The 62,338-nt window shown below is 34.5% G+C and overlaps 6 protein-coding genes and 1 long non-coding RNA gene across 19 annotated transcripts; 4 read left to right on the top strand and 3 right to left on the bottom strand.

Moving 5' to 3' along the window:
* The first annotated feature begins 4,457 nt into the window (after window positions 1-4,457).
* On the top strand, window positions 4,458-6,358 carry LOC130821629 (uncharacterized). Its single transcript, XM_057687417.1, has 2 exons — window positions 4,458-5,078; window positions 6,311-6,358. Exons 1-2 carry the CDS (start codon window positions 4,458-4,460, stop codon window positions 6,356-6,358), a joined length of 669 nt encoding a protein of 222 aa, XP_057543400.1.
* Window positions 6,069-8,310, top strand: LOC130820251 (uncharacterized). Of its 4 annotated transcripts, none has more exons than XM_057685558.1 (2): window positions 6,069-6,122; window positions 7,116-8,310. In XM_057685558.1, exon 2 carries the CDS (start codon window positions 7,147-7,149, stop codon window positions 7,969-7,971), a length of 825 nt encoding a protein of 274 aa, XP_057541541.1. In that variant the 5' UTR covers window positions 6,069-6,122; window positions 7,116-7,146; the 3' UTR covers window positions 7,972-8,310. The 4 variants fall into 4 exon arrangements, with proteins under 4 accessions (XP_057541541.1, XP_057541537.1, XP_057541539.1 ...); XM_057685554.1 differs by having other exon boundaries at window positions 6,094-6,502; XM_057685556.1 differs by lacking the exon at window positions 6,069-6,122 and adding an exon at window positions 6,129-6,677.
* A 121-nt stretch (window positions 8,311-8,431) lies between these two features.
* On the bottom strand, window positions 8,432-12,180 carry LOC130820249 (pentatricopeptide repeat-containing protein At3g50420). 3 transcript variants are annotated; one of them, XM_057685552.1, is made up of 2 exons: window positions 11,197-12,180; window positions 8,432-11,058 (listed from the first exon to the last, which is right to left on the bottom strand). In XM_057685552.1, the coding sequence occupies exons 1-2, from the start codon at window positions 11,870-11,872 to the stop codon at window positions 9,773-9,775; spliced, it is 1,962 nt and encodes a 653-aa protein (XP_057541535.1). In that variant the 5' UTR covers window positions 11,873-12,180; the 3' UTR covers window positions 8,432-9,772. The 3 variants fall into 3 exon arrangements, with proteins under 3 accessions (XP_057541535.1, XP_057541536.1, XP_057541534.1); XM_057685553.1 differs by having other exon boundaries at window positions 8,432-11,569; window positions 11,682-11,821; XM_057685551.1 differs by having other exon boundaries at window positions 8,432-12,180.
* A 4,505-nt stretch (window positions 12,181-16,685) lies between these two features.
* On the bottom strand, window positions 16,686-39,148 carry LOC130820248 (uncharacterized). 8 transcript variants are annotated; one of them, XM_057685547.1, is made up of 10 exons: window positions 38,864-39,142; window positions 25,315-25,383; window positions 24,210-24,403; window positions 23,645-23,749; window positions 23,115-23,262; window positions 19,556-19,645; window positions 17,635-17,689; window positions 17,429-17,551; window positions 17,126-17,182; window positions 16,686-17,013 (listed from the first exon to the last, which is right to left on the bottom strand). In XM_057685547.1, exons 3-10 carry the CDS (start codon window positions 24,368-24,370, stop codon window positions 16,883-16,885), a joined length of 870 nt encoding a protein of 289 aa, XP_057541530.1. In that variant the 5' UTR covers window positions 24,371-24,403; window positions 25,315-25,383; window positions 38,864-39,142; the 3' UTR covers window positions 16,686-16,882. The 8 variants fall into 8 exon arrangements, with proteins under 8 accessions (XP_057541530.1, XP_057541529.1, XP_057541526.1 ...); XM_057685546.1 differs by lacking the exon at window positions 38,864-39,142 and adding an exon at window positions 30,630-30,818; XM_057685543.1 differs by lacking the exon at window positions 25,315-25,383 and having other exon boundaries at window positions 38,864-39,148.
* A 668-nt stretch (window positions 39,149-39,816) lies between these two features.
* On the top strand, window positions 39,817-45,428 carry LOC130820247 (uncharacterized). Its single transcript, XR_009045140.1, has 4 exons — window positions 39,817-40,462; window positions 40,688-40,948; window positions 41,048-41,604; window positions 42,263-45,428. It is a non-coding gene; the product is annotated as an uncharacterized LOC130820247 (long non-coding RNA).
* Window positions 45,429-51,192: 5,764 nt separating this feature from the next.
* LOC130820243 (pentatricopeptide repeat-containing protein At2g45350, chloroplastic-like) lies at window positions 51,193-53,424 on the bottom strand. The gene has a single exon (XM_057685539.1). It carries the CDS (start codon window positions 53,341-53,343, stop codon window positions 51,412-51,414), a length of 1,932 nt encoding a protein of 643 aa, XP_057541522.1. The 5' UTR covers window positions 53,344-53,424; the 3' UTR covers window positions 51,193-51,411.
* A 5,963-nt stretch (window positions 53,425-59,387) lies between these two features.
* LOC130820246 (membrane metalloprotease ARASP, chloroplastic-like) lies at window positions 59,388-60,966 on the top strand. The gene has a single exon (XM_057685541.1). The coding sequence runs from the start codon at window positions 59,512-59,514 to the stop codon at window positions 60,850-60,852; it is 1,341 nt and encodes a 446-aa protein (XP_057541524.1). The 5' UTR covers window positions 59,388-59,511; the 3' UTR covers window positions 60,853-60,966.
* The last annotated feature ends 1,372 nt before the right edge of the window (window positions 60,967-62,338 follow it).

The following is a 62,338-nucleotide window of genomic DNA, read 5'->3' as shown; positions in this document are numbered from 1 at the left end:
GTTAATTAATTTAGATTCATAAGTGTAAGTTGCTTATACTTATGACTCCCTTAGGAGCATGGATTTTTTTTAACAGATGCTAGTTACGTTCTCTAGAACATTGAGTATTATTTAGTGTTAGTGAAGCTTTTGGTACAATCTACTAAATTTGTATAATAATGCTTAAATGTGATGTTAATCGAACCTTATTGGTATGAGAAGGTTAATACGTTACGTGATTGGGTACTTGAGAATCTATATATGACAATTTTCATTTCTTATATGCGAGTTCCGTCTTTTAACTATTCATTTACGAAATTCTTTAAGGTAAGCATAGTACTGTTTAAGGTTGATTATCATAGAGGTAGGAGTACACATGTAGGTAAGTTAGGTCGTGAGTTAATTCTTCGACCCCACACTTTCTCGTCTTTTTGGAATAGATGGGAAATAAACTTATATTCGTGTTGGATGATGTTAACAGGAAATGCCTCCTCTATCTAGCAAACATTTGAGACAACGCTCTTCTAATAAGGCACTACGTGAGCTAGTTATGGAATTGGTTGAGGAAAGGAGGTCAAGGTCCAAGCCGACCGTAGAGACAACTTCCTCTATGAGCAAGAGAATCTCTCAGAATAAACCTCCTACATACTCAGGGACTGGGGAACCTGCAGCTTTGGAAATTTGGTTACGAGAATTTGACAAACTGTTCAACGTGGTGCAATGCCCGGAGCACTTGAGGGTAGATCAGGCTGCATTCTACCTTCAAGAAGAGGCAGATTATTGGTGGTCGAATGTAAGAGATAGTGTGATGAGTGATCCAAATAATCCGCTAAGTTGGAAGGATTTTAAGGCGATGATTAGAGAAAATTTTTACCCACCGCATATCAGGAAGCAAAAGTCCAATGAATTTGCCAGGCTTGAGATGGGGGAGATGTCCGTGGATGAATACTATAAGAAATTCATGGAATATGTCAAATACTGCCCTAACGACGTCCCCACCGAAGAAAAGAAGATGCAAAGATTCGAATTGGGATTAGTGAATCAGGTGCAAGTCCACATTGATAGCGACAGATACACCACATTAGATGCGATGTATCAGATAGCTGCTCAAGTCGGAAGCTTGCTTAAGATGGACAAGGGAAAGGGGCCCAAGACTAGTAGTGGGGCAGCCCCTAGTGGGGAAAAGAGGAAGGAGAATTTTCATCAACAACACAGTTTTCACCACAGCAAAAGACATCGAAGCTTCAATGACCAACACCTCGGAAGTGGGAAAAATAGCAAGCCTCAGCTGGGAGGTGCCAATGATCGGAAGGTGATCAGGGATCGTCATGGCAAGGAGAGAGTCTTCTTTTGCTCCAAGTGTCCCAACAATCACCCGGGAAAAGACTGTAGTGGAAATTTGGTAGAGTGCAAATATTGTGGCAAGCTGGGACACCGAGATTATGAGTGCTTCGCAAAGCATGGACATCCAGCTCAACAACATAATGGGCAACAAAGCTGCAGATCGGGGAATTTCAGAAATAACAAGGATGGGAACGACCACAGTGGTAGGAAGCTGAACCACCAGAGGGATTGGAATGGAAACCGCACACCTCAAGGTAGCTTCAAGCCTGGAGGGCTTAATGGGAACAACACCCGGAATGGCAATGAAGGAGCCAGTACGGCGGTAACTCATCCAACTACGGGAAGGTTGATAGCCATCAACAGCAAAGAGGCAGAGTTGGTGAGGGATGTGGTGACAGGTACGTTCCTTGTAAATTCTGTACCTGTTAAAGTATTATTTGATACTGGGGCATTTATGCACATCAAAGATCGAGAAGTTAGGATTAAAGGACCCAGAACCCACCTCTAATGTCGTTGCAATTCCATCGGGGGAGTTATTTTAGTGTACTAGGTTATATAGAGGAGTTCCTTTAACCATAGGAGAAGTTGTTTTCCTTAGTAACTTTTATGAGCTCGACATGGATGACTTAGACATCATTCTTGGGATGGATTGGTTAGGTCTTTTCAAGGCAGAGATTGAATGCGACAAACAAGAAGTGAGGCTTGTGGGACCTAAGGGAAAAAGGGTTAAGTATAACAAGGGAACTTCGGGGTTACGGGCTAAAATGGTATCTTCCTTGAGAATGAAGAGATTGTTGAGGCAAGGATTACCTTTTTACTTGTGTCACGTTCGAAGAATAGAGGATAAGGTTGTGGCTCTTGAGGCTGTTCCCGTCGTACACGAGTTTATGGACGTCTTTCCAGACGAAATATTGGGAATGCCACCTATTCGGGACTTTGAATTTACCATAGACTTAGTGTCGGGGGCGGGACCCATATCCAAAGCGCCTTACAGGATGGCACCAGCAGAGATGGAAGAATTGAGGAAGCAAGTAGAAGAGTTGTTGGAGAAAGGGTACATACGACCGAGTGTTTCACCTTGAGGGGCACCTGTATTGTTTGTTCGCAAGAAGGATGGGAGTATGAGATTATGCATAGATTAACAAGGTTATTGTGAAGAACAAATACCCTCTACCAAGAATTGATGACCTATTTGACCAGCTTAAGGGAGCCGGAATGTTTTCGAAGATTGACTTGAGGTCTGGCTATCATCAGTTGAGAATAGCGGAGAGAGATGTACCTAAGACGGCCTTTAGGACTCGCTATGGGCATTTTGAGTTTACAGTGATGCATTTGGGCTGACAAATGCACCAGCAGCGTTCATGTGTTTGATGAATCGGGTATTTAGTGCATGCCTTGATAAGTTCGTCGTGGTCTTCATTGATGATATCTTGGTGTATTTAAAGGATAAGGGAGAGCACGAGCAACATTTGAGGCAAGTATTACAGATACTTCGAGAGAATCAATTGTATGCCAAATTTTCTAAGTGTGAGTTTTGGCTTGAAAAAGTATCATTTCCGGGGCATTTTATATCCAAGGAGGGAGTTACCGTGGATCCAGCTAAGATTGAGACGGTGAGGGATAGGCCTACACCGAAAAATGTGATCGAGATTTGAAGTTTTCTAGGTTTGGCTGGTTACTATAGAAGATTTGTGAAGGATTTCTCGAAAATTGCCCCACCGATGACCAATTTTATGAAGAAAGACAAGAAATTTGAGTGGACTGAGGAGTGTGAGGGAGCCTTCCGAACATTAAAAGAGAGATTGACTACTGCATCGGTTTTAACCCTTCCAGACAGCACGTCTGAGTATCTTGTGTATAGTGATGCCTCGAAAAATGGGTTAGGGTGTGTGTTGATGCAAGATCGAAAGGTTATTGCTTATGCATCGAGACAACTTAAACTGCATGAAGTCAATTATCCGACTCATGATCTAGAACTAGCAGCCATTGTCTTTGCTCTGAAGATTTGGAGACATTACTTGTATGGAGTGAAGTGCAAAATTTATACCAACCATCAAAGCTTGCGATACTTGTATACACAACAAAATTTGAACTTGAGACAACGAAGGTGGCTAGAGTTGATTAACGACTATGACGTGGAGTTTAATTACCATGAGGGTAAGGCCAATGTGGTCGTTGATGCTTTGAGTAGAAAGACCAGTCATTCCTTAGCTTTCTTGACTGCTCTTAGAGAGTTGCAGAGAGACATGGAAGGATTGAATCTCGAGATTGTACAACATGGGGAGCTAGAGTCCTGGTTAGCAGCCTTATCCATCCGACCTTCAATTTTTGAGGAAATTTTAACAAATCAAGTGGGTGACTCCTTATTAGAGAAAACGAGAGAGCATGTTAAAGAAGGGAAAGCTGAAGGATTCGCTATATTCGAGGATGGTAGCATTCGATATAAGGGTCGATGGTGTGTACCTTCTACTTGCACAGAGCTTAAAGAGAAGATATTGACAGAGGCTCATAGCTCAAAGTACTCTATTCATCCGAGAGGAGATAAAATGTACCAAGACTTGAAGCAGACATTTTGGTGGTCGGGGATGAAAAGAGATATTGCTGAGTTTGTTTCCAAGTGTTTGACTTGCCAGAAGGTAAAGAGCGAGCATAAGAGGCCTGCAGGTTTACTCCAACCTTTGGATATTCCTATATGGAAATGGAATGACATATCCATGGATTTTGTTTTGGGTTTACCGAGGACTAGATCGGGAAATGATACGCTATGGGTGATCGTGGATAGACTCACTAAGAGTGCTAAGTTCATTCTGATGAATAATCAATGGGATATGGATCAGTTGACTCGAGCTTACCTTAAGAATGTCGTACGGTACCATGGTGTCCCTAGATCTATAGTGTCTGATTGTGATACTAGATACGTGTTGAAATTTTGGGAAGCATTTCAGAAAGCTTTGGGTACCGAACTTCTTAGGAGCACATCTTTTCACCCGGCTAGTGATGGGAAAACTGAACGCACGAATAGGACACTTGAAGATATGTTGCGAGCGGTAGCTTTGGATAGGCAAGGATCTTGGGATGAATGCCTAGATATGGTGGAATTTTCATACAATAATAGTTACTAGGCAAGCATCCAGATGGCACATTTTGAAGCTTTATACGGTCGTCGTTGTCGTAATCCAGTATGTTGGGACGATTTCAGTGAATCTGTCACTCTAGGATCGGCTATGTTAGAGGAGATGACTGATCAAGTAAATATGATTCGAGAAAGACTTAAAGCGGCCCAGGATCGACAAAAGTCCTACGCAGATCTTAAGAGGAGACCTGATGAGTTCGCCGTAGGGGATTATGTGTTATTGAGAGTTTCACCGATGAAGGGAGTCATGAGGTTTGGCAAGAGGGGGAAGTTGAGCCCAAAGTTTACAGGACCTTATGAGGTCACGGAGAAGGTAGGAAAGGTTGCTTACAGACTAGAATTACCCAATGAGTTGGGTAAGGTCCATGATGTGTTTCACATTTCGCAGTTGAAGAGATATGTTCCCGATAAATCTCATGTGCTAGATCCTGAGCCCTTAGACCTCGATGAGAATTTATCTTATGAAGAGAAGCCTATCAAGATCTTAGATTCTAAGGTGCGTAGTACGAGGAGAAAAGATATAAAGATGGTGAAAATTCTATGGGCTAACCAACGCACACAGGAGGCAACGTGGGAAATTGAGGATTCCATTCGTGAAAAATACCCACACCTTTTTCCTGAGGTTAGTAAGTTACGGGGTCGTAACTAAGTTTTTAAGGGGGGTAGAATGTAATAGAATTTCGCGCGTTTGCACGTATCTTCTCCTCCGTGATACCGACCTATTACAAAATTGCATGCTTTTGATTGATCGTGTCGAGTCAATTGTATGATTTTTACATGCTTTTGATTGATTGCGTTAAGTTAATTGTGTGACATTTACATGTTTTGATTGGGTGTTGAGTTAATTTAAACGATTATGAATGCTCGAAACGAAATACGTATGAATATTTGGATAGAGCGAGTATAATAGTGTCAACAAGGTCACGATCTTTGAGTTAATTACTTTGGCTTAAAATCGTTAAGACACCTTCCTGAATTATTAGAGATATAAAATTTTTACAATTAGTACCTTGTTTGTGCTATTTTCGGGGACGAAACTCCATTTAGGGGGGGTAGCCTATAACACCTCGAGATTTTAATGACGTAATTATTTAATATTTTAATAGTTTCTAATGCTTGTAGCTTCTATATTATTTGTAAAGTTTTCTTTTGGGATTGTATAATTTCTTTTGTATGGAGTCATGTGACTCCTTGTATGATCCATAGTTCCGCTGCGTAGTTTTGAATGTACGATAGTGAGAATACTCCTCTAGTATTCGTCAGATCGATGCGTTAACACTGGAACCACGATCCTCGTTAGAATTGATGATTTGTGAAGTCAACGATGATTCATCCCGTCGTGACGTATTTCTTTTGAAAGGCATTAAAGGCCTTAGATCAATTTAGTCTGGTTATTCATTTATATATATATATATATATTCTTGTCACACCCTCAGTTCTAACCGAGATGCTGCCGAAATTGCCACTCACTCACCTTTTCAATTAATCTTTAGTGTTTATTTTGATTATGTTCCCTTTTCTTTTTATGTAACTTTTCTCCCCTTTCTTCCTTCACGATTCTAGTTTCGTTGAAGGAGTTGGAAATTCAAGGAGTTACACTTCCATATCAAGATGACCTTTCCCTCTCCCTGAACTGCATTTCCAAAAAAATAATACAAAACATAAGGTGTAGAATAATTTTCTATTCATCTAATACATAACGTGTTTGATTAGCTAAATAAAAATTCATCATCAAAGCTAGTAACATCAATTCCATCGATCAAAGCTTCTTCTGTTGGCAACATTTGAGTATTTATAGTAGTTTTCTTTTGTTGGTTTGTTTTAATTTTAATGAATTTCCTTACTATTCTGTAGTTGGGAGCTTCTTCCAATAGTTATTGGATTTGTACTTATCGAGTGTAGGTCTTAGTATAAGTGTGATGATGATGATTGATTATCCTAGTGAAAAATTTCCAGTGTGAGAAACAAGTTCTAATTGCATAAATACCCATCAAAAGCTTTTGATCTTAGACATTAGAAGGGTAATACCCAACAGTGGGCGAAAAGGTATTCTTATTTTAAAATATTACTTTGCTATGTTTTGATTTTGTATTTCAGTTTGCCCTAATCTTTTTAAAAGGGGCCCAAACTAGATTTTACCACTATTTTGCTTAGGGTCCAAAAACGATCAAGCTCAGTCTGGTCCTTAGTGGTTTATAAATTGATTATTTGAGGAATTTTGGTTAGTGATTATTATCAGCAGAGAATGTTTGATTGTTTTATGTATGATTCATCATCATCATTAGCCTGTGATCAATATGTAAAATAATCTTCTTTCTGTGGAGGGACAATTTTATGACTGTGCATACTTTTTTCATCAATTACCTTTATTTCGTGAATAAATTAATTTTCCAATTACTTGCTCATCTCCTAGCCGGAAGCTACTTTAGCAGTAGTGCAGTAATTATTTGGTAATTTGAGTTGTAAACATATTGCTTGAGTTATTTTGTGTCTAATTAAAAGTTAGAGTGTAAGAATTGTTGAAGTGATGAATTTTTCTTAGTGCCTTGTTTTTTTTTTTTTCTTGAATTCCTGCTTATGCATTCCTGTGATTTGATTTCAATCCAAGGTCTTGATTGATAGTGTTGTCAAATAAGTGCTAAATGAAGCTGTATTTCAGGGTCTGGATTTCTGTCTTCCTGGCGTAACTAATGGGAGGACACAAGCATCCTAGGAAGCAGAAGAACCATCGTTCTCATGGAGGTCCGTCTAGCTCTTGTTATGACCCCTCTATGGAGGGCAGGTCTCTTCCATCAGAATATGACATAAATGAAGAGACTCGACCTAGTCTTGGAATTCAGCTTGCTATGTGGGACTTTGGACAATGCGATGCAAAAAGGTGTACAGGAAGGAAACTAGCCAGATTTAACTTGTTAAAAGAATTGCGAGTCACTGCTGGGTTTGGGGGCATTGTCTTGAGCCCTGTTGGGACCCACTGTGTCTCGAGAGAAGACTATCCTCTAATCAAGCAGCGAGGGCTGGCTGTTGTGGACTGTTCTTGGGCACGGTTGACTGATGTTCCTTTTGTGAAACTCCGTTGCACTGCTCCTCGGTTGTTACCATGGCTGGTGGCAGCAAATCCTGTAAACTATGGTAGACCGTGCGAATTATCATGTGTAGAAGCCCTAGCTGCCGCTTTGTTGATATGTGGTGAAGAGGAAGCAGCGCATATGTTGCTTGGCAAGTTCAAGTGGGGGCATGCATTTTTGTCACTTAATAAGGAGCTCCTTAAAGCTTATTCTGAATGCAAAGATAGTTCTGAGATAATTTCAGTTCAGAATGCATGGATATCTAAGCAACAAAGTATACGGGCTTCTAATGTCTTACAAGATGAAGAAGAAAAGGATGGATCATTAAGCAATGAAGAGGGTGAATCTTGCGAGTCAGATGATGGGCTTCCACCTTTGGAAAGGAATTTAAATCATTTAAACTTAGAGAGTGAAGAGGAAAGTGAATCAGAAGAGAACGGAGATTAATGAAGCTTCAATCACAACGCTATGAAGCTTGTCCTCAAATTAGCACTGGTAGCCTACATGAACAGTTCACCAACTTTTTTTCGTTGTTGGGTATACTCATACTCTTTTTCTGACTTCCGATCTTTGGCTGATTTGGTACACTTGATTTTACACTTAGTAGTTTTATGATTGAGTAGGATAGATTTCAAAGGTAATGAGGATCAAAATATGTTACAAAATTATAAAGCATTGTGCCATTGAACTTGTGTCTTAATGTGTAAGATGCTTGGAATCTACTCTGTATACTTAAGTTAAGCAGTAATTTTTGATAAGAGGAATTGAAAATGAGTTGCTGGTTTTCTTGCTTTGGTTTCCAAGTTTTTGAAGAGTTGTATTTGTATATGCAGCAAAACTGGAATTTGTTTTTATACAAATTGTGAAAATTCACTCTTGCCATTATTTTTTATGTCATGGATAGAAAAACACAAAAAAGTTGAGAAAATGATCAGCTGTCAAATCGAAAAAGTGTAGGTCTTCAGTTGAAAGTTTTGCTGTTTATTTCATCTTAGATTCCAAACTCTATGGTTTAGGCCTGGAATGAATTTAGGATAAAGTATACAGTGCTTAGATAATTGAAAACAAATGATCTGTGTCTTGGATCAACTGCCTTGTTTAAACGTCAAACGAATTGCAAAAGTAACCTTGATACCATCCGTGTTGCTTCGTCTTCGAGCAGGGGACAGCCCCTTGTCCTAAATGTAACTCCACAATGGTAACTCACCAAAACTTACCATGCAAACATAGTGCTACTGGATTAGTAGGTGGGAGTGCTGTAAAATCATTATGTATTACCTTTTTATATAAACTCATTTTTGCTTAAATAAATAATAACAATGCTCGTTTTGAAAACGTAGTAGCACATTTAGCAATAAAATATGGAATCCATCATCTGTGAGTAGTAAAGCTGTATAAGAGAACAGACAATAGTAGAAAGGGTTACTATTGGGTTTCATTTCAGATTCCAGAATTTCTGGGTTAGCATTGAGCCATTGGTACAACAAATTGCCGTTTGCTTTGAATTGTTAAACATGGCCCGAGAATCCGCTAATATTATCAGTCATGATACTCATGAACAGTCGGACAATGAGGACACTTGTTTGAATAACTGAAGGTCATTTTACTCTAGACCCTAGGCGACTTCTAATATAGATCGGTGACTTTGTCTTCGTTGTTAACAACCTGACTGTACGACTTCCACAAAAAAATCAATTGGGAATACTCTACAAAAAGCTATTGAATAACCGATGGGGTCACTGCATAGCAGGTTGCACAGTAAACAACAGAGTAAGTGCACGGTATGAGGAGTACCACCAAACCAATTGATGACAGCTCCAATAAAAAGCCACCTTCCGCTGTGTATTGTAGATTCGGCCACTAATGTAGGACATAGTAGATGGTACTATCAACAGATGCCAGTCTGTCAGAGTCGGTACTCAAATAGCATCAAATTTTTTACTTGTTTTTGGTCACAATTTTCCCTGTGTACGTTTATATGTTTGGTGCAGACATGAAAGCTAGAGATTTCATGAGTTCGAGTAATTTAGCTGTCATGACTCATGAGTATGATACTTCAGCACTGATCTAGTTTCTTCCCTCATCAGTCATCATATTGATGTATCTGCAACTTGCATCTATATTAATGGGTGGCAAAACATACTGGTTTTGAAAACAATCCCATTAATGGAGGACCTTTGATAGTTTAATTCCTGATTAGCGGCAATAATTTCATGCCAAACTTCTAGCAGAACAGAACATTTCAGTATTATATATCAACATCTTGCCATAACATCATGTTTTCTTGTAGTATATGCAGCTGGTCTTTTACCTCTTCAATCTTCGGGTGAGAATGATCACCTGACGAGAAAACTTCCAAGCTTTTTACTGTCTCAACCCAACTCAGTCCTGGGTCCTTTTCCAACATCAGTCCTCTTATTCTTTTCCTTACTTCCAAGACATCATCCCAACTCCCCACAGAAGCATAAAGATTTGAAAGTAAAGTATGAGTTGCACTATCTTGTTCATTAAGCTGTAATATTTCCCTTGCAGCGTCAAGTCCCATCGACAAATTTTTGCAAGAAACAGCTGCACTCAGCACAGTTCTCCATAATGCAACACGATTCTTACTTAAATTTGATTTGTTTATTATCTCCACTGCCTCTTCTAGTAGCCCTGCTCGACAGAGCAAACTTACCATGCAAGCATAGTGCTCAAGTCCAGGGGACAGTCCCTTGTTCTTCATGTAATTCCATAATTGCTTCGCTCTATCGACTAAACCACAGTGGGTACAAGCCGAGAGTAGAGAAATAAATGTAATGTCATCTAGTTGAAGACCAGAAACTAGAAACCTATGAAACAGCCTTAGTGCCTCCTCGGCCATTCCATGATGACTATAGGCACCAATCATTGAGTTTAAACACTTCAAGTCGGGAGCTTTGACCTCAGAAAATATAGACTTAGCAGCTTGCAGGTCACCATTTTTGGCATATAAATTAATCAGACTTCCACATACTGACATCATTGAACCACAAGCAGTTTTTACAGCCAGAGAATGGAGCATCTCACCCTGCCTCAAAGTCACAAGTTCAGCACAAGCACTCAAAGCACTACTTAGGGCAAAATCATCTACTTTATAACCTCCTTTCCACATATTATAGAAGAATTCAATTGCATTTTCACTATATCCCACTTTAGAATAACCAGAGATCATTTCAGTCCACAAAACAATATCTTTTCTCGGGATTGAGTGGAAAACCACTTCAGCAGATTCAATTTTTCCGTTTCCAAAATACATGGAAAGCAGTGGACTCCCAACAAAGACACTGTTATCCAATCCATATAATATAACCTTTGCATGGAGGGGTTCTCCGTAGTGTGAAGCTGGGTATTCTTGAATGGCCGAGATCAAAGAAGCAAAAGTATATTCATCTGCTTGTTGAGTGGAACAATGCTGCAGTTGCACAAACAGATCCATAGCCTTCTCTCCTTCTCCTTTCTCTGCATATCCTGCCATCATCGTGTTCCATGACACAAGATCCGGGTTCTGAATTCCTTCAAAAATACGAAAGGCAGATTGGTTATCATCACAACTACAGTACATGTCAACCAATGTGTTCTTTAAAGGCAAATCTAGGAACACGCCGGTTAATATAACATGTCCATGAACAAGTCGACCACAAGAATAATCACCGAATTTTGCGCAAGCATTCAATACAATTGAGTATGTAAACTCTGTCGGGTTTGCATCACTTCTCAACATCTTTCTAAACAAGCATAGGCCTTCTGCTAGCCTTTCATTTTTAAGATACCCTGATATAACACAATTCCAGGAATAATCATCTTTCACAATGACATCACCAAATACTTCATCAACAGAACTAAGATCCCCAGCATAAGAAAAGAAACGAATCAAAGCAGTCTGAACCTGCACATCAAACAGCTGACCAAACTTAATTATTAAACAATGAAGAGCTAACCCTCGAAGCAAGTCATCAGCAACACAAGCTGATTGCAGTAGGCTTATAAACGTCGCCCCATTGGGTGTAAAACCTTGAAATCTCATCTGAAAAAACAAATCAAAAGCATAATTAGCAGCACCAGCATAAGGTTGACGGGCATATGCAGAAATGATAGAATTATAAGAAATGAAGTTTCTTTGGGGCATTTTATCGTACACTTTGTAGGCATGTCTGGCTGAGCCGCACTTAGCATACATTGAAAGGATGTTGTTATGGAGGAATGGGTTGTTGTAAGTGAAAGGTGTAGAGGATGTTAAGATGAGGGCATGGAGTTTGTGGGCTTTCTTGAGTGAAGTTATGGAGGTACATTTGTGTAGGAGAGACAAAGAAAAGGAAAAGAACTTCATTCATTGAAATGTTTAATGCCTCAAATTTGCACATTTTTGTTTATACCGCCAAACCTTTATAGTAAGATGAATTTTAACGGCTTTATATTCAAGAAAAGTGATTGAAATTTGAACCTTGAAGTTAGTCTTCAAAAATTGTACTCTTAAGGTGGCATAATATCATCACTTTTTTTCTTGGTTTAATAATAAAATATCAACTCACATTGGGATAAAATTGAAAGTAATTTTGAAGTGAATTTAGGGATAAAGTGTAAATCTAAACAACATGAAACTCAATAATATAAAAATTAGTGAAAATTTAATGTGACAAAGTCTAAACATTAAAAGTTCGGAGATATTTGCACTCATGGCATAATTAAAGAAATAAAAATAACTCCACTCAAAATTACGAAATTTTTAACAAAAGAAGCCTTTTTTAGAAAAATGAGTCTTAAAAAACTAAAAGTTTGCCCACAAACTTATTCCTAAAATAAGGGACTTTTGGTTCGATCTTATGGTAAGGCTTTGTTTACAGTTAGTAATAGCGAAAAAGGAATTAGTTGGTTAAAAACAGTTAGTTAAACCGTTATCCTTTGTTACTAACGACGAACAACGAAGAGCTAATCAAACAATTCAGCTCTCCTTTTTTTGCTATTAGTAACAACGAATAAGGGTTGAATAACTTTGTTTAACTACCTTCCCTTTATTCGTTGTTGCTAAATGCTAATAGTCTTTGTGAGTATTTCAACTAGACTTTGTCTTATTATTGTTAGTAACAGTAAAATAAGTGTTTTAAAAAAAAAATCACAATGCGAAGCTTTATTCCATCTAAAGCTGCATTCTTCTCTTAAAATCATTTCTCTCTTGTGTTCTATTATAATATATGGTTCTCTAGTTGAGATAATGTATATAGTTCTGTTTTCCTTATTTATGAATTAATTATTTAATACATTATTATTATTATGATTATTATTATTATTATTATTATTATTATTATTATTATTATTGTTATCTTTTTAAGTTAATTTAAGCAATTAGTGTTAATGATCTTTGGGTTTAGATTTCAAACATTGATATCGATATCAATGAAGATAATTATCACTGTGGTTTTGAAAGTGAGCTAGAATGACTTTGATTCAGGTTGTTGTTTTGTTGCATTCCTATTCTTCCATGATGAAGCATTATGTCGTAGTTACCTTAGGTGGTTGATATGGAGGACATAAAACAGTAGAAGAATATGATTATTAAGTTCAAGAGATATAAAGCTACCAAGAGAGTTAGTTAGCTGGGAAAAACAAAAGATTAGATGAAGTTTTTAACCACTCACAAGAGGAAAGAAATAGAGTAGTTCATGAGGAAATTTTAAAAGTAATGTACGTTAAATAGTTTACTATGTATTATTGAGCAATAAAATGTTATGTAATAAAGTGTTCGAACTTTGAACCCTAGAGAATTAATGCTTTGTGTAATGTACACAACTAGTTGCTCTTAATTGGAGGGAATGACAGAATTCATGCTTTGCGCCCGTAATAAAATGACAAAAGTTACGTTTCCCTTTTTTTATTTAACGATAAAACTCGTCATTTGTGTCGCATGTGAGAGGGATGCCATCTACCCGCCCATATTGGGGCAATATGCGCACTGGAAGATAAACTTAGACTATCAAAGGTACTTTTACACATCAGTTAGATGACCTAAGTGATCAGGTAATGAAGTGTACGCCTCGGCAGGGTCAGGGTCCCAAAGAAATTACAAGAACGATAAATAATCATTGCATAAAATATTAAAAATACAAAATTATATTAATGAGCATCTAGAGTAAAGTGGTACCATGTACGGGGACGAAGCAATTTTAAGTGGTTGTGATAGAATCCTACACCTACAGAAGTATAGGTTCGTGTTCATCTCACGAACGACCATCGCAATCCATATAACGCCTCCGGTGTTGGTTGCAGTGAGGAAGCAACCATGGCACAAGCAACCTGTCCCAAAGTTTAAGTATGTGATCTCAAGCCCATGATTGTTTACCATTAAATAAACAAAGTCATACATTGTAAAGATGTGTAATATAAAGTTCTATAATATGTAACTAATTATTCTAGCCTGCAGAAGTAGTAGAGACCCCGTAACTTCCTTGACTAGGTTAGAGTTTGTCAAACTGTACCTATGTCCTCCTTCATGACACACAGATCATTTCTACTTGATCAATCCAATAAATAGCCTCTCGCTTTAATGACTGATTGCCGTCAAAGCTTCATTAATAAGCTCATCTAAATTGATAACGAATGCAAAACCTATGATGCACTTGAGGTGGTTGCCATTCTAGCTCCTCTATCGTTTCTAGTTTGTTTGCATGCTTATTAGATATAATATATAAAATAAGCAAAGCGTCAATTGTATTCCATAAATCTCCTTTTTCTAAGACAAAGTTATGCCCTATTTATAGTGAAAACAAGATCTAAAAGCATCTAAAAGAAGGCAAAACATTCAATCTATTAATGAGCGGAGATTGAATAGAGAGCTTCCTTATTAAAAACAAAGTAATGGCTAATAAAAAGAGACCTTACTTTAATTCATTCATCCTCTTCATTGAATGACTTTATAATAAAAAATTGTCGAGATCATGTAAGAGCATGAACATAGAAAAACTAAACTCTTTCATATCCTTGATGTTACCCATGGAATTCCACACTAAATATCACATTTTTAAGTAGCCTCAAAGTCATGTAAGTAGCCACATATGTCACTCCTTAAACCGAAAATTAAGGTCCATGCATCATAAAATCATCAACTGATCCTCAAAAGTTTTAGTTTGTAGGACTTAAGATTGACTTTGACCTCAAGCCTATTTTATCCTTTAACTTCAAACCAAAATCCACGAGAGTTAATCATCAATTTATAAAAATTGATCATGTTGGATTATAGACTCTCCCACTCAAAAGGAATTTGTCTTTAAATTCAGTCGAATCATAATAAAAAATAAAATCTCAATATTACCTGTTCGATCAAAAACTTTTCAAATATAGTGAAAAATAAGTTGGTTTTAATGAGTATCAAAATTATAAATAACATATCAATATTACCTTTTTAAGCATGTTGTCTTCGCAGAGATTCAGTAAGGTCGCAATTATGCTTGCGCTTTTAGAGATTTATGGTAGGTATAACTCGTAAACAACAAACTTTAGGGCCATAATTAAAAATAACCTAAACATTAAGGCTATAATTAACCATAAGTTCTTGTTTAGGAATGTCTCATTAATAGGACGAGTCTAAGCTGTATAATTTTGATTTTAATATATACTAGATAGTATCCGTGCGATGCACGGCTTTATCAAATTTCTAACATATTTATATAAATTAAGAAAGGGAAATTCCACGTGGTAATTAAAACTTTTAAAAAATCAACACGATAACACTGAGGTTTACAAAATTGTTCCACCGTAACCTTTTTGCACATAATACGTTAGTAAACGTTAATTTCAAAGCTTAAAGGCTACTATACGCCTATTTATGCGACTTACCATTCAAATTCCATAAGTTTCAATCTTTTCCCCCAAAATAAAAACCCTAACTCTACCATGCTTCATCCAAATCACAATTTCAAATCACATTTGAATTTGGGGGGAAGAATGTGATTTGGATTAAAGATGGTAGAGTAAGGGTTTATGTTTTGTAGGAAAAGGTTGAAACTGATTTAAAATGTGAGTTATATAAATAGGATTACAACAGCCTTTAAGCTTCGAAATTAATGTTTATTAACGTTTTATGTGCAAAAATATCACGGTAGAACAATTAGGTAAATCTCAAGGTTATTGCGTGGATTTTTTAAAAATTTTGGTTACTACATGGAAACCCAAAACCTCAGGTCTGCCAAGTGAAATTTCCCATAAAGAAATTAAAATTTTAAGAAATAAATTGTACATTATAGTTATATTTCGTTTCAATCTTGACAGCTGTGTAAAAAACATAAGTGAGTTATATAAAGATAGTCACAACCTATATCATATTAGAATTAAGTATTTTGTATTTAAGTAACTAAGAATATAAATAACAAAAACAATTAATCCTAATAAAAGTATATTATATTCAGTTTTCTAATATTCATTTAATAATAAAATTGAAATATCCAAAACACTAAATAATATTCATTTAATAAATAAAATTGAAAACATTTTATAATAAAAATAATATTTAGTTTTTTAATACATTAAATGCGATTTGACCTAAAAAGTAAAAAATACAATTAATAAAAATAATAATATACTCAAAATAAGAAAGTAGTAAGTCAAAGATAATTTTAATAACAATGACATCATCATTAAATTTTAGAGAGAAAATTTTTAATAGGAAGCGACACGTAAGCGATTTAAAAGGAGGTAATGTCAATTGTTTTTTTTATTTTTTTTATTTTAGTAATAGTTATAGATAGATGTGATTGGTTTTAATCTATATGCGATTAGTTTTGTAGATGTAAGTTTACACTATATTTTTCACTTTATCATCTATGTGTACATTCTTAAGGCATATGAGATCATTATTAAAGTGTAAGTGATCATTATTACTATAAGATTTTTCCACTAATAGAATATTTTAATCTCATTTGATTAAAGAAGCATAAATGAGTCAATAGCAAGCACTATGTGGTCAATTTTGAGCTCTATGTGATTGATTTTAAGCTATATATGATTTTAAATAGTATGGTATTAGTTTTAAGCTATATGTAACATATTTTTAGCTACGTGTGAGCGCTTTTAAGCAGTATGGTTATATTGAATTGTCTCATATGCGACATCTTGACATTAAGATGGCCGCTTATGAGATGCGCTCATAATTAACAGATGATACTTATAGTAATACATAAACAAATAAACTTTATTATACCTATACAATCTAAGCAAATTCACTTAGAAAGAAACCCAACAATGAAAAATAACACAAACTTGAAAAATCTAAGGATTAAACATCATAATAACACTTGCAAATGGTAATAGTAATACAAGATAGAATATGTTTGTTTAAATAAACTGCAACTTATACTTGGAAAGGCAATAGCTTTCTACTTGGCCACATTTCAATTTTCTGGAAATATTTAGGTGTGACGACTCCGTCAAACCCCTCTGTCAATATTACTTCATTCTCTGACTTGTAAAATTTCATTCCATCTGTGAAATTGAAACAATTCATTATCACACTCCATTATTCACTTCTTCATTCAGATCATCATTTTACAAGTAAAATCTATCAATATCAATATAGATTTAAATTCCAGTTTACCTTCCATAGCTCTCTTTGTATCTATGAAGATCAGCAAATTTACGTCGCGCCTCATGCCTGAAACAATGATGCAAATTACATCATTGAAAAATCATTTATAATTCTATAGCACCAGAAGTTTGTAAATTATCAATGACCCTTTTGATAACTTGGTTTTCGTTTTAAATTATTATTATGATCAAAATTCAAGAACAACCCGACTGCGTAGAGATTGCGCTGATAATTACAAATGCTACCAATTGTATAATGAAATCGCAATAGATATTCATATAACTGCTTGGAGACTTGAACCTTTTTACGTACCACTTATTACTTCTCCTTGAGAAGGCAAGCCATGTGAAAAGTGAACATGCAACCTGTTCATTCGCTTGAGACCGGATGAAAGAATTGGTTCAAGAAGCCTCTTATACGTGCCATGAATACAAACTGCGTATGAAAATCCACATATTTAGCCAAAGTATCTTCCAGCAAGCAATATATAGATCTGGAAAATTTAGTTGTAAGCATACCAGGAATCTCCTCAGCAGAAAGGATTGGTTTCAATAAACTCTCAGTCTCTACTGACTGAAACAAATTAAAAATAATTAGTGGATGACCAGAGAGTTACAGTGACGGACTTGACAAATCGCATGAAAACTATGAAAAAGACATCACCATATACCTACAGCATTCAAACACAAGCCCAATCCCAAACCCAAGCCCAGGCGCATATTGCCGGGACTAGTCTCCATCGAGCCATTAAGTGAAGTGTTAAACGTGATTAGACTTTTTAGCAGTAGGGTAACTACCTGAAATATTGTTTAGTACATTTTTTCTTGTACCCAAACTTCCAGAAAAGCAAGGCTAAACTATCCCTATTTAGCAAGTTACTAGAAAACCTCACTACGAAACCGCCCAAAAAATCGTTTACTACACTATACAGCTCCACATCCTCACCCATGAAAGAAGCCACTGGCCACATGTTCTCAGCTCCACCAGTAGCTACCTTTCATATCCCTACATCAGTCTACTTACTCCAATCCAACACCCAGTCACTTTTTCCAGTATGATCATCCCCAAATCTGCTGACTCAGTTTCATTGTGAAATCAAAACACCCATAACGAAATCCAACAGTTGCAGTAAAACTGGCCAAAGATAGAGTTTTTAACTTGACGACAATTACACTGGAAGTAGATTTAAAAGACAGAGTAGATTAAAACCTTCATGATCATAATAGACAAGCACATGTCCACCTCTAAAACTGAACTATCGATGACGACTTATTTTGGTGATCCATGGACTATTAGGACGCAGGGACATAAACATGAAGAAATAGAAGAATATGATTGTTTTATCAACACTAGAGGGGAAAGGACTAGTACGTCAGAGGATGAAGGTTGTTAGAGATGAGGGGTATTTGAAGGACTGAGAGAGCAAGATAAAGATGAGATGAGCATATATCGGTTCAACTATTAGAGAGAGGAGGCCATGGATGAGGATAGTGAATGATGGAGGGGCTAAGGAGCTTGAGGGTCTTCTTCCCAAATTAAAGCAAACCAAAACTAAAAGAATAAACTAATTTCCCATCCCAGCCACTAATGTAGGTGACTTCTTCCCATTTTCAATTTTCTCCCTTGTTGTCCCAACAGCTACAAAAATATACTTATAAACATGAGCCAACGGTATCCTTCAATCTAAATAGATGTGCATTTGTGGATTTCTTTCTAACATGTGACAAGCCGCATTCCAGTATGCTATATTTAAGCTTGAGAAGCTAAATTGCAAATGTATTCTAATAAACAAAGGTTTATTAAAAAAGGCATACACATGCTTGAAAAAAATGATCATAGTAAATATTCAGGTAAAAGTTTCCATTTATTTAATACTAAAAATACTACATGAAAACATTCTCAATCAGGAGAGCTAAACAAAAAACTTCTGATCAATGTCTACTTGTGCTTTCACCTAAGAACTTCAAAACAAACAAGGATGAGAGATTCGTTTCTAGAAACGTATAATTGCCATATAAGATAATTAGTTAGATATGAACTAAGTGGTAACTACAACCTCCTCACAAGTGAGATATTTACTATTGTCTAATTGCACTAGATAGGCCAAATAGAACTAGCAAGCTTGGTTTCTCTGAAGCATGTATACTGTCATTTTAGTTGAGTATTGGTTGAAAAACTATGACTCAATACTTGGTTACGCTTCAAAAGAAAGTGAAGAAGACTTCATTTAATTCTTTTGACTTATTGTGATACCACAACAGAAAACTGTCATTTGCACCATTTAGTGGAATCCAACAACCTAAAGGTTTTAGGAGAATCCAAACCAATGAGATTTGAGAAAGGCAGGATATGGAACTTACTTTTACTTCATGGAACAAGTTTTGATGAGTCTAATATGTTACGACAGGAGTAATAGTTTTTCCTACAAGGATAGCTCACCTTTACAGAATGGCCTTGATTTGCACGTATCCACAGTTCTCCATCTTCTTCCACAAGGCCAAGCCTCTGCTTGTTGTCTATCCTTACGGCCTGAAAAAAGAGGCATATCACAGTCAAAACATAGAGAACAAATGAATTGCTACATAGTTTACTCAACACTCCTAGAAAAGCACAAGAGTTATGATACATATAGAATCCACTAATTCTAGAGGCTAAACTACTAAATTGTTGAGATGATTAAGGCCTAAAAAAATTTTTTGTCAGTACTTGTTTTACACCATTAATGTAATACATTGCTACAAACAGTCTCTATTCAACACTCACACATGAGCACAATTAAGAGGAGAGTAAATGGCTTCTGGTGCAACCTCTCCATTTTACTCTTTTTATCTTACATTTCCTGTTGTTGTTTGCCCCTTAATTGTCCTAACAGGATTTCCTGACACTTCCTTTATTTTCCCTGATGACCCCACAGGTCCACACAACTGTAATGCTTATAATTGAATCTTTTTGAATATTGGTCATTTCAGTCCTTGATTTTCCACGTCTTGTGCATGAGAGCAGTAAACACAATATGGGGCTTTAGCTTGGGTTGTAGCAATACCTTCCTACCTCCCTCAAAGAGGTAGGCAGGAAAATCATTATGCAATGGCATTTTTGTCTTCCAAATGTGTATCCATTTATCGAATAGTTAACGTCGACATGTAACTGTCTGAAACCAACAAGACAGTAATTACAAATAGAAGCGAGTTGTGGGGTATGTCAGTTACCATGGATGAACCCATACTATACACTTTAATCATGAAATATGGAAGACTACACGGATTATTGCTGAATCAAGTTGTAATGACTCAACCATTGACAAATGTTCAAGTCCAAATTGAAGGAAAGCCACAATCACAGACATACAACAGGAGAGCTTGGAGGGGGACAAGGCTGAGGCAGGAGGCCTAAGGGGTATTCATTAAAGAAATTTACCCACAAGTGCGTGCCTCATCCTTTTCACTCAGCTTTCAATTATTCTCCTTTTTGTCTTACTTACCACTCATTCTCTCTCTTCTCCTGCAAGGTCCTCAAGCACTCCATTGTTACAACTTATAAGGGAAGGAACTCAAGGTAGGCATCACCATGATTAAGGTTCAAAGCAGTGGTATCGTAGACACTGATGTGATGTCTTAGACGACAGTAGCACATCTAGTTGAGGCTCTTGAGGAGCAACACACTCATCTCAACACCGCGGTGTAATAGAACATGAAGTCTAGGCTGGGTGTCTGGAAGCAAACTTGCAAGCCAATGCAGAGGTTTTGAGGAAGATGATCATGGAGAATCTGAGTAAAAGCACCATGCCACTTCAGGATCAAATGGATTGGAACAGAGCAAGCACACAAAGCTCAATAGATCTTCGAGACAACTATAGAAAGATGAGATTCAACCAGTTCAATAGGGGCGTCTTAACGGGGGGGCAGCACAAATCTAGAATAGCCTATTTCAAGTAATAGTGACTAAATACAGTTCTACCTCGCACCAATGTAGACGGCCAAGGCTCCCAGACAAGGGGCAACTCTCTAATCTGGACTTCCACCAAACAACCATGAGCTCCAAACCCACACGCACATCATCCCAACTACACAAAACACAACTTGAGACTACATCCACCCAGGTAAACAACCAAGACATTCAAAACAACCCATAAATCCACAACCAAAACCTCAACAATCTCGACTACGCTTGTCAAATTGACCCCACGTGGAGGCATAGGGTGACATCATAAGTTGGAATGAGTGGTAGTGTCAATGGATGGCGATGCTTTGAACTGGTCACCGTTGCAAAACCTATCCACATCTAGTTGATCTCAATACTTCATACTCAAGAGAATTAGGTCGCTAAACTCAAGGCCCCTCTTCCAGCATTGGTTGACATGGCATTAGGTTATTTTTAAAAAACGTGAGGCATCCCATGCTAAGAGTCCCAACGCTTAAGCTTTAGGCAACAGGCGAAGGAGCTAGCCTATGGGGATGAAGCATCCCAAAACCCATGCAAAAATAAATTCAAAACTCGAAAAACTAGTAAAAAATTTCCAAAAGAAAAATAGAAACTTGGACAACTAAACGGTAGATACAGAGGAAGAGAAGAGAAAAATACTTTGTGCCTTTGGGGGTACCTTAATCAAATGGGCTTAATCTGATAGTAAGATTAAAAGGCACTCTTAGGTGCTTTGAGCAGCTCGACTTAGGCTCTATAAAACGCTCTAAGATGCTCTCCTTAAGAAACCACTTTGCCTATCCTTATTACGACACCTGACTCATCTCTCGCCCAAGGTGCTAACCTTAAGCACTCCTAGGCGAGCTTTTTAAATTATGGGTGCTATAAAAGGATGATAAAGCAATTTCAGTGATATTCACTTCCATATTTTTAGCTAATTTGTTACGCCTTTTATATGTATTGTCAACCATTCCTCTTCCTTCTGTGGTATGATAAATATGTATGAGGGTTCATCAGTGGAGACCTACACCCACCCTTTATGCTAGCATTGAGTAGATGGATCTAAACACTTTACAAATAGATCAAAAGGAAAATGAGGGTGCTACAGCCTATCAAGTTTGGCTAGCCACAAGAGCTTGCAACACCCATGGAGAAGAAACATTATGCTCTTAGGAACAAGGGAAATCATAAAAAGGGCATAATTACCTACTCTAACCTATAAATTACCATACCCTCATGCAAGCTTAACTACTCTCAAAGTCCAAACTCCTAAAAATTTCCATAACTTAATTTAACTAACCATAATTTCACCTCACTAACCCACAGCACCTAAAATAAAAAAATGACACCTAATAACCTCCACTCGAATCACAAAAACCCACCTGCTGACAAAGTGGAAAATTGGGTTAAGCGGCCAAGAGCCAAGTCTAGTGCGAGAAAAAGTGGTTGTTGTCCATAAGAGTCTTGGAAGGGAGCCCAATGTCCTCCTCGCTTATGGAAACATGGAGCCACGAGGAAGAGGATATACAAGAAGCGTCTCGACAATTTCGAAAAAACTATGTGTAAATACCTCTTTAAACCTTAACCTGAAAGTGAAATTTATAACTTAAAACTAAATGCAAAGTTCTCTTTGTACTCAATGGTAGGCCGCGCGAACTCAAAGAGCCTAAAGATAAAAGGAATCCTTATTGGGTAGGAAGTAATGGTTATTGTTGACACAGGAACCAGTCACAACTTCATCTCTCTAAAAACACTAGAAAGACTCAATATACAATGTTCGCTAGTAAAGGATTTGAAGTCTCTGGATAATTAGGAAAGAGGATTGTGTGAAAGCAATAATATGGTAATGCAACCCGTATGTGTATTTGAAGAATTTCTTTATTGCACTGGGCAAACAAATATGCAATATTAGGGCCGAAGATTTGAATTTAAAAGTCGAATGTGAGAAGGTTTTAAAAAAGTATTTGTCTTGTTAGAGAATTACTTGTTTGCAAAAAGTTCCATCTTCACACATTATGCATCATCGATACATTATAACAAAATATAGCAAAAAGGTGGAAATGGTAACAGGACTTACTTCTCTAACTTCATCGATAGAATGAGAACTTAGCGAGAAATTTGACCTTGTTTTCATGTTCAACTTCAGTAAATCTTGAAGTTTGACATACCCATCACAGCGCATATCTAAATTCAACTTTGTTGCACTATGTCTCAATATGCGAACCCTGTGTAAAATTAAATGACCATATTGAGTGGCTAAGTTTATAATAGATCCAAAATATCACCATAAGGGCCTATTCACTTCAACTTTAGAAAAAATATTTTTTAGAAGTGTAAAACATTTAATTTAGTAAAAATCAATAGTTGCATAAAAAAAATAGAGCTTCAAAAACATTAAGTTGAGTTCAACAAAACTGTTTTTGCTTCGGTAAAAATAAGTTCAATACAACAAAACTAAAGCGAAGTGAATAGGCCTAACTTAAAGAAATATTTTTGTTGTGATTAATAATACTAATTTTTGAAGTCTTGTTAGAAAGTGGTAAAGGAAATTCAAGGCTAATTCCTCGAAAAGAGCTTGAGATATAAAGAAGTTTTTATTATGCTTACAATAGTCTACCAAGACTATCAATTCTATCTGCATCACCACCACGACCTCTCCTTGATCTGCCATTGCTACCTTCCATATCAAGATGACCTTTCCCTCTCCCTGAACTGCATTTCGAAAAAAATAATACAAAACATAAGGTGTAGAATATTTTTCTATTCATCTAATACATAACGTGTTTGATTAGCTAAATAAAAATTCATCATCAAAGCTAGTAATCACCCATCAATTCCATCAATCAAAGCTAGTAATCACCCATCAATCCCATCGTATTGCATAGCATTATGTATTCATTCATCTTGAATTATATATAAATATATACATTATTCCGGTTGATTGTTTAATTTAGTAATTTGGCTTTAGCGTTTCATCATTCATATTCCTTGATATCATTTTGCACATCAATGTCAACAAAACAACATTCAAAACATGTCCATCCCGATTATCATAAAAATGCATACATTTTCCAAAAAGGTAACATGTAGCAAAACCATTCCCCAATTAAATTGAATACTCATTACTCTCTACCCTCTAGGACTAGCCATACATAGTTATAGGAAGACAAACATGTGGGAATCACGAGCCGAGGAAGATAAAGAAGAGCTCTCGTTGCTTCTTTTAGCTCTGTGCATTGTCCTGATTGCAAACCGATGAGGCGGAAAAAGACGGAAAGGTGTCAGGTAACTGGCAGTTGTTGATGTTATTATTGTCGATGATCCTCCGGGCATTAATATCTCTATAACGGCAATTCATAAACTTACCTAACAATAGTAATTCATAGATGATTAAAATCAAATCAAATTGTACAACAAAACCATTGCAGGACATAAATTTAATGTTAATAAATCAATTAGAAAAAGTAATATTCCTACTTGCGACAAATGTTTGAATTCAAGAAAAAACCATCAGTATAGACAAATCAATTAAAGGATTGTCAAGCTTTACTATAGCAATTTAAGTTAGGATTTTACACAAAATGAACTTGAGGTAAATTCTTCAAGGAACAATAAAATCAAAGTACAATTACCACCAGTCTTTGACCATGGAAGAGGTGAGAGATGACAGAAGACCTTTAAGAATAGAGCAAATAAAAATGCTAATTCAGGCTGTGTCATTACATAAGCAAGTAGTGTTGCTTTTATATGATTCTAAATCATCGTAGTGTTGGAATTCACCGACAATAGAGCACAATAACTCTTTAATATTTGATTAAAACAATAATGAACTAAATTTACGATAAGTAGAAACAATAGAAACACCGTTAATTGTCTCAACAATAGCTTACAACCAAGGTAGACGTTGAAGTGTGGTAAATGGGAAAGAAATGAGAAAATAGATGAACTAGTCTTAATCAATCATAAGCTTAGGTATTAGAAATAAATATATGTGGAAATAACAACTAATGGAGAAAACAACTTCATATTATAAACATAAAGGAACCTTGATTTGTAAAAAGCATTCAATTGTATAGGTCAAACAAACTTTGCATCAAAAGCTAGAGACAATTAAAGATAAAATGCAAAATTACCTCGGTACCAGTGTTTAAAATGGCGACAGAAGAATGTAAACAAAGAAGAAAATTGGAAATGGCGACAAAAGAATGTAAACAAAGAAGAAAATCGAAAATGGCGACAAATAATTTAGAAAATGGAGGTAAGACTTAAGAGTGTACCTCAAAGTTTATAGAAAAATTTTCATGGAATTGAATGAAGGAAGTGGGTCTTTGTCAACTGTTTACATTCTGCGTGATGGGCGACAAGAAAGTATTTTAAAAGGCATGAGTATTAGGTATAGTGTTCAAGTGGCGAAACAGATAAAAGGGCATCATCAATCTTTATAAACCCCCAAGTGAAATTGATGTTGAGCAATACGAAGCAATTGAAGATCATTAAAATTAGAATAGCATGCGCATAGAAATCATTGTAATGAACATGATGTTTTAAGAAGATTAATTAAACATAGGGCGGATCGAGAAAAAATTTAAGTGATGTCAAAAATTTAAATAAAAAAAATACATTCAAACATCGTTTTAATTAAATCAATTGTCCACGCCGAGTTTTAATTACAAAAAAATTACACAAACATTAATCACTAGATGTAAAATGCGATTCAAAGGCCACTCCTTCAAAATACCTAATTTACGAGCAAAATAAAAAACATTAATGACTTATTCACCATTATTATTGTATGATAATATATCCATTCAACTAGTGAATTCCAAGTTACACAAGTTGGAGTTCAGAATAATAACAGCTACACTACAATTAATATTCATTAGTTAAGTACACTTCCACCATGAAATATTACAACATGAAAATTTCATAGCAAAGCATTATATATAAAATACAAGGAGGACAATTCTTACATTTCATTGTATTTTCTTGGTATTTATAACTTAAATAAACATTGAACTGATGGTGGACCTTAGGAGCGGTGATGCAATGGAAGGCAAAATGGCGGGAAGTTGTGAAGGGATTTAGGAAAAAGATCACTTGTCTAGATGGCTTAACCAAATTATACAGTCTAATGCTAGGCTCATAATGCTTAAACAATAACCCAAATCCACAATCTTGCTCAATTAGTTTCGTCAAAATACACACTATGTCCAAAATCAATGCTTCATTACCAATCTCCTACTTAACTCATCTTTGTAACCCAATTTATAATCCATAAATCAAAATGTCAAGTACATTCTAGATTATATATTCTTGTTTCTTTTTCCAAGTGAACCCATCAAATATTAACTCACTTTCTATCTTATGTTGGAATTTCTTCTTCATAATCAATTACCAAATACAATTTGTTTTCCAACTGTATCTATGATTTTAATTCTAAACACACTTATTTGACATTATCTCTAAGATTATACCCAATACATCATTATTCTTCAATAGACCAAAAACAAGGACTCCTATATTTCTACTTATAATTCAACACAAGAAACACTTTTATGTCAATTTCCATTCAAATCATTTCGACATTAAACAATATACTTAAAGATTCAATAATTCTTAACATGAACAAGTAACTCAATTTCATCCTCCATTTCTTCAAAATTTTCTCAATTAAAACCCAAATTGAAACAAGACTAACTAAAATCTCAACTGTTAATTCCAATTACAAATTTCATAATTTAATGCCTACATTATCAAAGTTTGTACAATTTACAGCAATTTCTATCCACATATTTAAATTAAGCTTAAAAAGTTATCTTGGTTGGGTGTACCTTAATTTGTTTTTGAGAGGAAATTTATGAAGATGAATGGATGAACAACTCGGTTTATCTCGAGCTACGACAGACTTGGGATTGAGTTGAGAAAGCCAAGTGATTAGTTAAGTGATCAATTGACAAATAGAGTAAGCAGACTAAGCACTATCAATTTGTAGTGTATTCTAGCTCAAAATTAAATTGAAGGAAATATCAAGACCAAAATTAGAATAATTTGAACATGAAAAGTAGAGATAATAAAATGAGAAATTAGGAAGAAGAGTACCAATAGAAGAAAGAACAATTGAGATATTAAATAAAGGATGAAGTTGCAACAAAGACTAAATTATCTTCATCACACTTGATATTGAAAAACATGAGATTCAATTTCTTCTTTTTGGTGAAAATTAATGGAGAGTGGAAGGTATGGAAGGAAAAGCTATGGACATAAGTGAAAAAAAGGGTGCTTGTCTTGCAAAGTTGAGGCACCAGCAGGGCCTGGGATGGCGATCGTAGAGGCGTGCCGTGGTGGTGTTGGGCTGAAGATAGTGATACGGTGGTGAGGCTTCTTGGTTGAGTTGAGTGCTAACGCTAGAGGAGAGCTTGTCAGCGGTGATGAAGGTGGTTGGGTCGGTTGATTTATCAATTGTGTTGGTATTCCGGTGAAAGAATGGGTTGAAGGAAACTGAAAAGGGTAAGGATTAAGGAATTATACAATCCAGTAATTCATAAGTATTCATAAGCATTTATGTCATTTGTCACTCTATATAAGCATTTGTTCTAAGTGTCACTTCATACAAGCATTTGTGCTGTCAAGTGCCACTTCATATAACCGTTTGTGCCAAGTGTCAATTCATATAAGCATTTATGATGCCAAGTGTCATGGCACTCCTTTCAACAAGACTCTCACATGCTTGATGTACAACTCTACGTATTCTTGCATTTACTTACTCTATGTATTCTTGCATTTCCAAATTAAATTAAAACTACTCAACTCCTCCATGTAATGAAACAACAATAATCCATTATCCATCACCTACTTAGTGGACAACCCTATGTATTCTTGCATTTTTATATTAATTTTTATTATTATTATAATAATTCTTAAATGAGACAGTCTCACAGTGAGACCATCTCTATTAGACTGGCCCAATATATAATTTTTATTTTAAAGTGATCACTTATAACGTTAAAGTGATCACTTACAATCTTAAAATCTTCACTTTTTACAGTCTTAAAGTGATTACTTATAACTTTAAAACGATCACTTACGATCGTAAAGTAATCAATTAAAGAAATTGGCTAATTATATGGGGTCGTCTCATGGTGAGACTGTCTCATATAAGATGAGTTGTTATTATTATTCAACTACTATTCTCCTTTACCTATTTTATGTATATCATATCTGTAACAACCCGACTTACCGTTGACTGAGTAAACAAGATCATCACAGGGTTTATTTCCCAAGAAACTTAAATCTCAATACCAAAACTTGAGCAAAGGGGTCATCAATTCTAAAACATAGCTAAATCAACTAATTCTCAAACCAAACATCTAACTAAAATACAAAGTAATTATAAAAGTCATTCTAAAAGTCCAATATAACCAACACAACCAAGTCTAACATACATTTATCAAAAACCTAATACAATACTACAACTTCTCATGTACTTAGCTCAATATAACAACCATGTAACTCTAATCATCACCGCTAACCCATTGTTCCCGACCGATTCCGATCTGTAAACAATCTAAAAGATGGAAACGAAATTGACTTTGATAAAATTAAGTATATTGAAATCTTTACTTTAAATATAATAATAACATTTAACACAGCAAGACTTAGTTTATTCAAACTTAAAAGTTTTAAAAATTAAACTCTCATTATGTTTGGCACTTAAGGATAAATAACTAGATACGTTACTAGCACTAATCCATACTCAAGGCTATTTAAGCTAAGATTAAAAGAGGTTAAAAATAGTGCTATTACACTAGTCATAACTACTTATCATAGCTCTTTGCTTCTCAATGTAATATCTATATTCTTCTCATTTTCTCTATTTCATAAATTATCTTAAAGACTCACATGATACCACTTGTAAATGAAATATCCAAATACGACATATTCTTTTTTTCAATTATTCTTTTCTCAACTTTACTACATATATAATCTCATGAGATTTATCCATCATACAATTATATGTGACTAGGCCAAGAGCGTTATCGGCAATCGGCACTCAATGGCAAAGTATGAGCTCATACCCCTTCAGTTGATCATCTCGGATCCTACCTTCAGGAAAAAGTCCCACTAGGGTACCAATCCGTGGGAAAGGCCACTATATCGGGGTTTGCAAGGCCCACATGGTAGCTCCTCGGTCAAGGGGCGGTATCAACCATCCGGCGCCCAATGACAGAATATGCACGTACCTCACGTACGATGATCCTCTCGGATCTCACCTCGAGAACTAAACCAACTGAGGGTACTTCCAGTGGAGTCACATCAATTACTCATAATATGATGCTTTATCAAATGGGAATAATCTCGCTTTCTACCATTAATGAGGGCCCTGGGATAGCAAACCCACTGAGCAACTCAAACAAAATCTGAAATCACGTATAAGGAATCATTCTAACTCCAATTAAGACATAATCCAATTCTTAAATAAATAAGGGGATCGACCCTTCCTTCTACTAACACTCTCATTCTCTAAATTTAAAGTAGGTCTTATAAGTCTACTAATCTCATTAAGAGTTACTACGAAAAGTAACTTTTAAACCATTCACAAGTCCTAACATAAATTTAGCACATTCAAGCACTTATCACGCATACTTAAGCTCACTTACAAAATAGTGTATAGTTCGTGACTTAAAAGGCATATTTAGACCATTCTACTTCCTAAATAAATTCAATGATAAAGTGTAATACCCCAGATTTAGCTTGAAAAAGGATTGATAGACGACTCATATCAACAAGGTGCATCTTCTTTAGGGAGCCCATTTGCTAAGAACTCCACAGTTAAGCGTGCTTGGTGGGGAGCAATCTTAGGATGGGTGACCTCCTGGGAAGTGTTCCCGGGTGCGCACGAGTGAGGCCAAAGTGCACTGGAAAGACTTTGTGTTGGTTTGTAGGGCCAGTCTACAGTCTCCATGAGTAGTCACCAGCGGTCCGAGGGGCCGGGTTGTTACATAAAGTATATTAAGAGGAGAATTATTTGTGAATAAAACTAGATATGTAATACATCAAATTGAAACATTGATACGATTCACATTACTTTAGTATATACATTAAGGATATAGATGGAATTTAAAATCATTATTCTAGAATCGTAATAATACTCATAACGAAAACAAGCCAACAAGTCAACCATGTTCAATTTACCATTACTACTCTTACCCATGACAAATTTTAAATAATCCATGTTCAATTCACCATTACTACTCTTACCCATAACAAATATGATATAAATAGTGCATAAGAACTACTATTAATTCATCCAACAACACTTACAACAATAAAAATCAATCTAAACCTCAATAACATCTTCAACAAAGTTGTCTGTGCACTTTAACACCATTGAAACACATCTTGAATATGCTATTTAATCCTTATTTTGAATCCCAATCTAAACCCTAAATTAAAATATTTTTGAATCACAGTTTTAACTCTTATCCATAACTACTGAATATACTTCACTCAAATTACTAGAGTTATTCAAAACAAAAGAATAATAAGGAGTAGCTCACAAGGATCAGATGGGAACAAGGACAGAAAAGTCAACCTAAAGCCACTATTGGCGGTGGTGCGTCTGGCGGTGAGGGCTGACTAGCGGCAGCAGGTGGCGCGACAGCTGGTGATGCGACAATGACTGTTCTGTTGGGGTTGTGTAAGAGAGGGAGATGGATGCGAGGAAAAAAAAAGGTGCACACTTTAAGTGAGCAAATAAGGGTAGTTTTTTTTTCCAATTCTAAATCCCTAACCCCTCTTTAATCGGGAAAGATTGAATAAAAGAAGCTTTGTTATAAAAAAAATTCCAAAATAAGCTTCGGAAAATTTTAATTCCCAAAAATAAGTGTCTTGTGTCCGAGTCTAAGGTCAGGTTTATTCTTTGTTAGTAACAACGAAAAAGAGAAAAAATTATTTTGTTCACTGTTCATAACAGTGAACAAAAATGAGACAATGTCATAACATTTGAAGAGACAAAAATTTTAAAAATAGTGTCATGGTAACATTTATTTACTCATTTATTTATTTAAGTTGTTAATGTCATATTACCTTAATACCCTTTAACCCTTCAGGTTGACCTTGACTTTCGGTCAAGGGGCTTTTTCTGAATTTCTCAACCTCTTTGCTTGGCCTATAAGCCAATAACTTCCAGGAACCCTAAGTTCCCTTATGTAACTGACCATCACTCTTCATTCACCATCATGATTCCCCTTCTTTTGTGCTAATAACTACCCACCACCATTCATGATGATCTACTTTCTCCCAGAAATAACTCCCTCTCAACCATTATAAATAGAGACAGCCAACATCAAGGGAAGGATCATTTGATAATAACCCTTCTAAAATCCTTACGACCCTCTTCCCTAGCCTTCCAAAAATACAAGCAACTTCCGCCCCTACACTCATATTCATGCATTCTCCATCTCATCATTTATTCATTAATCTCTGATTTTCGTTCTAACTTGAGCGTCGAAGAGGTTTTCCGGGAGATCACCTCCCTGACAGGGCTAACGTGCTGTGTTGCAGGAATTCAAGTCATTTCCATTCCGCGAATTGCTGCTCCCGACAACGCTTCCATTTCCAGTATTCCAAGTGTCTCGCACTTCCTCGTTTCATTACCGAAACAAATAGTTTGTTTGTTATAATTAACAGCGAATAAATTTTGTTTTAAATTCTTTTTTGTCCCTTCAAATGTTATGACATTGCCCCTCTTTGTTAGTTATTAGTAATAGCAAACAAAGTCAAAATAAATTGTTTTTTCTTGTTCTGTGTTAGTAACAACGATCGAATATGTTCTTAGGCTCGTACATAAAGATGCTTATTTTAGAAATTAAAATTTTCGAAGTTTATTTTGAGAATTTTTATAAAAAAAACTTATTTTATTCAATCTTTCTTAGTCGGTTAGCTCTACAAACAAAGTCCAAATTTATGTGCCCCAACAGTGGGTGTAAAGTTTTCATCAAACTCGGATTTAGAAATGTCAACTATTCGCATTTTAATGCTAATACTATTTCAATAATCCTAATTTATATTAAAAAAATAATACACATGGATATGATATTATAAATATACTCATCAACAACTACTTATATGTTTTATTACTTTTATTTATTTATTTACTTATAAATAATTATTAAATAAAAATTATAAAAAGTCATTAATTATCGGGTGTTATAGTGGTACTCAATCTATTCTTTAATGTCCGAAAGGCTAACTCACACTCTTCAGTAAGGGTATTCATTAGTGGGTATCCGACATTTTAGGTACCTGAAAAGCCAGGTAATTTTTTTAACGGCCTATGTCTCGGTTTTGGTACCCGAATAAGTTGGGTCGGGACACCGGGTACCCGGTTTTATTTTTGATTTGAATGAAGGAGTTGGGTTTGAAGGAAGGGGTTGTAATTTGAGTATTACTGTTCCAAGACTTAGTCAAGGTGCTAGTGAAAAATAGGAATGAGAGAAAAGGACCCCTAAAGCTAATCAATTATCAGAATTCAGATTTTATTCTTAATAAGGAAACAATCCTATCTACAGAACCAAACAAGAAGTCAAAGGTTATGGGGAAGAAGAACGGAGAGTCAGGACTTGGAATCAGAATGAGCAATTCATCAAGTAAGGTTTTTAAGAGCTATACTTTTATTGCTTGATAAGTTAATGAAACACTATTATGGATGGGTTTTAAACACCCCTGTTGATGTAAAAGCCTTCGGTTTGCATGAAGATTGAAGAGTTCACAGAGCTGTAATTAATTGCTTCAACACTAAGCGGGTCACCGGGTACCCGCTAAAATTTAATATTGGCCCATGACCCGACCCGGAGGTTGAAATTTTTTTAGAATTTGACCCGCCATTTATATTGCGGGTCAACGGGTCGAGTCGGGTCGGGTTTTTTTAAACAGCCCTACTCTTTGGTCCACTCAAATTTCTTGTCTTCCTTCATCAAATAAGTCATCGGGTGAGCAATTTTTGAGAAATCTTTTATAAATCTTCTATAGTACTCGCCTAAACCCAAAACAAACAACTCATGTTAAGTCACGTTTTCGGTGCATGATGCCAATTTTTCTCCGCCTCGATCTTAGTTGGATTAATGACAACTCCTTCCTCAGACACAAAATGCGGAATAACACTTTTTTGTGTCAAAACTAGCACTTAGAGATTATGTTGGGTAAATTTTACTTACGAACCCAACTTATGAAGCCCAAAGTAAGTTTGAACGTATTTTTAATAAGCGTATTTATAGGTCTTTTATATTATAATTATATCCATGTTAGCAACTTATTCAAAATTCATCTATTTATTTATTGATTTTATTTATATATTTATTTATTGAAAAAAGTACAAGGAAAAATTGATATTAATAATCCACCATTTTACTCGTTCGCTATGAATAATCTCATCATTGATATTTTCTAATAATTCAACATTTGCTCTGAGTTCATTTTAAATAATTCAATCTCTGTTTTGGCTTGTTGGCAACATGCCCATTATTACTTCTTACTTCTTACTAGTAATATGGTATGTTTTGGGCAAATATATGACAAATAATAGATTATCAAAAACAATTCAAAGGTGGAATTATTTACAGAAGATGAGTGAAATATTGAATTAATAATATGATGTCATTAATTAACATGTGTTACATTAACTGTGTTTGAGTTCGTTCATCGTTGGAGAGTTTGGTGGTGAGGAGAACCCTTTATTTGAGTTCAAGTTCATATTCTACCACGGTTGTGTTAGGAAGGGGGTGACAAAGGTTGGGAGACAAGGAGGGGTGGTTGGCCGATGAAGGTGGGTGTGCATGGGAAAGGAAAAATTGTTATTGGTGAATTTCTTCTTTTTTTCTTTTTTTGTTTATTGAGTTTTAAAAGGTAACAGAGTAAAATGAAAAATAACTTAGTTAGTAAGTTGTAGATCATTTTGACTTTTTAAAGAAAATGAGGTGGAACGGTTAGATTTTTCAAAATAAATAAAATGTGAGATTTTTGAAAGAATGTCATCCAAAAGTAAGATTTTTACATTTGTAGAATAAATAAAATTTGCTGCTTAAATTTCAAACATGACAAAAAGATTAATTAATGCTAGTGTTTTAACAAATTCACAATATTTTTTTTTGCTGTTATTTTAAGCAACCACATCCAAAACTCTAATCCTACATGACATAGCACTCACTCTTTGCTGACACCTCACACATTTTCCTCACACGACTGAAGGATGCCCGCACAAATTCATTTGGCCCCATCCCTCACAAAATCAAAATTCAGCAAATACTCTTTTCACACACATTTCTTCAACAATTGGGCTAAGTACCTCCCTGATTATTATATGTGAGATAGTTTGGAAACTAATAGATGATGGTTTTTATAATCACGGTGAAAGTATACTGAATTATCGAAGATGATTTGTGTTTGTATATGAAGACGTTGTCAATTATATATAAATGAATTTGTTCGTAGATTTTTTTGTATACTTATTCTGACATTTAGTGTGATTGTTGCTCAAGTAAATGTTTGAAACTAGACTTTCAGTTATTCAACCACGGAATTAGAATTGTTATTGGTTTTTGCTGTGGTTGTATAAGGAAAAAAGATCATTATTTGATGTTGTTTATAACTTATAAAAAATCACATCTATTAGTTTATGAGTATTTGTTGTGGTAGCAAATAAGTATTTTTATTTGTTGTGATTCTTTAAATAACAACAAATGTTTTTGGTTATTTGTTGCTCTTTTATTTGCCGCAATTCCAAAATAAGCAATAAATAAGATTATTTTTACAGCAGTAAAAAACATTAATTGTACTAGTGTTAAAAGTAAATTTTTCTTATTATAAACTATTAAGAAGAGTGTGAAAATAAATTATTCAAACAATATAAAACAATTATAATTACATAAAGTTTTACAAACTTAAAAGTTTCAATACTAAAATTAGATTTTTGAATAACAACCTAAATTCATAATTTATTATATTGCTAATCTTAGGTTAAAAAATAAATTAAGATGCTTAGAATCGGCGTTTATTGTAAATATTGAAATGGTTTTCTTTTTGTATTTACAAAGAAAAAAATCTAAAAATTAAAATAAATAAGGGATGAGTCATGGGTACATCTATCAAATTTTGACTTGATGACATCGCTTAAAGTAGTTGTCGACTACGACCGAAGTAATGAAACATTTTCCTTCAAATCAAGTTATTAGGGTCAGAATTATACCTAAGGATCTTTGAGCGGGTAGGATTAAAATCGGTAAAATTGTATTGTAGGATCGTGTGATTCTACAAATATATATTAACGTGCTTTGGATTATTGATTATCAATTATATTTGTTCTCTTGTTAAGTTTTAAGATGCAAGAAAAAACGTAATTGACTTCATCTATTATGTTTTGAAAAAAATATACTTCTAATAATTATTTTTAAACTGCAAATCAAGAAGAATTCAATTAAGGTATTGACATAATTATTTTAAATAATATTTTTTTTTTAAGTGCAATTTGTATTATATGAAAATATTTTACAATTGAAACCACCCATTTAGAGTCGGATCGTTGGACTGTAGGATCGTATAATCGTGTTATGATCCTACCATCTAACTTCTTGGGCTAAGTAGGATCACATGATTCTACCGCATTAAGATCCTACCTACGATCCGAATCGGTCGCCTATTTTAAATTGTAAGATTGTAAAATCGTAGATCAGAATTAGGATTCTGATAACTATGCTACTAGGAAACTAATAATCATATATACATAAAAAAGGTCAATTTTATTTTTAATAAATTTAACAGCAATTAAAGAGAGGTTTACACAAGGTAACAAAGATCACTTGAAAACAAATAAAAGATATGAAATATTATTAAAATATATATTACGGATAAGAGGCAAAATGGAAATGAGCCGGGACCAAGGTTGTTAAAATTAGGATTCTATCGAGGATCGACAAGGGGTACGCTCGAAATTGATAGAATCGGATCGTATGATCGTAAGATGTATTTTGATATGGTATACAATGATTAATTATTAATTATATTTGTTAATATTGGTTAATTTTTTAAGTTTTAAGTTGTAAATAAAGATTTATTTGACTTTTTTTTTTATTGATTAAAATGAATACATTTAATAATCAACTGCAAATTAGTAAGTACATGAATTTTCACAATCGTGATAACCTTATATTTTCAACTTTTATATATATATATATATATATATATATATATATATATATATATATATATATATATATATATATATATATATATATATATATATATATATATATATATATATGCCTATAAAATTCATACCTAAATCTATCCAAACATACACAGGTATAGTGTGAACCTATAAAATCATATGCACATGTAGACCTGGGAAAACGGTCGGTCGGGTTTTGGGTCGGATCAATTTCGGTCGGGTCATTTTCGGGTCGGGTCAGTTTCGGATCAGGTCAGTTTCAGGTCGGATCACTCTGGGTTTCGGGTAGGTTCGGATTCACCCAACGGGTTACCATAAAACATTAGAATATCCAATCGACTAATTTAACATAAAAAAAATCATTAAAATGTCTAAAAAAAATCATTAGAGAAATTACATGTACGATTTTCAAAAAATAGTTGGTATGTCAGGTTCATTTAAGTGCAAGAAAAATAGGGGAATTAATACTTATTTTGAAAGACTTGTAAGATACGCGCTTTATAAAAGTTATTTTGTTTATTATAATTGTAACGTTAGATAAAAATGACGTTAAAATTATCTTCACAGTTTTCATGTTGGAAAGATATACAACTAACTAAGTACTTATTTCGTCTTATAAGATACGCGTTTTATAATTTAGTGTAGCGACATTCTTTTTCTGAAAAGCTCATTCAAACGTGCGAAACGTTCGTATAAATTATATTGATTTGCTTACTGAAATGTAGAAGAATTAAAAACTCATTTGACTGATTTAACAAGATACATGTATTCAATTAAGATGATTATAACGTCCTGTTTATAAAGAAAAATAATTACGATGGCTAAAAAGACGTTAAATACGTGTTTTTTGAGATCTATTGATGAGTTTTAGGGTTCAAGTGATATACTCAATATGTTGAGATACTTTGAAAACTAAAATTTTATTTGAAATGAATTCTAACATTGAAATTACTCTAAAAATTGATATTAAATCTGTCAAAACGGGTCGGTTCCGGTCGGCTTCCGGTCGGGTAATTATCGGGTTGGTCATGTTTCGGATTAAGTCGCTTTCGGGTCGGTCGGGTTCGGGTTTTGCCGGGTCGGGTCCCGGGTTCATTTTCGGGTCGGATCAAATTTTCCCAGGTCTATGCACATGGCTGCTATTTAATAAATTATTTTTTTACTAATCTTCTAGGAGCTGCCAATCCACCCAGTACAAGCCCCTTTTCACTACTTCATCACCAAAATATTTATTAATAAGATTTTGCATATAACTTATGCTTTAACTTGACTTACCTTCATCAATAAAATTTTATCGCTTATCATACTAAATTCTCATCAACAAAATTTGTCTCTCGATAGTTGTAAGATTTTCTAACTTACCCAAGAATTAATTTTTTTTTTAACATTAAGTGCCCTATTTTTTCTAAATGAGATTGATTTCTACTAAATTAAACTTATTTTTTCTATAAGTTCAATATATATTAGCTATATACAAAGGGACCATGAATATATGCTCCATCCCTCGAGTAAGGGGTACTTAACTACAATTCCCTTCTAAATTACTCCACCAAAAAACAAGTCTTATATTGAATGCTTTGTCAAACTCCAAACAACCCAAACCCCCCATCTCAAAAGGCCAACTTAAGTATTGCTTCATTATACAATAAAAGAGTTATGGACCTTTTGGTAGTCTAGGTTGCACTAAAACGGACACGGACATAGACACAACACGGGTACGGGAAAACGCCAACTCAAAAATGGCGGACACGGGGATACGAAAATGGTAATATAATAAATATATCAAATTAAAGATAATTTTACAATCTTTCATTTGATATATGTAAATAAACACTTTAAAAACATAAAACTCACATAAAATGCAAATAAGTACCAAATAAACAACATGAGTATTTAAAAATAGTCATACAAACTAAATCAAAGAAAACCAAATAAATAGGTAAATTTAAGTTTGATCATCACACATCATCCATATGACACCCATCATCATCCTCCGCTACAAAAGTAGTTTCCAACTCGGGCTTATCGAGAGAAAGAGGATATACAAAAAAATCAAGAACAACATTTCAACTTTTCAAAATTCAAATTACAAACACATTAACAATTTAACATCAACAAATTTTCAATCACTCAAACAACATAAACAAAAAAAAATCAAGAAACAACATTCTAACAAAATTATTACTAAAATTTCAACATTTTCAAATGTTGGTTCAAATTTTCAATTGCTTAGAAACAATTTGAATTCACAAATAGAATTCTTATCATCATCATAACATCAAATTAACAAAAGCTACGACAACAAGATTTTAGCCCATACATCAGTTGCACTATCTTCAATGAAAAAAATCAAATAATGTTTCCAGTTTTTTACCAAAAATAAAACATTAATTCATGTAGATTTTTAAACCCAATTCTAGGTTTTTTCAAACAAATAAATGGCTCCATATTACTTAGATTATAAAATCAAAGATGAAGATAGTAATCAAATTCAGTGGTCGAAAGAGCACATTACAAGAAATTAAGATTAAGAATTTAAGATTAACACTAAGATTAAAGATTAGAACAAGATTAATATTAGGATTTAGGATAAAGAGTGAAAATACCTTAAACAAAATCAAAAATTTCGATTTTTAGGAGCAGCAGCAGTGTTCGATTCGAAGTTTCGAACAACCCACAGGGCAGCAGCAGTGTTCGTCTGTGATGGAGGAGCAGCCGGCGGTGGCGTGGTGCGGGAGTGCGGCAGCGACAGTGGATGGAGGTGGAGGAAGAGTTGTGTAGACTTTTTAGGATTAGAGTGAAAGAGAGTTGAGAGAAGTGAGAGCAAGACTACAAGAGAGGGAATTGAGAGTGAGAGGGAAATGGGAATTGGGAATTCGAGTGTCCTGGGCCTTCTGGCATTCTGCTGCTTTCAATTTTTTAAATTTAAAAAAAAAAAAAAAGTGTTCTTCATTCTTGCCGTGTCCCTTGTGTGTCCTTACCGTGTCCACGTGTCCGGACATATATTAAAAAATTAGACACTTCATTTGGCATGTCGGACACGGATTTTCACGTGTCCGTGTCTGACACGGGACACGCAGGTTTAGTGGCGTGTCCGTGTATTCCGGTTGGTAGTTTTGTTTTGTAATAGCAACTATAGCTAGTAAGGAGTTCCCCACTTACCTACACCCCAGAGCGGATCGAACTGAATCCCGCATTCGTATGTATAGACACTGAAATTTTATAGAAAATTTATTGTTTATAGGACGATCTTTTGTATTGAAGCGTTTATGAGACACTCATGACCAGTTGAACTACACACTTTTGATTTAATTTTTGTCTCTTACTATTCTTATTAATTCGCAATTTTGAAAATTAATGTCCCGAAATGAAAATTTTCCGAAATAGACTATAGAATATTATTTTTAAAATTGAATTCAAATATTAATTTTTAACATATTTACTTATGATTTTTCTAAATTTTTAATTGATTTTTTTAGAAATGATTATACTTTCACTGAGTCTTAGATCCCTTACTGCCTACGCCATAAATACCAAGATTTCAAATTCTACTCACTACTCACTACTCACTTCCCTAACTTCATTGTCTTTTTACTCTTCACTTCTTTGCATTCTGTGCTGACCTTACTCCTTTTCTCACTTTCTTCTTCAGTTATTATTCCCATCCCTTTCTCTCTCCACTCCTTCTCTCTCCTCAAAACCCCACATTCTATAACAAAAGCTCCCATCTTTCTTTTACCAAATACATTTTTCATCTTTCAACCCTAAAGCTCAGAAGAAAATAGAGTTTACCCATTACTTCTGTCTTTTAATACCTCTTTTTCTCTTATGCCCTTTATCTGTTTGTGAAAATGTTGAGCTAAAAACTCTCATTGGCATTAAAACTTCTCTTGACCCTCATAACACCTTCCTTTCTTCTTGGAATGAAAATGGGGATCCTTGTAAGACATTTGAGGGTCTTGCTTGTAATGAGATTGGCTAAGTGGCTAATATTTCATTGCAAGGTAAAGGACTTGATGGGATTTTACCTTCTTCCATTGGTGAGCTCAAGAACTTATCTGGGTTGTACCTGCATTTCAATAGGTTAAGTGGAGAAATACCTAAAGAAATTACTGGTTTAACTCAACAAACTGATCTGTATTTAGATGTTAATTATTTTAGTGGCAGCATTCCTGAAGAAATTGAAAATCTCTCTAATTCGCAAGGTTAGCCTTCTCATATAGAAGTTTTTTTCATTAATTTATTAGCAAAGTTTTAATTTTTTTTGGAGATTTTCTTTAAATTGGAGTTGGTTTTTTAATTACCCTACTGTTTAATGTGCTTCCTAATTCCAAATTTGATTATTTTAAATGTGTAAGTCAATAAAAAGTTAAGAAAAAAAATAATAGAGAGAACTAAAAGTGGTTCAATTTGCTTGTCTTGCATTGCAGTTTTCCAGCTTTGTTATAATAAGTTAAGTGGGAATGTCCCTACAAAGATAGGTTCCCTTAAGAAGCTCGAGGTTCTTGCTCTGCAGTATAATCAATTAACTAGTGCAATTCCAGCTAGTTTGAGAGAGTTGGACATGTTAACTAGGTTGGATTTAAGCTTTAATAGGTTATTTGGTCCAATTCCTGTCAAGTTAGCTGAAGCACCCTTGCTTCGAATCTTTTATGTTCGAAACAATTCTCTTTCTGGCAATGAACCTGCTGGTAATTGAACTTTAACTTCCTCTATTAATTCAAATTTACTTAATAGATTAATAGATGATTGAGAAAATAAGGAACTAATATGAACACTAACAAATGCAGCTTTGCTTAGATTGAGTGATGAATTCCAGTATCAGAATAATCCAGGTTTATGTGGGGTTGGGTTTGCTTCCTGAGAGTTTGCACTGATTCTGATGACCAGAATCGAAATAAACCTGAAGCTTTTACATCGGTTCTGGTGGGTCAGGGAATACAGTTATACCCGAATCAGCAAACCTCCCCATAAATTGCAGCCGAACACAATGCTCTAACAGCTCTAAATCCTCACATGCTGGTTTAATTTCCGGGGTAGTTTTAATTTTTTTGGTCACAGTCGTTGGTCTTTCGATGTTCTCATGGTATCGACGCAGAAAACAAAAGATTGCAAGCAATGTGAATAATGCTGATGGTCGGCTTAGCATTGATCATGTTATGGATGTTTATAGGAATGTTGCACCCCTCATTAGTCTTGAATATTCAAATGGGTGGGATCCTCTAGGAAAAGGTTCCCAAGATTTATTTGAGAATTATGTTCAATATGGAAGATGTAGAATCTGCTACTCAGCACTTCTCTGAAGTGAATTTCCTAGGGCGAAGTAATTACTCAGCTGTTTACAAAGGTGTGTTACGAGACGGATCAATAGTTGCTATCAAGCGCATAGCTAAGACTTGCTTCAGGTTTACTGTTTTAAGTAATTACGGCCCATTTGGTAGGTGGTAATAAGCGGTGATAATGAGAATAAAAAACTAATGTAATTTTGGTTAAAAAATCTCTTGGTTACCTTGATGGTCATGCTTGTCCAACTTTAATTATCTCATTTCTTTCATAAAATTCATTCTAATGCATTACCATTAGGACATTAGGAGAGGTGGTATTAGATAGTAATGGAAATTTGTAAATAAAAAACTTTTTTGTGATCAAAGTTTCATTACCATGAGAATGATATGAAACTTTTAATAAAATTTTACACTATAAATCATTCTCATTACCATCATTTAGTACCACTAACCAAACGGACCGTTAGTATTTAGGGATGGTCATGGGTCCCGGACCCCGCCCCTTTTATAAGGGTCTAGGTCTTAATTTTTGAGACCTGTCGGATCCGGGTCCGGGTCTGGATCCAAAATTTTTTTGACGGGTCTGGGTTCGGGTCCTAAGGTGAAGACTCGGACCCGGACCTGGACCCTAAACTTTTAAATTTTAAATTTTATATTTTTGAATTCTGATATTATGAATGGATGGCGTGGGCCATTCTCATTCTCAAATCTCAAATCCAGTACATTAGGCGAGCAAGGCAAGCAGGATCTAGGAAGCACTAGCAGCCTCGAAAAGTCGAAAACCCTAATTTTTCTTTCTAGTTTCTCTTCTCCTCTAACCTCGTCCTCTAGTCCTCCGCCTCTGCGACATCACCATCGCCATAGCCATCGCCAGCCGTTTACTCCGCTTCAGTGGAGACTCCAGGTATTCCATTTCTTTAATTTTTCTTTAATTTTTCTTTGTAATGTGTTGAAGATTATAAAGATATACCAGTGGCCTACTGGGTATTAATTTTCTCCATTTCTTGTTCTAGAATCATCTAACTTGTAATATATTTTGTGGGATCTCAAGAAACTGACTTGTTTAAATTTTGCATGTTGATCTTAATATTCTTGATCTGAAAATTTGGGTCTTTTGAAACTATAAGTGGGTCTTGTTTACTTTGCACTTTTATTTTTCTTTATTGGGATCTATTTTTTTAATTTCATTTTGTTAGCTTAAAAGTCTTCTTTTTCGGGTTTTCTGCTGCAAAAGGATTATGATATCAGTTCTTATTTAGATTGTATATGTATATATTTTGTAGTGCTAGTTATGATACTTATGAATGTTAATTTTTTTGATTTATATGTAAGTTTTAGCCTTTCTGTTTTGGAATGTTATAAGTTTTGTTTTCTTAAGTTGCTAATTCTTTGTAATTTTGAAGCATCAAATAGGACTATGTCAGTATCACTGTAATTTTGATCAAAAATCTTTGTAATTTTTAATTATGTATTTAGACAAGTGTTTTTACGTTTTAGTAATTATTTTGTATTTGAATTTCATGGACTCGAACAAGTATTTGTAATACGATAATAAGTTGCTTACAAAAATACAAAAAAACTCGAAAAAGGTTCAATTTTGACAAATTAAAAAGGCTTTGTATAAGACCTATTAAGGACCCTAGACCCTGTCAGACCCGTAGGGTCCGGGTCCGGGTCTGAAAATTTTGGACCCTTAGGGTCCGGATCCGGGTCTGGATCCAAAAAAATAGGGTCCGGGTCCGGGTCCGGATCTGGCCAGACCCGCCCCATGACCATCCCTATTAGTATTACACTATCGCAAAAGTTGTTACAGAAGTATTCCTTGTGGATTCAGTATGTGACCAAATAATATGGGTGCACTTGAAAAGTTTTGCCACACATTTAGAGATAAAGTTATAAAACTTCTTACACTCTCAAAAAACCTAGAGAGAAAAGCTTTCATCATAAATGTATACTCTTTTATTGTCGATTCATCATCTCTCTGTCCTGGTTTTTTTTACCAAGATCTGAACCTTGTGAGTTATAACCGGAGTTCGCCTTGGGCTTATGCACAAAATGAGATGGGTTTCTAACTAATACAACAAATAATGACTATAGTACATTACTCAAATGTCATTTTATGACCCTTGTTTAAGCGGTATTAGGATTTCACATGAATGTAACCCTATCCTTGTAAAGGACATCATCATTATCATCATCATTATCATTATTATACCCGGTATATCTTTGTAAAGGACATATTCTCTCCAATTATTTACAAACTTAGTTCAGTTAAGCTCATTTATTTTTAATTCTATTCAATTCAATTTAGTACTTTACTTTTATTCTCATAACTCATATTCATTCAGTTTAATTTAATTCATTTCACATAATTGATTTCTAGTTCTATTCTCCTATAGAGCATATCTTTATTGTTCTGATTGACTATTGATAGGGTGTCATCTGATAACAAGAAAAATTTCTCCTCAAATCATTATTTCCAATAGTGGAGAATACAAGTTTCCTACCTTTGAGCTCTAGTTTAGACCCATTACTCATGATTAAGCTAAAGAAATAAACTCTTGGTCCAAAATACAACTACACCTCCAAAAAATGCAGACAATATTTATCACAACTGAACATGTGAATGGACCCATAAATTTTAAAAGGATACTATTACTAATATAACACCTAGTGTCACAAACAAACAAGGTAAGTTCCATCATTGGAAATTGACACAAAGAAGAAATTAAAACTCACTATTTTTACAGAATTTCTTTTATTTGTCTTTCATGTGAACCTTTATTGTCTTGTTTACCAAGAGCCAAGAGCTATTGTCCAACTTATGTATTCTCCTTTTCAGTTCCCATTCTGTTCATTACCACAATTTTTATTCTACTGAGACTACTGAAATAATCTTTGCTGATATTTTTACTTTTTCTCCCCATAATATCCTCCTGTTCTGGTAAAGCGGTTCTCCTAATGATGACTAGAGTTGTGCATTCAGTTGTTTTTGAGTTTGAGTCGGTTGCAATTCAGTTTGATTGAGATTTGGGTTAATTATACTTCGAGCCTAATTTGGAGTCACTTCAGGTCATAGTCGGGCCAAGAGCCTTATTTACTTTCCTACTAGTAAGAGAAGGCTGATTGTCAATTGTTTCTGTTAAAACAAGTACCAATAATTTTAATGATGACGTTAACTTTAAACATATAATCGAACATGCTTTGTCTTGTACTTTAAAGAGGGTCGATAAAGATGTGTCGAATATGGGTGGTTTAAGGTTTGGAACAGTTGATGAGAGTTGCTTGATCAAAGCAACAAATAAAGAAGCAGAACAGTGAGTGGCTCAACCAACCGCTCGATCGAGTGAAGTATTGCTCGACCGGTCGAGCGGTGTTGGCTCGGTCGAGCAAGGTGTGCAGAACAAGTCAGTAGCTTCTCTGGAAGCTCGCTCGACCGAGCGAGGTAGTGGCTCGGGTTGAGCGGAAGTTCAGCAGACTACATTGGATCCTGTTTTTGGTCAGAATGTGAAGTGACTATGCAATAATGTGGTGCATTACTTCTATTGTTTATTGTAATGTTTATTGTCATAGTTAATTAGATGTTAATTGAGTTGTTACATGTATGTTTATGGTGATTTATGAGGGACTACTAAGAGTGATGAATATCTTGGCTATAAATAGGATTCATCACTCATAGTAACATTCACCACAAACACACATATTGTTGAGAGGGATATTGCATTGTTAGAAACTTGAGAGTGTTCTTACTTTGCTTTAGTATTTGTGATCTTGAGAGATTGTTCTCAAGATAAGGGTGGTTTATTATACTTGTAATTGTTGAATTCATTATAATAAACTATATTTGAGGGGGAGGTATTCAAGATACCTCATAAACACTTGTGTTCATTTTGCATTTTATTTTTCATTTGTTTTTCTTTGTTAAACCTCTTTGAGGCTTGCGCTTTTAGTTTTCTTTATTCAAGTCTATGTATCTTAGTGATATTTATAACATCTAAACCCTAATAATTTCTAAGCCAAGCAGATAGATGTTAGGATGGAGGGCAAAAATTTCCCCCCACAATGTTACTTTATTGTATTGTTACCTGGAATGATATTTGGTTTGAAACGAGGAATAAGAACGGAAATAAGGAACGCAATCTAGTTTGACTTGGAAACGATTAGATACGAAATATATTATGTATAAAAAATATATTTGAAAACAAAATTGAATTAAAATGATTTTTAAATTGATTCTAACTAAAAATTTTTACTTTTCTAGATTTATCTCGTTTTTTCCATTCCTTTTTTCTTTAGTTTGTAAATAAAGGGCAAAATATCTTTTTAAAAAAAAAAGGTCTTCTACACCAAGACATCACCTTAGCGATTTGGGTCGCATTTTATTGTGATTGTATAATTCAGCCTCATCCATAATGAGCACTTTTGACAACTGACAAATGAGACAATTTTGGTGAAGTTTTGAGTAAAATAGGTTGTGATTGTGATGACAAAGATCACCAAGCAAATTATCAAGTGAGAAAGTATCTCATCACACAAAAGATCAGCTGCTAGAAGATGACTGAAAGCTAACTTGACTAGTGAAGACGAATCGGGCAGTACTTTTTTACCACATGTTTTGTTAGAGTTTGATCCATATAATCAATGAAAAAACACAACAAAGATCAAAAACGGAAAATGCAAAACAAAGAAAACAACACAAGATTTAAGAGGTGGAGAAAATGAATATTATTACTCTTGAGTATTGATTACAAACTATCATTCACTCTATGATGAGAATTCCCCCTTAGAATTATACAAGATGAGAGAAGAAGATAAAACCCTAAAAAACCTTTCACTAAAACACTAAGATTTGGAATGTGGCTCTCAACTAAATTCCCAATAGCTAGATGATCAAATGATCTTACATTGTATGTACAAGAGATATACTGAGCTTTATATAGGCTTTGAAACCAGAAGAAATGAATATGAGTAAGGTCTTGATAACGTGCTATAGCTGACATTACAGTTTATACAATAGCATTAATCTTTTCAGGAGCAGAACAAACATAGAAAGAAAAAGCATATTGAAGGATTTAAACTGCATAGCATATATTGATACGGACATGAAGAATGTTTGCCGAACTTCCTGTGGCATGTAATCTTGCAGGAGTCTATAATGAGTCTAGGACATTTACATCAAGGTTCTATAAGACTACAGGCGTATTAGAGTAAAATATACATAAATAAATATATATATTTAACAATCAAAAAGATGAATTTGTATACATTTTACTGGTTTACCAGTTCTAGCTCTGTGACTTCTGATTCGAAATTCAAGCAATGTCCTGAAGCACTGAACTTATCCAACAGAGAATAGACTTGGCTAGTTTGAGGATGGGATTTATCTCTAACAAGGAACTCACGGACTGAACCATCGAGTTCAATAGAACTGCAACCAGGAAGTTTCTTTAGAGCTTTGTTCGCCATGAATGTTCTGATTTTACTAACATCATCCCATTTACCAAATCCAGCATACGTGTTTGAGAGAAGCACGTATGAACCCGAATTACTCAAATCAAGCCTTGTAAGACGCTCAGCAACCTGCTGCCCTAGATCCAGGTTTCCGTGATGGATACAAGCACTAAGTAAAGTCCTCCAAACAATGTCATTTGGCTCAATAGGCATCTCAGCTATAAATTCTTTTGCTTCTATTAGGCGTCCAGCTCGACCAAGAATGTCAACCATGCACCCATAGTGCTGCAGTTTTGGTTCCAGATTATGAACTCTCCTCATAAGTTCGAAACATATTTTCCCTTCCTTCACTAAACCGGAATGACCACAAGCACTTAGCAGCCCAATGAATGTGATATCATCCGGCTCTATAGATTGCTTGGACATTTCTATCAAGACCCTAAACTCCTCCTAACAATCACAGGAAGACACCAAGAAAAGAGGTGGAAGGTCGCACAGTCGCCCGATGAAACTGTCAGAATTCTGCACCTCAACTTTGCTGACCAGCCCTCCTTTCATGAGTTGTCCAGAGCTGATACTCGTATCCTAGGAAGAATAAAGGCTAGAAATGGAATATTCATACAAGGATCTCTCCATCAAGACTCTAAGTGCCCACTTCCAAGCATGGGAAGTCATTCAGAAAGTGAGCCCAAGGTCATCCAGTCGCCAGTTTTAGTCTGAAGGCTTTGTAGAGTATTTTTGTTGTTTGTTATGTTTTTGAAGTGTGCACATGTTTTGCACGTGGTTCTTTTTAGCCGTTATTATTGTTTGGCTGCATAAACATTAGTCTTAGCTATTTTTAGAAGGTCTCATAGCTCTATAAATAAGAGGCCTAATCCCTTGTAAAAAAGGAATTCAGATTGTTAATGAAAATTTTCTTCAAGTAAATTGCTTTGCAATTTCCTTCCCTGGGTGAGTTCTTTATGAGTGAAACAAAGAGACATTCGGTTTGTTCCACGAGGGTTAGGAGAGTGAACCTTAATCTTAGTGTGAGGAAGAGGTCAATTGGTTGATATAAGGCCAATTTGTTTCTATCCACGACATAGAACCATTCATCAGAATTGTTCTTGTCACCCTTCTGTTTTCATACAAAACAGGAGGTTTGTTCGTTCTTTGTGTGTCAAGAGTGATCTTGACAACGTTCTTGAAGGGAATAAACGGGTTCTTGGATCGACCATCCCCATATTTGCATCAACTTAGTATCAGAGCACGGTTCACGAAGAGGGCAAGGTACGTACAAAAGGACCGTTGTTCAGATTCTGTCAGTTTTTGGGGTTTGAAACGTGATCGATTTGGAGGACCGTTTGAGGTTATTTTTCAAAACTGTTTTTGCACCATATTCTTCATTAAGTTGATGAACTTTTGGCGTTGAAATTATTGGATTTGGTGGAGTAATGAAGGAGATATGCATTATTCTTTACAGATTGCGCACAATTGATCAGTTCTGTACAGTGTGGTAAGTTGTCTTTGAAAACCTATCAAGATTCCTTTCTTTGGCCTTCATTTTCCATCACATTATCATTTAACATCCTATATTCATCAAACCACATCGTGTGTGCACTTTTCCTTACGTTTCATAGGCTTCTTGATTGACCCATTTCATTGTTGCTTTGAAAAGGTACAGGGGGGTTCATTTTTTTTGTGTCTTCTGTATTTTCTTCATTTCTCTTTCATTTTTGAGTCTTTTTCATTTTTTCATATTGATTCATTTTGAGTCTATTTTTTGGTAAGCCTTGTTGTGTAGTCATTGGGGTTGTGAACAAAAAGATGCGCAAGTGTTTTGGAACAAAGGTCACAGAAACAATCAGACTGTATGTGTGTAGTAAATTTTGATTTGTGATCAAACCACACGATATTTTTGAGTAATTTAAATTTGGGGTGTTTGTAGACATCTTGAGTTGTGTTGTCACCAATTTTCATCAGTATTGGAGTTGTTTTGGTCGGGTTCACAGTAGTGAAAGTTGAGCACACAGATTCTGAAATTGTGCTGTTTGGTTCTGTTGTTTTCTGTTTTGTGCACAAAAATTCCAAAACTTTGTGTCTTTTTCTTCTTTCTTTTCACCCTTTTTCTTACTCTCACACTTTGTTTTCGAGAGATTCTTGAGCCTTAGAATATGAAATCAACGGAAGCAGACATGAACACACATAAATCATTGGATAAACTAGAGTGTGCACTTGAAAATCTTCACCTAAACATATTGAATTTGGAGGAGGAAAGGCTTGAGAGGTTGAAAGTGGACTGTTACCGTCAAAGGGATTGGGCTCAATTGAGTCTTTGTCTTAAAAAATTGGTGGATGTTAGGAGTCAAAAGCAAAGCTTGAAGAGGAAGCTTGAACTTCATCAAGAAAAGCTGAGATTTCAACAACAATTACAAGAGCAACATGGGGATTCTAAAATGGTAATTGTTCATGAGTTTAATCCTGATGTTGATCCAGTTAGGATTAGATTTGAGATCATTTCAAAGCATGTTGATACACAAAGCACACCATTGTTTTCTTCTTTTGATAACAATCAAGAACCATCCATTGTGGAGACAAAAGGTGATGAAATTTCTTCTAAACAAGAGGAACTCGACTTGTATTCAAGTGTGGTTCCTATCTATGACGAATATCCAGATTCATGCAATGAAGAGGGTAGTGAAGAAATTTTCGGAGCATCTTGTGTAGAGGTGATTAATGATCTTAAAGGAGATGTTGAGGCATCTTGTGTAGAGGTTGTTGATGATCTTGAAGAAATTGTTGAGACAACTAATGTTGAGGATGTTGATTCTTTGATGCAACCTTTGAAAGTGGTGAATTATCCTTCAAGTTGGAGGACTAGTTTACATGTTGTGCAAGCTACGGAGGGAAAGTTTGTTCACATTGATCGTGTGGTTAAACAAACACACTTTGTGGAGTTTGTTCCTGTTAGTAGATTTGTTGAGATTCATCCTACAAAAACTCGAGGAAGGATTTTTTCTAAGGGGAGAATGCAACAAGCAAAATGTAGCCTTGGTAATACAAGCAAGCTAATCTTCTTGGTAAGCTTGTTTAATATATGGGTTTGGATAATCATGCAAGTAAGGGCAAGAACCTTGATCCTTACCTGCTGGATGATATTGGGGAACATGGTTCCTTACTTAATTTAAGCAAGCATATAGGGGAAGTCAAGAATTGAGGACAATTCTTTTCTAAGAAGGGGAGTTTGCACCATGTTTGACATGGCGCAGGTTTCTTACACATTCAAAACCATATACTTGGGAGTAGTTTTATCAACAATAGCATGAGAAAGAAAACAAATGGTTTGTGTGCATGACTATTCAGCAAGTGCAGTAGCAGAATATCGTGCACAAATAGTACAGCAGCAACAGAATGTTGAAGAAAGCCACAGAAACAGAATCCGGAAGAATCTGGCGGCCAGCGTACCTTGCAAGCGTTGTCCAGAGCTAACCCACGCACCTTGGAGGACATGGAAGATAGAAATGGAATCTCACTACATGTACCTTTCTATCAAGACCCTAAAATCCTCCTAAAAATCACAGGAAGACACCAAGAAAAGAGGAGGAAGGTCGCACAGTCGCCCGATGAAACTGTCAGAATTCTGCACCTCAACTTTGCTGACCAGCCCTCCTTTCATGAGTTGTCCAGAGCTGATACTCGTATCCTAGGAAGAATAAAGGCTAGAAATGGATTCTTCACACAAGGATCTCTCCATCAAGACTCTAAGTGCCCACTTCCAAGCATAGGAAGTCATTCAGAAAGTGAGCCCAAGGTCATCCAGTCGCCAGTTTTAGTCTGAAGGCTTTGTAGAGTATTTTTGTTGTTTGTTATGTTTTTAAAGTGTGCACATGTTTTGCACATGGTTCTTTTTAGCCGTTATTATTGTTTGGCTGCATAAACATTAGTCTTAGCTATTTTTAAAAGGTCTCATAGCTCTATAAATAACAGACCTAATCCCTTGTAAAAAAGGAATTCAGATTGTTAATGAAAATTTTCTTCAAGTAAATTGCTTTGCAATTTCCTTCCCTGGGTGAGTTCTTTGTGAGTGAAACAAAGAGACATTCGGTTTGTTCCTCGAGGTTTAGGAGAGTGAATCTTAATCTTAGTGTGAGGATGAGGCCAATTGGTTGATATAAGGCCAATTTGTTTCTATCCACGACATAGAACCATTCATCAAAATTGTTCTTGTCACCCTTCTATTTTCATACAAAACAGGAGGTTTGTTCGTTCTTTGTGTGTCAAGAGTGATCTTGACAACGTTCTTGAAGGGACTAAACGGGTTCTTGGATCGACCATCCCCATATTTACATCAGTTCTACAAGACTACAGGCGTATTAGAGTAAAATATACATAAATAAATATATATATTTAACAATCGAAAAGATGAATTTGTATACATTTTACTGGTTTACCAGTTCTTGCTCTGTGACTTCTGATTCGAAATTCAAGCAATGTCCTGAAGCACTGAACTTATCCAACAGAGAATAGACTTGGCTAGTTTGAGGATGGGATTTATCTCTAACAAGGAACTCATGGACTGAACCATTGAGTTCAATAGAACTGCAACCAGGAAGTTTCTTTAGAGCTTTGTTCGCCATGAATGTTCTGATTTTACTAACATCATCCCATTTACCAAATCCAGCATACATGTTCGAGAGAAGCACGTATGAACCCGAATTACTCAAATCGAGCCTTGTAAGACGCTCAGCAACCTGCTGCCCTAGATCCAGGTTTCCGTGATAGATACAAGCACTAAGTAAAGTCCTCCAAACAATGTCATTTGGCTCAATAGGCATCTCAGCTATAAATTCTTTTGCTTCTATTAGGCGTCCAGCTCGACCAAGAATGTCAACCATGCACCCATAGTGCTGCAGTTTTGGTTCCAGATTATGAACTCTCCTCATAAGTTCGAAACATATTTTCCCTTCCTTCACTAAACCGGAATGACCACAAGCACTTAGCAGCCCAATGAATGTGATATCATCCGGCTCTATAGATTGCTTACGCATTTCCGTGTAAAGGTCAAATGCTAGTTCACCCAAGCCATGAACAGCCAATCCTCCTATCATGGCATTCCAATGATCAACATCCTTTAAATCCACACTTTCAAATACCTGAATGGCACTATCAATACAGCCACATTTTGAATACATATCTATAAGAGCCACATCAAGTTTCCCACCAATTGCAATGCCGTTGGACTTGATATAGGAATGCACAGCGATGCCTTCATCCACACGTCCTAGTTGGGCAATGGCAGAAAGAACGATCAAAAGCGAAGTTCTATCAGGAAACGAATTATCCATATTTAATATATCATAAAAGAATTTTAGTGCTTCAACAAAATTCCCGTTTTGAACATATCCAGCCATCATGGTATTGCAAACCACTATATCCTTTTCAGGAGCTTGATCAAACAAATTCCTTGCAATGTCAACACAACCAGTTTTGGCATAACCATCAATCATAGTAGCCCAAGTGATTGCATCACGTTCAGGCATTCGCTCGAACAAATCATGGGCAGATTCCATCTCGTTGCATTTTGCGAGTCCATCAATCATCAAATTCCAAGTAACTAAATCTCTCTTAGGCATTTCCTTAAACAATTCCCAAGCTTTATCGAGATCACCTCTAGATTGCATGTACCCAGCGATCATCGAGTTCCAAGATATCAAATTCTTAACCTCCATACAATCAAACAATTCCCTAGCAACACTAATCAACCCTGCCTTCACATATCCATCAATCATCGCATTGTAGGAAACCAAATCCCTATCAGGCATCCTATCAAACACCTGGCGTGCAAGCTCAAAAGACCCACATTTCACATATAAAGAAATCAAACAATTTTGCAAATACAATTCTGAACCAATTTCTAGTTTCCTCAATAACCCATGAATCTGCATCCCTTCTTTAACATACCCATATCGAGAACAAACTTTAAGAATTAAAGAAAAAGAATACTTATCCACACAAACACCATTATCAAGCATGAAATTGAATATCAAAAGGGCTTGCTTTGGTTCATTATTAACAGAAAATGACTTTATAACTGCATTAAATAGAAAAGGATCAAAAAGGATTTGTTCCTCTTGAATTAAAGCATGTTCAGAGAGTAAAAGAAAGCGAGCAAAGTAAATGAGTGGTTTTTGCGGAAAAGAACATAATTTTAGAATGAGTTTTGTGGTAAAATTAGGGTATTTGATAAACCCAGTTGCAATTAAACGAGCATGGATTTGTTTGATATCGTTTACAGTCTTGCAGTTATGAAGGATAGAGAAAGTGGGAACTTTGGAGTTCCATGGTTGAATTGAATTTGCACAGATTAACATCAATCTTAGCGGGAAAATTAGTCAGGAAGGATGTTGTAACTGTTGATAACTATCGTTAGTCAACGCATAGTGTGAGCCCTGAGGGAGTTATTTAACTGTTCACGTTTCACAAATGTACTAAAGCCTTAGCCCTAAACTAGTACTTCACTTTAAATTTTACTCAAAAAAAAAAAACAAAAAAAAACTAGCACTTCAAATTTAGTTGGAGTAATCTATTTGGCATTTAAATAACATTACCATATACTCCCTTGTACTAGTATTTAGTTTGTTGATTCGTAAATGATACAAATATCTCTAGGAGTTCCTCTCACTCTAAGCGGCTATTAGGGCTGTTTAAAAAAACTCGACCTGTTGACCCGTTGACCCGCATTATAAATGGCGAGTTAAATTTTCAAAAAATTATAAACTATGAGTCAGGTATCGAGCTGAAAATAAATCTTAGCGGGTAACTGATGACTCGCTTTTAAAAGGAAAAATTTAGTTTTATGTGTATATTACCTTTTCATTTTCATTTTTTAGCCATAATGATTGGGAAATTGTAGACCAAGACTGTCATGTTGTTTACTTATATGAAGGATAAATAAAAATTATAACCATTGTTGCAAGTATGTCTGATTCCACACCAGTTAATGTCATTTCAATTTTTTCATGAATACATCTATACTTTATGCTGGTTCGGGCCTAGTAGTTGGAGATTTATTTTCTCATTATGTTATGTAGTTGCTTTGCGTGTTCAGTTCCTAGGATACTAGCTTGTTGTGCGTTTTCGAAGAAAAACTCAACGATTACATATGCCACAACATCGACTGTAAGTTAGAAGCTGCCATTCCAAGCGATAAATGTAAAAGAAATAACTACGCCCCAAATAAAACCGGGTAACTAGTATTTCGGCCTGATTTTTTTGTATATTCGAAATTCGGGTATCCGGATAAATTGGGCCGGGACACGAGCTGTTGAAAAAGATATCCCACTAAACGGGTACCTGGCTTTCCGGGTACCCACTAATGAACACCCCTAGCGGCTATCCAATAATGACTATGATATTCTTGTTGATAAAATGACTTCTCGGATCAGAGTTTGGTATACCAAAAGCCTTTCTTATGCTGCTAGACTACAACTTGTTAACTCTGTTCTTATGAGTATTAGCACCTACTGGTGTATTATCTTTCTTCTTCCTAAGTGTATGAATGCGAAGGATGCTATTTGTAGAGCTTTTCTTTGGCATGCGGATGCCAATAACACCAACCCAGGGAATGTAAATTTGTAGAAACTATGTTTAGGGAAGAAGGAGGGTGGTTTGGGTATTCGTAACTTGGAGGTTTGGAACATTGTGTAACACCTTCATATTTAGGTCCAATTTTAAAAAGGATTTTTAAGGAAAAACATAAATGAAAGCTAATCATGAGAGCATTACCGCCACATCTATTCTGATAAGGAATAAATGTAAAGATAATCAACTATAAAATAATTTTATACAATTTAACAACTAAACAAGTTTTACAACTGAAAGTGATATTCAAATGGGACAGAATTACTAATAAAAACTAATTTCTAGGTGAACCGCACTCCAAAAACCCCACGCGATCAATAACCTGCAAAATAAGAATACAAGAATAAAAACAAGGGAAAACTCTCAAATTGAGTAATTTCAACTTCATCCCGTAAAAGAGTTTAGTTTGAAATAATTTAAGAAAACAAAATATAATTGAGTTGAAAATAATTTTGGAAAATAATATAAAGCTGAGTTAAAAATAAATTTATGAAAACAATATAATATCACATAAACCAATTAATTTATTTGATATTTAATAATGATAACACATATATCCAATTATTAATTTGAGGGAACGAGAACGCCAATAGGCCGAGGCTTTACCCCTATACCTACTTCAACAAGAGGTCGTCACCCCAAATAATTCAAGGCCAGAAGAGTAGTCTCAGGTAACCCTAGTGTGCACACCCCTTTCTACTTGGATCACAACAAATAGAAGGAAGACCAAACATCGTATCAAGTAGCAGCAATAATAACATGTCGGCAACTATACTAACCAAACATGGCAACTTGTTCATCACCCTTATACTTGGATCACAACAAATATAAAAGCTTTATTTCCCTCGTATTTCACTTTACGTGATTTAACAGATTTTTATAATTAGTCGCGTGCACATAAACATATAATCAAACATACATTATTTATTTTATTTTAGGATCATAAATTTTCCCAAAAAAAATATATCTCAAGATTATCCAACTAAAATCTCATTTAACAAATCACCATTTTAACGTCGATCAATGACAATAACAATTAATATCATAAATATTTCTCTTTCCAATTCAACCACATTTTATTAAAATAATAATATAACTTTCATCAAAATAATAATATTATAAATTAATTATGTAACAAAATAGTAGTAAATATAATTTTGAGAATAAAATATAAAAAAAATTTAATATCATACAAAATCACGCTTCCTATTTAAACACATTAATTATCACGTAGCACATAATACTAATGGGATAATTCTAATTGGACCCTGCTGAACCAACATCACCAGCAGGCCCTGTTGAACCAACATTAGCAGCAGGCCTTGCTGAAACAACATCGGCAGTAACACCTGATGAACCAACATCGACAGCAGGCTCCTTTTCAATAGACTCCCTGCTCATACAAAACAATTAAAAAAAAAGTAAATAATTAGTTGGTAATTTTATACAAATGAGCAAAAACATAGATGCTCTTTAAGTGACAAGCAAAATTTTTGCTTTAACCAGCCTAGAAACTACATTTAATCAGTAAACCTACTCTCACATGCTTCATATCCATCTTACATTCCTCCCACCTCATTCCAACCCCAAATCTATCCTTAAATGTAGTGGTAATACCCTATAACCACTTATTATCAGAAACAAAATCAGTAGACTTAAATCAGCTAAAATCCATTTACTGCAAGACCATAAATGACAAAACAAACAGGAGAGAATGAGTAATTATGGAGTACATTTCATTATATTTATTCTCTGATATTAGATTTTTGTTCTGTTATTAAAGCTTAAATTCAAATGAATTAAGCTTTTTATACACATAAACAAGGCTAATAATACTTTTTTTCTTCCTGAATGCAGCAAATTTGTCATAGAGATCTTAAGCTGGAAAACACTCTCTTAGATGGCAGTTCAGATCGCGTCTCAAAATCCAAGACTTTGGCTATTAAATAGTGATAGAGCACTCTAGATTGCAATAAAAATATAAACAGCTACATGTGTTACAGAGATGTAATATTTCAAGCAGAGAAGCTCAGTAAGGTCAGGAGATTAAACAAAATTCAGCAGGTTAGGTAGACTACATGACGTAAAGGTACAATGTATGTTAAAATGAATGACCTAAAATCAGATTAAATTAAACGAACATCAAAACAAAAATAAAACAATGAATGTAACATAAAATTAATTGAAAAACAGCAAATGTATTAACAATAGACTCACATTAACGAAAAATTGATGAAGATTGAAGAACTTTGGCTACTCTAAGGCAGGGAAACTCCTCTAAATATATCATTTGTTTATAATCAATTACTAATCATGACTATATCTTTATTAATTATAATAGTCTGCAGTGCTACATTCTCAATGACAATCGACAGTAGGAACACCAGCCTATATCGCCCCAGAAGCCCTTTCCCAAAAGGAATATAATGTAATATTTCAACTAATGAATGTAACCTAAAATTAATTGAACAACAGCAAATGTATAAACAATAGACTCACATTAACGAAAAATTGATGAAGATTGAAGAACTTGTGATGAAAAATCAGACAACAACAGAGTAGAAGAAAGAAAAATGAGCGAAAAAGAAGGAGGAGGAGAGAGAAAAAATGTAGGAAATAAATTTTGAAATAAATTTGTTTTGTTTTGTTTGTTTTACCGGATTGTATGATGACCCTTGGATGTGGTTGATCCAACGGTTGTAATATGTTCTCACATAAAATAGGGTTCTCACATAAGAGGGTGGTCTCAAATGATTCTATATATATATATACACACACACACACACACACACACACACACACACACACACACACACACACACACACACACACACATACATACATAGATATATATATATATATATATATATATATATATATATATATATATATATATATATATATATATATATATATATATATACATATATATATATATATATATATATATATATATACATATATATATATATATATATATATATATATATATATATATATATATTCATATATTTTTATGTGTGTGTATTGACATTTAATTAAGAATATAGAAAAAATGACATTCAAAAGTAAGACATGTATATATTTTAAAATTAAAGAAAAATTTTACGAAAATGTATGGATTTTTAATGCTTTTTATATTGAAAATGATCAAATAATAAACATTGACATAATACAACTTGTTGATTCTGCAAATAAGTATGATTGTCCGATCTAACGATCCAATCTTCTGATCCGATCTCTCATCAATGGATTTTGATCCTATGTAGAGTTCCGATACTGATATTATTATCTTCAACTATTCCACAATTTTTCACCAAAATATATAAGAGGGTAAATTTAGCAGGGCAAGGCACATAGTCCCTCTATCCCACGCATTTTGCATTAGTTGTTATTTTGGACCGTCCTATTTATTTTACATTATTTTTATATTTGGATAATAGCTCATCAATTTCTTTTAATCTCATCCATACTTTTTAAATCTCTTTTAATTTTACACACATAATTTTAGTTAGGGAAATTTGCAAAGAAACACCTTTTAAAACCCCTTTTTTGTAAAGAAACACCTTTTACAATTTTTTTTGTAAAAAAACACCTTTTAAGAGACTTTTTTTTAAAAAAAAACACCTTAAATCAGTTTCCGGTGACTTTTGTCAACTTTCCGGCGTTGACTATGCTATTCAACGCCGGAAAGTTGACAAAAGTCACCGGAAACTTATTTAAGGTGTTTTTTTTTAAAAAAGTCTCTTAAAAGGTTTTTTTTTACAAAAAAAATTAGAAAAGGTGTTTCTTTACAAAAAATGGGTTTTAAAAGGTGTTTCTTTTAAATAATAAAAAAAAAATTTTTAAAATTATTATTTTTTTATTTTTGTTTTTATTATTATTATTATTTTTTTTTTTTTAAAAAAAAATTTTTTTTATATAATAATAAAAATAAAAATTTTTTTCAAAAAATAATATTAATGATAAAAATAAAAATAAAAATGAAAACAAAAATTTTAAAAAAGTTAAAAAAAATTAATAATAATAAAAAAAATAAAAAGTATAAAAAAATATAAAATAACAATAATAATAATTAAAAATAATAATAATAATAATAAAATTAAAAATAAAAATAAAATTAAATTTTTTTTTTTAAATTTTATATTTATTTTTAATTTTATTATTATTATTATTTTTTTTAATTATTATTATTGTTATTTTATATTTTTTTATATTTTATATTTTTTTTTATTATTATTAATTTTTTTAAATTTTTTTTAACTATTTTTAAAATTTTTGTTTTTATTTTTATTTTTATTATTAATATTATTTTTTAAAAAAATTTTTATTTTTATTATTATATAAAAAAAATTTAAAAAAATTAACAATAATAATAATAATAATAATAATAATAATAATAACAAAATAAAAAAAATAATAATTTAAAAAAAAATTTTTTTTTGTAAAGAAACACCTTTTATGATTTTTTTTGTAAAAAAACACCTTTTAAGAAACTTTTTTAAAAAAAAAACACCTTAAATCAGATGCCGGTGACTTTTGTCAACTTTCCGGCGTTGACTGGCATAGTCAACGCCGGAAAGTTGACAAAAGTCACCGGAAACTGATTTAAGGTGTTTTTTTTAAAAAAAAGTCTCTTAAAAGGTATTTTTTTACAAAAAAATTCTAAAAAGTGTTTCTTTACAAAAAAGGAATTTTAAAAGGTGTTTCTTTGCAAATTTCCCTTTTAGTTATTATCAATTTCTTGAAAAGGTCATAATTTCTAACAATTAGCAAGTTCTTTTGCGAACGATGAGAGGCCTTTATGCCGTTGTGGGAGACGCCTTCGTCATCTCATTTTAGCCACAATCTAAAATAGAAGATCACTCCTCCAAACAATTTGCAGATTATTCAATGAAATGAATTCACCAAATCTCTCTTATTGTCCTTCAATACTCTCTTTCTCTGGCACCAAACTTTTCCCTACAAATTTAGGATCCAATCCTAAATCAAAATCCCTATTCTTAAAACCCTTTTCAGCAATCCCCAAAAGTTCAACATTTCTCCAATCAAAAGAGCTGTACTTTACTAAAACAAATCATTTTGGGAGGAAATCAAGAAATATTCAGTGCTCTTTTTCTGGATTTAATTTGGGTAGTTTTGAAGGTCCTCAATCTGTAATTGAAGCAGCTGCTGTACTCACAGCAATCATTGTTGTTCATGAAAGTGGTCATTTTTTAGCTGCCTATCTTCAGGGCATACATGTAAGTAAATTTGCAGTTGGGTTTGGTCCTATTTTAGCAAAATTTAATGCAGATAATGTAGAGTATTCACTTAGAGCAATTCCTCTTGGTGGTTTTGTGGGTTTTCCTGATAATGATCCCGACAGTGAAATACCAGTAGATGATGAAAATTTACTCAAAAATAGACCTATATTTGATAGAATATTGGTTGTTTCAGCTGGTGTAATTGCCAATATAATCTTTGCTTTTATCATTATATTTGTTCAAATTATATCTGTTGGTCTGCCTGTGCAAGAAGCTTTTCCTGGTGTCCTTGTTCCTGATGTACGCCCACTTTCAGCAGCATCTAGAGATGGGTTACTTAATGGTGATGTGATTCTCTCTGTGAATGGCCTCGAATTGTCGAAAACCGGCCCTAAAACAGTTAATGAAGTTGTTGATGCTATCAAGAATAGTCCTAGTAGAAAAGTGGTTCTTAAAATTCATAGGGGACAACAGGATTTTGATTTGAAAATAACGCCAGATAAGAGTTCTGATGGAACTGGTAGAATTGGTGTACAATTGTCTCCCAATGTTAGTATTGTAAAGGTTAAACCAGATAATATAATTCAAGCTTTGAACTTTACTGGAAAAGAATTTTGGGGTTTGTCTAAAAATGTGTTGGATAGTTTGAAACAAACATTTCTCAACTTTGCACAATCTGCTGACAAAGTTTCAGGTCCGGTTGCCATTATCGCAGTCGGAGCAGAAGTTGCAAGGTCTAATATTGATGGATTATACCAATTTGCAGCTGTTTTGAATATTAATCTTGCAGTGATTAATCTTCTTCCTTTGCCAGCATTAGATGGTGGTACCTTGGCATTGATACTTATTGAAGCAGCTAGAGGAGGGAAAAAACTGCCTACTGAAGTTGAGCAGTTGATCATGTCTTCTGGTATAACTCTTCTATTGTTTCTTGGGCTATATCTTATTGTTCGAGACACTTTAAATCTCGATATTATTAAAGATGTATTGTGATTGTTGACTAACACTTAGGTGTTTTGTGAAATTTGAAGTTCATTTGTGATTATGGGTTATAAGGAACTCTTTGTTGATATGATAAATGTTTTTGCTCGATCGCATTCACATGAATAGTAAACTACATTATTCCATTACCTTGATACCGTTAAGAGGGTACGACACCTACGAAGGGTTCGGAGGGTTGGATGTACTCAACGTTATCCTTGTTATTGATAATAAAGAGGGTGTTTTTGACCGACTTTTATTGAATCATAAACTGCCAACTGCAGTTTTGCGGGTCAAAACAGTGTAACATGATTCTCCAGTTAATTCGTTTTTTGGATTTGCGATTTGCTCTAAATGACTCTAAAATAGTCCAAAACCGACCATGATTCGTCTTTTTTGATTCGCGATTCGTAAGGAGATTAGTGAATCATATGACAGTGGGTCTGAATGATGGCATAGAATGTGTATAATCTGTTTGTGATCTTGCATGGTCTGCACAGCTGCAGTAGGGTGGTTGTGTAGTTGAGCAGAGTGAGCCGACCAAATTCCTGAGTTCCGCCTGAAATCTGGATGTGCACGGCCAGTGTTTTGCCTGCTGATGTTCCGAGAATCAGTAAGTTTAATGTAGCCCTCCGTCCATTCCAATTTGCTACATTCTCGGACATATAGATGTCTCACTACTTTTATTACATTTATATTTGTGGGTTCATGCTCGTTAAAAATAATATTTTCTCAAATCCATTATACTTGTTATATTTAGCCTTTTACGCAACCTAGCTAACATGTTATTATGATCGTTTATATTTTGAATTATACGTAACTTTATTAAATTATAAAAAGTTAATATCTTGCAAATATTTGATTACTCGATTCAAATAAGATTGTACTTGACTATATTTTCTCTTACATATTAGGCGCAATATATCAAACAAGCTTGAATGATGAATAGTGCCAATAACCGTAATATAACACATATTTTAGAACGGAGGATAACAGTTGTAGAAATCATTCTGTAATGATGGTTTTTGCATTTTGTTGTTAGTTTTTGATACTGAATTGGCTAAAGCTAAGATACATATGGTTCACTTGTAACCTGTTTAATTGCTTCCTTAGCATGTGCACAGTCCGTTCGCGATCGTGCTTTTATAGAATTTCATTTCTTGTTCAATCGCAAGCATGGCTCACAGTGTAGTTCACACTGGCCAGCCGGCCAAATAGAATGGGTCAAACACTCATTTTTGCATATGTTGAAGTAAATCGTTTGTTATTTTTTGTTGGTTGTTTTACATTTTAATATTTTTAGGATTTTTAATCAATAGACTCAACGTAGGATTGAGTTAAATTTAACCGTGTGCTGCTTGCTGATGGTCTGATAATTGGTAAGTTAAATATACTATCTTATGTAAAGGACCCTCAAAACATATGCAATCCTGCACTGATGGATGTGTGCTGAGTATATGTAAACAAAGAAGCCTTCTTGCTTTATATATATGTTAGA

The sequence above is a fragment of the Amaranthus tricolor genome, chromosome 8, assembly GCF_026212465.1.
Source record: "Amaranthus tricolor cultivar Red isolate AtriRed21 chromosome 8, ASM2621246v1, whole genome shotgun sequence".
In the NCBI taxonomy this organism is placed as follows: domain Eukaryota; kingdom Viridiplantae; phylum Streptophyta; class Magnoliopsida; order Caryophyllales; family Amaranthaceae; genus Amaranthus; species Amaranthus tricolor.
The sequence above is the reverse complement of the archived record's forward strand: the minus strand, read 5'-3'. Positions and strand labels throughout refer to the sequence as shown.

Coding starts and splice junctions, on each gene's coding strand:
- LOC130820243 (XM_057685539.1), bottom strand. CDS start 53,343: ATGTTAATCTGTGCAAATTCAATTCAACCATGGAACTCCAAAGTTCCC.
- LOC130820251 (XM_057685558.1), top strand. CDS start 7,147: ATGGGAGGACACAAGCATCCTAGGAAGCAGAAGAACCATCGTTCTCAT.
- LOC130821629 (XM_057687417.1), top strand. CDS start 4,458: ATGGCACATTTTGAAGCTTTATACGGTCGTCGTTGTCGTAATCCAGTA. Junction 5,079..6,310: donor ACCCACACCTTTTTCCTGAG/GTTAGTAAGTTA, acceptor ACTATTCTGTAG/TTGGGAGCTTCTTCCAATAG.
- LOC130820246 (XM_057685541.1), top strand. CDS start 59,512: ATGAATTCACCAAATCTCTCTTATTGTCCTTCAATACTCTCTTTCTCT.
- LOC130820249 (XM_057685551.1), bottom strand. CDS start 11,872: ATGAAGTTCTTTTCCTTTTCTTTGTCTCTCCTACACAAATGTACCTCC.
- LOC130820248 (XM_057685543.1), bottom strand. CDS start 24,370: ATGCCCGGAGGATCATCGACAATAATAACATCAACAACTGCCAGTTAC. Junction 17,552..17,634: donor TTCTGCTGAGGAGATTCCTG/GTATGCTTACAA, acceptor TTTCATACGCAG/TTTGTATTCATGGCACGTAT. Junction 17,014..17,125: donor TACAAAGAGAGCTATGGAAG/GTAAACTGGAAT, acceptor TCAATTTCACAG/ATGGAATGAAATTTTACAAG.